General features: G+C 44.4%; 1 protein-coding gene across 1 annotated transcript; it reads left to right on the top strand.

Moving 5' to 3' along the window:
- Positions 1–40,460: 40,460 nt before the first annotated feature.
- LOC142210836 (uncharacterized) lies at positions 40,461–59,908 on the top strand. The gene is made up of 2 exons (XM_075280288.1): positions 40,461–43,144; positions 59,746–59,908. Exons 1-2 carry the CDS (start codon positions 40,461–40,463, stop codon positions 59,906–59,908), a joined length of 2,847 nt encoding a protein of 948 aa, XP_075136389.1.
- Positions 59,909–72,089: the final 12,181 nt, after the last annotated feature.

Here is a 72,089-nt window from a genome sequence, read left to right as displayed (position 1 = left end):
TTATAGAAAAGTGAAATTACCGGCAGCCGAGGACTGGATGCAGCATCCAGGTACATAGTGTCGCCCCCTACAGGTGTTATCTCACTCAGCTCTCAGTCACATGCATTTACCACCAATTGCCAGTTACACATGTACTTACATTGCTTCTAATGTAAAAGTACAGATGTATCAAGGCAAATAGCGGTAAACGTATGTGGCTGGTAGCGCAGTATGACAGCCCCCCTATGCTATGGTTTGTGCTATATGACTATAGTGTAGGTGTCGTCAGCCTTACAATTATTACACAGCACTCCGAGGACCTCATCTTTCATTTTTTTTATTTAAATCGGCACGCCGAACAAAAAAGGTTGCCTTCCCCTGATATATACCATATATCTATATATTCCCAGGAGGAGAGGAATAGTGGAGTGTGGTTGGGTGGGAGGTAACCAATGGTTTGTAGGAAGCTGAAAACCTGTGCTTTATAAGAACCCTAGTTACACAAATGGTTATCAGGACAGTTCTAGATTCAGTCCTAGATGAGTATTGTGAGAGGTAATGAGAGCAGCAACATAGAATGTGATGGACCTGGAGAAAGTGAAGAGACAACAGGTCACATATCTAGCCTACATATGGTAAGTGCAGCTCTAGATGTGACTAGAGAGTCAGAATGGTGAGTGCAGTTCTGGATGTGTCTAGACCAGGGGTGGGCAATTAATTTTCCCATGGGGCCGCATAAGAAATTGAATCTATGCTGGAGGGCCACGCCACGGCAAATTTAGCTCCACCCACTTCTACGTTGACTACGCCCATTCCCAATCATCTTTCTATGTGCCCCCACAAAGTATAATCCTCCTACAGTCACCCGTACATTATGTGCCCCCACATTATAATGTTCCCTTCCAACTGCCCCACAGTATTAAGTCCCTCTCCTGGTGTCCCAGTTTAAACTGGTGGAAACTAGACGGGACATGAACCTGGGACAGCTGGAGGGGGACATTAAACAGTGGGGGTAGTTGGAGGGGGGCAATAAATTGACAGCTGGAGCGGGACATGAATCTGGGGGCAACTAGAAGGGGACATTAAAATCGGGAAGCTGGAAGCAGACATTAAACCGTAGGGGTAGCTGGAGGGTGACATTAAACTGGGGGCAACTAGAGGCAGAGAGGTCCCCCTACAGCTACCTCCACGGTTTAATGCCCCCTCCAGTTGTCCCCAGTTTAATGCCCCCCCAGTTTAAGTGCCCCCTTCATCTACCCCCAGTTTCATGTACCCCCCTCCATTTCTCCTTCAGTTTCATATCCCCCTTTATTTGCCCCATTTCATGTCCCCCCTCCATCTCTCCCCCAGTTTCATGTCCCCCCCTCCATCTGCCATCTCTGCCCTAGTATAACATTCCCCTTCCATCTCTGCCCCTAGGTTACTGAGACACACACACAGACAGACACATACAGACAGACACATATAGACACACATAGACAGACACACGCATACAGACAGACAAACACATATAGACAGACAGACACATATAGACACACACACACACAGACACACACATATAGACACCGACAGACACATACAGACAGACAGACACATATAGACAGACAGACAGACACATATAGACACACAGACAGACAGACACATATAGACACACACACACACTCTCCACCCTGCATCTCACCTTACATCTCTCAGTACCTTATGACACACACCACATGTCTCCATCTTCTGCTGGCACTAAGACACGCCCCCTAGACACGCCTCCCTAGTCAAGCTGTGCGGGCCGGTCTGAATCAGTCAGAGGGCCGGATATGGCCCGCAGGCCGGATTTGCCCAGGTCTGGTCTAGACAGTCAAAATGGTGAGTGCAGCTCTGGATGTGACTAGAGAGTCAGAAAAGTGAGTGCAGTTCTGGCTGTGACTAGAGATTTAGAATGCTGAGTATATCTTTGGCTGGAATTAAAAAGTCAGAATGGTGAGTTCAACACTAAAAACAGAATAAAAGAGATAGCATCGCACAAGTACCTAGTGCATTACCCAGCATAAGCACTTCCAATCAACCAACAATAATTGTGCTCACTTCTGGGGGTTGTGAATATGTCACAACTCCCTTGTTGCAATGAATAAAATATGGGTAACCTCCTATGTATTGTATTCGCAGGATCCAAAACCCATTACCAGGATGTGGAACACATATAAAACGATGGCCCAAAGATTCCAGTACTTGTTATAAGATATCCAATTGGGCTGTCACGTATCTATTTTAACCTGGTAGGAGCTAAAATATTTTTAATAGTTTTCGCCTTCCTATATGTCAAACTAGGTCTATTGGGCAAAAATTCTCTCATATAGGGATCGTTTTTAAGAACGTGCCAATGTCTATAAAGAATATCCTTAATTTGATTTTGGGCTCCATTGTACATAGTGATAAAGATATATTTGTAGTCTACTCTACTGGTTTATAATTTGGGCACTAGGCAATCAGATTGTGTAAACACATCTGTCTTACTTTTTGCTAAATCTACCCGAGGGTAATGTTTATCCAGAAACATACATTTTATCCCATCAATAATAAACTTTTTTTTGGGTTGGTGGCATTTCCTGAATTTTTTGTAGCACTGAAGACATAGCCCATAGTCCCTTTCCATGTGGGATATTCGGAATAGAGAGAGGATACATTCAATATAGCCCAAAAGTAGGTTGATTTCCACTCTTGGGACAATAAATCCTGATGAAGATTGAATGAGTTTCTCAAATATAGGGAGTTGTACTACCATTTTTTGTAAATGAATATCAATATATTCCGACAAATTACAAGTTATGAAATTCATGCCCGATATGAATGGTCGTCCAGGAAGGTTATCCGAATTTTTCTGGATCTTAGGTAAGTGGTAAACAACCTCTAAAGTAGGATTTTTTACCAATATGTAATTCCTCTCTTTTAGTGTAAGTATCACAACAGTGAAACCTGATTTTATAAAATCAGTGAATCTTGTATAACGTTCTAAAGTGGGATTTTGTCCCAATATTTCATAATACCGGCAAACTGCCAGAATCCTATGGGCCTCTGCCAAATAGACTTCTCAGTCCTGTCCTACGACCCCTTCCCCCTTGTCCGCATTGCGGATCACTATGTTTCTATTGTTAGATAGGGTTGAAAGTGCTTTCCTTTCAGTTGGGGTTAAGTTATCAGGTTGCTCTTTCACCTCTGTTAAATGATTCAACTTTACGAAAAGGTTTCCAAGTAGTTGTCCCTGTGGTGTGTTGGGTAAAACTTGGACCATGGTCTGAGGTCAGTATGCACAGGGTCACTAATTTCATCATCTTTTTTTATTTCTTGGTCCTCATTCTTGTCAGTATTGTTAGGATATTTAGAAATAATATTGAAATGCATGGATAATGTCAGTTTCCTGACATATTGATTTAAATCAATGTATAACTGCAGTTCATTAACTGCTTGACTGGGGCAGAACGATAAACCCCTTGATAAAAGAGCTATCTCTGCCTCGGACAATATATGGCTGGACAGATTAAAGGGGTATTCCCACGTCGCATACTCACAAGTCTTCGATGGTGTAAATTCTTCTTTCTTCCGGCTTTGTTGCGTCATTGGTGGACGGGGTTACATATGCAAAGCCAGCGGCAAGAAGACGCCGCTTCTATGCAGCTGGCCCTGCCTGTGCGCTCCTGATGCAGCTAAGCATCGGACGTACAGCCTTCACAATGCAATTTAGACCCAGCATCCGCTGTAATAGAGAGGCGGATGCCGGGGAGTGTAGATGCCGGCACAGGTGCCTGCAACATCGCTACGCTCCTGCCCTGCATGAAGCCAGCAGCGGCAGGAGCGATTTATTCTTGCTCTGTGCACACAGAAACACATGGATCACATGCACACATACACGCATACACACACACCTGCATGCAGACACGGATACATACACATGGATCACACGTGTGCAGGTACTGTATACACATATGCATACATACACATGAATCACACACATGTACACGCACGCATGCACTGACAAAATATGTCTGGTATCCTTAATGGTTACTTGCACATTATAGTATTTTTCACGGGCCTCCAGGCCATGGATTTGGCGGTTCCATAGACTTCTTTGTGCACAAACCTGTGAAGTTTGCAGGCTCCATAGAAGTCTATGGAGATGTAGAATCCACGGCCCGGCTGTAGTGTTACTGTAGTCTGCCAGCATCCTTACTGAGCAGCAATATTGGTCAGGTGAAAACTGTCTGACAGTAAGATTGTCATTATTGCTTACTATACAGAGAACTTTCATCACTGAAGCCCTACAATAGATAGTTGTTTAACTGGAAATCAATTTTACTCTTTTGTCCATGAACTAATTATAAATTAAACTGGAGGGAGGGGGGGGGAGGGTTACACTATGTTGTTAATTGGGTGTAAATCAGTGCCATAACTAGGAATGATGGGGCCCTGTGGCAAAATTTTGACATGTGCCCACCCGCCCATATTCCTGTACGCTCTGTTATACCTCATAGTGGCCCTTTCACCCAGAATTATGCCCCATTGTGGCCCCTTCACCCAGCATTGTGCCCCATTGTGGCCCCTTTACCCAGCATTATGCCCCACTGTGGACACCCATGAACAATTATTATACTCTTGGGTCTTTTCAGAACCCAGAGCATTATAATTGGAGACCCAGGAGGGATACAAAAATAAAAAAACACTGTTACTTACCTATCCCTAGCTTTGCTGTACTTCCCACTGATGGTGGCCATCTTCAATGACGTCTGGGACGTCACGTGATCCAGGGGGCAGGGTTCTGCGTCACGACGCAAAGGACGCAGGCCCCGGTCATGTGAAGTCAGGGACATCACTCAAGTAAGCCCGAAGCCTGCCCGGAGAGGTAAGCAACACAGTTTTTTATGTTCCCTTACCTCTCCTGGGCCTCTGGTCATTATAACCTCGAGTATAATAATACGGTTTGTGGGGCCTGCGGTGTCACTTACCGATCCCAACGGCTGCTAGGATCGGTAAGTAAATAGGGCCTGTTACCCTCTGGAGTAACTCCAGCCAGTAATGGCCTATTAAAAAAAAAACAAGCGGTACCGGCTGACACCGCGCCTTCTTATGTCTCGGGCCCTGTGACAGCTGCTACTGCTGCTACCCTGGTAGTTATATGTTTGTGTAAGGGGCATACATTTTAATTTTTGATAAAAAAATTGCTCAAAAAATAGTTGTAATAGTTTATACTACATAATATGCGCTGAATATATAAAACCAATAAAAATGTTTAAATGGAAAAAAAAGTTGTTCACATCAATGTTACGACAAATTAGTAAAATGCCAAAATAATAAAAATTTGAAGTGGAAAAAAAAATCTACTGTAGCACTCTGAAAATGTCAATTTTAGTGTGACACTGAAAATTTAACTTTAGCCAGCTTAACCAACAATTTAACATATTTTCCGCGAGCAAAAGTCACTCCAAAAAAGTAAAATAAATATAAATTTATTGACATAAATTACAAAGTAGATATCAAAAACAAAAGACTACAACAGGGCAAGATGGAAATGCCAGAACAGACACAAAAACACAGGACAAAGTGTCCTAGGGCTGAATTACAGTTAAATTTACAACCAGTGCATAAAATACATGAAATACAATGAAAGATCACACATTTTTATAATCGGTCATCAAGACCTGCACGTGAATGCAGCTCTGGTCTGGAAGACATTGTGAGGCCCCCTGCTGCCATGACAACCATTATGACCTCACAAAGCACATGACATCATCAGTTCTATATCACAACCTACATGTCCTGAGTCTGGCAGATTGTAAAGGTCCAGTCCAGGTAATGCTAGGTTCACACTAGCGTTCTCCTGTCCGTTCTGAGCTTTCCGTCTTCTGCATGGCAGAAGTCGGAAAGCTCAGACCGGGTCCGGCCGTGCGCGGCGGAGAGCCTAAAACGCTCACCGCCGCTCACGGCCGGACATCTCTCTCACCCATTCAAATGAATGGGTGAGAGAGACTCCTGCAGGTTTCCGTCTCCTGCCTCTGTTTTAGGCAGGAAACGGAAACCTGAAGTACGGAGTTCACAACGCTGTTCAGTCGCACAGATATTATCTCACATAACAAATGCTCGGCCGCTGCTCCATTTATACAGGAGACATTGACGTTTTTACTATGCTTCCTTTTACGAATAATGGTGAGGCATTGCTGTGGGCGGGGCCAGTGGATCACCGAAAAAATCATATATCATAATTTTTTATTTTTTTTTTAATTGGAGGATATTCTAATGAAAAATGATGATAAATGTACCTGAGATTCCCTGAGGTTCGGATGTTCCTTTCTAATAAATAACCCCTGTTATCGGCTTTCGGAGTTCATAATTCTTTAAATTCTGTATAAAATCCATTGTTTCTATTCCCTATCATGTAAATGCTGAGCAATTCTCAACATTTTTTATTGTCATGTAATCACATCCGAGCCCTTGTGTATTCTCCTATAGGTGCACTCCATACAGTATGCAGAGGAGGACAACTGGACGTATATACAGTGGCGTAACTACCGCCATAGCAGCAGAGGCAGCTGCCACAGGGCCCGGGACATTAGGGGCCCGGTGACAGCCGCTACCGCGGCTATCATTATACTCGGGGGTCTTTTCGGACCCCCGAGTATAATGATTGGCGGACCGGGAGAGGTAAGAAACAGGGGCCATTATTGGGGATAATACTGTGTGCAGATGCCACTAAGGGACATAATACTGTGTGCAGCGGCCACTATGGGGGATAATGCTATGTGCAGGGGCCACTATGGGGGATAATACTGTGTGCAGCGGCCACTATGGGGGATAATGCTATGTGCAGGGGCCACTATGGGGGATAACACTGTGTGCAGGGGCCACTATTGGGGATAATACTGTGTGCAGGGGCCACTATGGGACATAATACTGTGTGCAGGGGCCACAATGGGGATAATACTGTGTGCAGGGGCCACTATGGGGGATAATACTGTGTGCAGGGGCCACTATGGGGGATAATACTGTGTGCAGGGGACAGTATGGGGAATAATACTGTGTGCAGGGGCCACAATGGGGGATAATACTGTGTGCAGGGGCCACTATGGGGGATAATACTGTGTGAAGGGGCCACTATGGGGCATAATAGAGCGCGCAGGAATGCATAGGAGGGGGTCGGTCGAGGTCTTTGGCATCGGTGTTGGTGGTGGTGCCATGTCAAAAGTTAGCCATGGGGCCTCGCCATTCCTAGTTATGCCACTGCGTATATATATATAGATATATATATATATATATATATATATATATACACTCACCGGCCACTTTACTAGGTACACCATGCTAGTAACGGGTTGGACCCCCTTTTGCCTTCAGAACTGCCTCAATTCTTCGTGGCATAGATTCAACAAGGTGCTGGAAGCATTCCTCAGAGATTTTGGTCCATATTGACATGATGGCATCACACAGTTGCCGCAGATTTGTCGGCTGCACATCCATGATGCGAATCTCCCGTTCCACCACATCCCAAAGATGCTCTATTGGATTGAGATCTGGTGACTGTGGAGGCCATTGGAGTACAGTGAACTCATTGTCATGTTCAAGAAACCAGTCTGAGATGATTCCAGCTTTATGACATGGCGCATTATCCTGCTGAAAGTAGCCATCAGATGTTGGGTACATTGTGGTCATAAAGGTATGGACATGATCAGCAACAATACTCAGGTAGGCTTTGGCGTTGCAACGATGCTCAATTGGTACCAAGGGGCCCAAAGAGTGCCAAGAAAATATTCCCCACACCATGACACCACCACCACCAGCCTGAACCGTTGATACAAGGCAGGATGGATCCATGCTTTCATGTTGTTGACGCCAAATTCTGACCCTACCATCCGAATGTCGCAGCAGAAATCGAGACTCATCAGACCAGGCAACGTTTTTCCAATCTTCAATTGTCCAATTTCAATGAGCTTGTGCAAATTGTAGCCTCAGTTTCCTGTTCTTAGCTGAAAGGAGTGGCACCCGGTGTGGTCTTCTGCTGCTGTAGCCCATCTGCCTCAAAGTTCGACGTACTGTGCGTTCAGAGATGCTCTTCTGGCTACCTTGGTTGTAACGGGTGGCTATTTGAGTCACTGTTGCCTTTCTATCAGCTCGAACCAGTCTGGCCATTCTCCTCTGACCTCTGGCATCAACAACGCATTTCCGCCCACAGAACTGCCGCTCACTGGATGTTTTTTCTTTTTCGGACCATTCTCTGTAAACCCTAGAGATGGTTGTGCGTGAAAATCCCAGTAGATCAGCAGTTTCTGAAATACTCAGACCAGCCCTTCTGGCACCAACAACCATGCCACGTTCAAAGGCACTCAAACCACCTTTCTTCCCCATACTGATGCTCGGTTTGAACTACAGGAGATTGTCTTGACCATGTCTACATGCCTAAATGCACTGAGTTGCCGCCATGTGATTGGCTGATTACAAATTAAGTGTTAACGAGCAGTTGGACAGGTGTACCTAATAAAGTGGCCGGTGAGTATATATATATATATATATATATATATATATATATATATATATATATATTTGAAGTTTGTAAGTCATTACCTCAATATGTGCGCAGGTTTTATATTTCAAATCAAATAGGCTTCATTGGCACGTCTGAATAGATATTTGGCATTGCCAAAGCTAGTAAAGTGCGGGGGGGAGTTGGAGTCGGGGGGTGGGGGGGCAGTGGTGGGTATGGGGGGGTTGGGTGGTTGATTTGGGGTATAACAGTCTCATCTTCCTTTTGTTTGGTGACAGCTGGACACGTATTGGGCAGCGATCTCCTCACAGTGGCCTCTTCTTCTCCCAGTAGGATGTAGAGTTTCCTCTTCTCGTCTGCAGATATGAAGTCTGGGATGTGGGCAGAGAGTCTTTGAAAGTAGACGGTCCTCACAGCTGAGTATTTGGTGCAGTGTAGCAGGAAGTGGGTCTCGTCTTCTAGGGCCCCCTGGTCACAGTGCTGGCACAGTCTGTTCTCCCGTGGCTTGTACGTCTGCCTGTGTCGCCCCGTCTCCATCTCCAGGTTGTAGGCGCTCAGTCTATACCGGCTCAGGGTCTGTCTGTGTTTGGGGTGGTGTATTCTCTCCAGGTAGGTGGCCATGGTGTAGTCTCTTTGCAATGACTGGTACACGGTGAGTATATATATATATACAGTATAGATAGATAAATAGATAGATTGTGTTTGGATGTTTGGATGTTCGGATGTTTGTTCCTCAATCACAGCCAAACGGCTGAATGGATTTTGTTGAAATTTCACACACACCGACATATTGCCCAGGAAGGAAGAATAGGCTACTTTAAATGTGGGTCACTCACCCCAAATCGCCACCGCAACCCTCCAAAGTTCTCTCTGCTGTAGGAGATGGCATTATGCCAGCCCAGGTCTTTCCACGCACCTCCTATTGGTGCATGGCAGGGTGTGGGCGGGCTAGGGAGCCAGCACTGCAGCACCATACGTTGCCGGCAAAGTGTGGGCGGGCCGATTGACCGGTAAGGCCGTAGTCAACATGGCAGCAGTCCACATGCTCCAGCCGCCGCTGCCATCCCAGGCCGCCTACACACTGCCGGCATGCCGGCCGGCTACACAGGACCAGCAGATGTTGCGGACTACACACCATACATAAGGTGAGTCCAGCGGGGTGGGGGGTGGCCGGTGTCCGCAACAATCGTCTCCTAACGCCGCCTCAGTCCCAGCTGACCTGTCCTGATGTCCTCTGCCAGTGCGTGGGCGCTGCGCTGCTCCTTCTCCGCTATATTCCATCTCCGCGTCGGCACCCGGACCAAGCTCTGGGGCCGGCGTCATGTTCCTATGGCAGCCGGGAACCTTGCGCAGGGTCCCCATCCTGTCGGTCTTTTGCTCCTACTGCAGCCTAGGCTACGTAACCTGCAATAGAAGCGCTGGTATAGAATAGCATAAAACCGGCGCTTCTACTGCAGGCTACGTGCCATAGGCTGCAGTAGGAGCGAAAGACCGACAGCCTGGGGAGCCTGCGCACGGCTCCCGGCTGCCATAGCAACGTGATGCCGGCCCCAGAGCTTGCTCTGGGTGCCGGCGTGGAACACGAACATAGCAGCCCAGGCAGAGGAAATGCCGTCTTAGTCAGCTGTGCTGCGGGAACAGGGATCGCTGGCTTGCTTAAGGAGGAGAGGGCTGGTGGGGCATGGGTGATCGGTAGGGGCCGAGGGTGGGGGTGGGGGCGGTTGCTGGTTTGGGGGAGGTGCTGGTGGTAGGGGTTAGAGAGGGGGCCGGGGGGGTCGGGTTTCACACCAGAGGGCAGAAGGCAAGTGGGGGGGGGGGCAGATTCAACATGTGGAAAGGGGGGGAGGGTAACCAAGGTCACGGGTGGGTGGTGCTGGGTGGAAGAGGTAGATATAGGAGGTGACTGCAATTCTAAAGGGGGAAAGGGAGCCGTGGACGTGGGTGGGGGGTAAGGGGAGAGCCGGGGGTGCAGGTGGAGGGAAAGGGGAGGGCCAGAGGTGCAGCAGCGGGGCCATGGGGTCCTGGCCCACGACGCTGTGGGAGGTGACCACGCTGGCCGCAAGGAAAGGACCATGGGGGGCCACGGGCCGCGCTGCAGGTGGATCACGCAAGGGTGAGGGGACAGCGGATGAAGTCGCGGGCTATAGCTAATATATATATATATATATATATATAATTCCCTTTGTATACAGTGAGTAAGGTGTCAGTAAATATCTGAAAATATGCATAGTCAAAGATTGTAAGTGATGTTAGTGATTAATATTTCTATATTTAGTATGTGTAAGGTTTAGGTATGTATGTATATTATAGATTGTCGGTCATGTCAGTAAGGTACTTATGTTGTGTATATGTATTTTATAAGCATATCTGCGCCTCCATCTCCTATCTCAGGTTTCCGTCTTCTGCAGGCAGAAGACGGAAACCTGTCAGACCGTGTCCGACCGTGAGCGCCGGTGAGCGTATTGTGCTCTCCATGGCGAAATGACTTTTTATAAACCGGACACAAAGTCCTGCATGTCCGACTTTGTGTCCGGTTAAAAAAAAAGGTTTCGCCGTAGAGAGCACAAATACGCAGCTTTCTGGCTGATGAGTGCAAATTTGCCTCCGGTATTTGCTGACAGCGCGCTGCATTCATTTTTCCTTCAACAATGACCAAGTTTCCTGTGCCTTTGAAGCTCACACATCTCCCCATCATCAGTGATCCACATCACCCAACCACTAACCATGAGTGGAGAAAAAAGTTTTGTGGTATCATTCATATTCTCTGAAAAAAGGCCAAAGGTACGTCCCATCGACCACTTCGTGTTTTTCGATGGGTCCCTATTCTAACACTTTATACAGGACAGGAGATAATCTTATATAGTCACTGTTAGGGTGCATGCACACTACGTAACGCCGGGCGTGTATGAGAGCCGTACACGCCGGCGTTACAGCAGGGCTGCCGAACACTTCCCATTCACTTCAATGGGAGCGCTCGTAAACGCCGCTGTTACGAGCGCTCCCATTGAAGTGAATGGGAAGTGTTCGGCAGTCTGCTGTAATGCCGGCGTGTACGGCTCTCATACACGCCCGGCGTTACGTAGTGTGCATGCACCCTATCAGTGCAGTCTATAAGTACTTGCTTTCTGGGGTCTTGCCTATAGGGGCAGTACAGCATTTATTATAGAGGTAAATTAATCTTAGTGTAAGGACTAGAGATGAGCGAACACTAAAATGTTCGAGGTTCGAAATTCGATTCGAACAGCCGCTCACTGTTCGAGTGTTCGAATGGGTTTCGAACCCCATTATAGTCTATGGGGAACATAAACTCGTTAAGGGGGAAACCCAAATTCGTGTCTGGAGGGTCACCAAGTCCACTATGACACCCCAGGAAATGATACCAACACCCTGGAATGACACTGGGACAGCAGGGGAAGCATGTCTGGGGGCATAAAAGTCACTTTATTTCATGGAAATCCCTGTCAGTTTGCGATTTTCGCAAGCTAACTTTTCCCCATAGAAATGCATTGGCCAGTGCTGATTGGCCAGAGTACGGAACTCGACCAATCAGCGCTGGCTCTGCTGGAGGAGGCGGAGTCTAAGATCGCTCCACACCAGTCTCCACATGCATTCTATTAGCCCGATGAAGTAGAGCTGAATGTGTGTGCTAAGCACACTCATTCAGCACTGCTTCATCACGCCAATACAATGCATTAGCCAGTGCTGATTGGCCAGAGTACGGAATTCGGCCAATCAGCGCTGGCCAATGCATTCTATTAGCCCGATGAAGTAGAGCTGAATGTGTGTGCTAAGCACACACATTCAGCACTGCTTCATCACGCCAATACAATGCATTAGCCAGTGCTGATTGGCCAGAGTACGGAATTCGGCCAATCAGCGCTGGCTCTGCTGGAGGAGGCGGAGTCTAAGGTCAGACCTGAATGGAGACTGGTGTGGAGCGATCTTAGACTCCGCCTCCTCCAGCAGAGCCAGCGCTGATTGGCCGAATTCCGTACTCTGGCCAATCAGCGCTGGCCAATGCATTCTATTAGCCCGATGAAGTAGAGCTGAATGTGTGTGCTAAGCACACACATTCAGCACTGCTTCATCACGCCAATACAATGCATTAGCCAGTGCTGATTGGCCAGAGTACGGAATTCGGCCAATCAGCGCTGGCTCTGCTGGAGGAGGCGGAGTCTAAGATCGCTCCACACCAGTCTCCATTCAGGTCCGACCTTAGACTCCGCCTCCTCCGGCAGAGCCAGCGCTGATTGGCCGAAGGCTGGCCAATGCATTCCTATGCGAATGCAGACTTAGCAGTGCTGAGTCAGTTTTGCTCAACTACACATCTGATGCACACTCGGCACTGCTACATCAGATGTAGCAATCTGATGTAGCAGAGCCGAGGGTGCACTAGAACCCCTGTGCAAACTCAGTTCACGCTAATAGAATGCATTGGCCAGCGCTGATTGGCCAATGCATTCTATTAGCCCGATGAAGTAGAGCTGAATGTGTGTGCTAAGCACACACATTCAGCACTGCTTCATCACGCCAATACAATGCATTAGCCAGTGCTGATTGGCCAGAGTACGGAATTCGGCCAATCAGCGCTGGCCAATGCATTCTATTAGCCCGATGAAGTAGAGCTGAATGTGTGTGCTAAGCACACACATTCAGCACTGCTTCATCACGCCAATACAATGCATTAGCCAGTGCTGATTGGCCAGAGTACGGAATTCGGCCAATCAGCGCTGGCTCTGCTGGAGGAGGCGGAGTCTAAGGTCGGACCTGAATGGAGACTGGTGTGGAGCGATCTTAGACTCCGCCTCCTCCAGCAGAGCCAGCGCTGATTGGCCGAATTCCGTACTCTGGCCAATCAGCGCTGGCCAATGCATTGTATTGGCGTGATGAAGCAGTGCTGAATGTGTGTGCTTAGCACACACATTCAGCTCTACTTCATCGGGCTAATAGAATGCATTGGCCAGCGCTGATTGGCCGAATTCCGTACTCTGGCCAATCAGTGCTGGCCAATGCATTCTATTAGCTTGATGAAGCAGAGTGTGCACAAGGGTTCAAGCGCACCCTCGGCTCTGATGTAGCAGAGCTGAGGGTGCACAAGGGTTCAAGTGCACCCTCGGCTCTCCTACATCAGAGCCGAGGGTGCGCTTGAACCCTTGTGCAGCCTCGGCTCTGCTACATCAGAGCCGAGGGTGCGCTTGAACCCTTGTGCACACTCTGCTTCATCAAGCTAATAGAATGCATTGGCCAGCGCTGATTGGCCAATGTATTCTATTAGCCTGATGAAGTAGAGCTGAATGTGTGTGCTAAGCACACACATTCAGCTCTACTTCATCGGGCTAATAGAATGCATTGGCCAATCAGCGCTGGCCAATGCATTCTATTAGCGTGAACTGAGTTTGCACAGGGGTTCTAGTGCACCCTCGGCTCTGCTACATCAGATTGCTACATCTGATGTAGCAGTGCCGAGTGTGCATCAGATGTGTAGTTGAGCAAAACTGACTCAGCACTGCTAAGTCTGCATTCGCATAGGAATGCATTGGCCAGCCTTCGGCCAATCAGCGCTGGCTCTGCCGGAGGAGGCGGAGTCTAAGGTCGGACCTGAATGGAGACTGGTGTGGAGCGATCTTAGACTCCGCCTCCTCCAGCAGAGCCAGCGCTGATTGGTCGAGTTCCGTACTCTGGCCAATCAGCGCTGGCCAATGCATTCTATTAGCCCGATGAAGTAGAGCTGAATGTGTGTGCTAAGCACACACATTCAGCTCTACTTCATCAGGCTAATAGAATACATTGGCCAATCAGCGCTGGCCAATGCATTCTATTAGCTTGATGAAGCAGAGTGTGCACAAGGGTTCAAGCGCACCCTCGGCTCTGATGTAGCAGAGCTGAGGGTGCACAAGGGTTCAAGTGCACCCTCGGCTCTCCTACATCAGAGCCGAGGGTGCGCTTGAACCCTTGTGCAGCCTCGGCTCTGCTACATCAGAGCCGAGGGTGCGCTTGAACCCTTGTGCACACTCTGCTTCATCAAGCTAATAGAATGCATTGGCCAGCACTGATTGGCCAGAGTACGGAATTCGGCCAATCAGCGCTGGCCAATGCATCCCTATGGGAAAAAGTTTATCTCACAAAAATCACAATTACACACCCGATAGAGCCCCAAAAAGTTATTTTTAATAACATTCCCCCCTAAATAAAGGTTATCCCTAGCTATCCCTGCCTGTACAGCTATCCCTGTCTCATAGTCACAAAGTTCACATTCTCATATGACCCGGATTTGAAATCCACTATTCGTCTAAAATGGAGGTCACCTGATTTCGGCAGCCAATGACTTTTTCCAATTTTTTTCAATGCCCCCGGTATCGTAGTTCCTGTCCCACCTCCCCTGCGCTGTTATTGGTGCAAAAAAGGCGCCAGGGAAGGTGGGAGGGGAATCGAATTTTGGCGCACTTTACCACGTGGTGTTCGATTCGATTCGAACATGGCGAACACCCTGATATCCGATCGAACATGTGTTCGATAGAACACTGTTCGCTCATCTCTAGTAAGGACCCATCTGAATGAGGTCGCCGTGACGGGGCAGATGGGCTTGCACAATTCATCAAATGTGCGCTAAGAACCTCACATTTATAACTGTAGTTAGTGACAGATGAAAGTGAAGACAAAGAATTTTTTTTATATATATATTTTATTTTTTCAGTCTTAACTAGAAATGAGCAAACCATCATTTCAGGTTCATTACATATTTTCCAAAATTTTCAGGTTCTCTGGAAAGTGTTCAGTCTATACCCATCATTCTGGCAGTCACAGAGGAACGTGGTTTTAAGGGAATGAATGAGGGCTACGATTGCTTAGCAGGCAGCCTTAGCTGTTTCTTGGAACTCCTATACAAGTAAATGGAGTAAACTGCGCATGTGTGGCCCACTCACAGTAGCTGGCAGTCCTGATCTCTATGGATGTGGATCCCAGAGGAGAGAAACATTTATGGCATCTATATATATAAAACTCAAATTCTGTAGTAGTCCGCTCTATACAAATCCACAGTTCTCACCCGATTTAGGTGAAATTTGGCACGCCCCCTCTCCACTCACAGGAGCAGAATACTGCGCACGTTACATCTCGCTAGCGCCCCCCCCCCCCGCTATGAGATTGTGGCCCCCAAAGTTAGGCCCTATACATATAATGGGGAAATGTGAAAGCGCTAAGGGGAAAACAACAGTTGTGACGACTGACAGGGACGGAATGATGCCAAAGAGTCGCTGCTAAAAGGGCCGCACCACCACACACAACACACAAACATTTCACAAACACCATATGAATATCACACATACAACAACCCACTAGTACAACACCACACAAATACCACAACACACCACACAAACACCATAGCACTCTAGACACATACAACACAAACATCACCCCACAATTACCACAACATTACTCCATAAATACCACATGCACGCACGCATGCACACAAACACTCGGATAGATGCACACTATACACAATGACGAACAGAACACATATAACTGCTGCACGCATAGACACTTGCACTCCACACGCACAAACACATGGATCACCCGCGCACATACATGCATAAATATACATGGACCACACACGTGCATGCACACACACATACATACCCATTGGTCACATGCATGCACAGACACACACACAGACCACACACGTGCACACACACACACACACACTATGCTTAGTGGCTGCTTACACACTACAGTATTCTTCACTGGCCTCCAGGCCATGGATTTGGCGGTTCCATAGACTTCTTTGTGCACAAAGCTGTGAATTTTGCAGCTCCATAGAAGTCTATGAATGCGCATGAGAGGGATCAAATCCCTTATACCACATGATCTAGTTGTCATCCACACTACGCAAAGGAAGAGCGTTCATAGTTGTGAAGGTAAGTAAAGGAAAAAATATTTTACTGTTGTTTTGCAAAAAAACTTTTGTCATGTTTAACAGATTACACCATACCTTTCCTAGTTGGCAAGACTCACATGTTATAAATTCCGGAGCAAACCTAGATCCTATGGTACATTGCCCTAACTAAATATGGCCTTGCGAACTTCATCATAAGTGAGTGCGCATGCGTAAAATCAAGTCTGTATGCCCATTATATAGAAATTCATGCAACTTAGAACATAATTCAGACAAGTATGTAGAAAGGTATCACAAGAACAGTAAAAGAAGTTGAGGAGCTCCCTATGTTATGATTATTACATCATTATAATATAATGCATTCTTGAAGAAGTTTTTATAAGAACAACTTCAAAAACATGTTATGATGGTAGGTAAGAAAGATCATTCCTTCTATTCAAACCTTTGGGAGATCGTCTATTTAATTTTAAAATCCACAAAGCTTCTTTCAGTTTTAATTGGTGGTCTCGGTTGCCTCCACGTAACGGTTTCTTTATATGATCTATGACTTTGAAACAAAAATGTTTAATGTCCCCATTATGCGCCTGAATAAAATGGTGTGAGACCCCTGTACTATTCGTGCAATTCTTATTAGTAAAACTATATAAATGCTGTGCTATTCTCACTTTTAATGCACGTGTAGTGCAGCCAATATAATCAATATCACACGCATTACAGGTAATCATATACACTACAAAGCTACTAGAGCAATTTAAAAAGCTCCTAATGTGGTATTCCTGATTTCTATTAGAGTTCTTAAACGTGGAGGTTTCATCCACATATTTACAAACATTGCAGCGGCTTGTGCCCCATTTGAAAAATCCAGATAAATGCATCCATGTAGAGGTTTGGGAAACTGTGTCACTGATATATTGTAAGCCGATGGCTGGTCAGATAATGGAGGGGGTGTACATCTCACCCAGACTAAGGTGGGTGAGATGAGAAAACTCCAGAAAGAATGTTTCTCAGCAGATAACTATTGTCTGCTGAGGATTATTTCAGTGTTCTGGATACTGGGCTGAATTTTTAGGAATGGCAGGTAGGTTGGTAGTGGGACCTGTCATTCCACCCCCACCAGTCCACACTTTGGGGATGTTCCAGCAGCGACTCAGCTGCAGAGTCTGCTCATTAAGGATGCTTAAGAAGCCAGCTCCAGCAGCAGACTTTGGACAGAACTTGGCTGGAAAGCCAACAGAGAGGTCATATTTTTGGAGCTGTGTCCTGATGATTCTACTGGCTTTTGATTTCTGTTATTCCAGGTGAGGTAACCTATTCTATGTTTAGTTAGAACCTAGCTGGGCAGGTATTTATTTTTGTATTGTTTCCTTTTGTTGCTGCACTATGTTTTTGAGTGAAAATAAAACTCTAATTTTGTTTTAGACTAAAGAATCTGGACTTGGGGTATGGCAAAGATACTGATGGAGTAGGACGTGTGCTCGCTGAGCTCCTACTCCACCTGCCTGCATCACAGACCTCCGGCTGTTCTTACCTGCCTGATGGGGAGAAAAACTGCCTGGACTGCCTCTCCAGCTCCCTCAGCTCCGTGGATTGCCGCTCTGGGCAATCCACGCTTGCCGCGTACCTCCGCTCCGGTACCTCCACGTCTGGGCCTCACACCCAGCAGCGCTGCCTGTAGCCCATACCCAGGTGTCTCCCCCTCCACTGTCCCAGCCTCACTGTGTCTCGCCCTTGCCACACTCCTGGATTGATTATCTTGCTTGCCTGCCCTCTAAAGAGGATCTTGATTCTATGGTTTCTAGAGTCACTGATGCCTATCGCACTGAAATACGCACTGAAATTTCTGCCCTGAGACAGGACTTTCAGCATATTGCACAAAGGGTTGATACCCTAGAAGATGACCACGACCGGACCCGTTCTTACATCTCCCAGCTTCAGGACACTGTTCTATCTCAATCACAGGTAGTCAGTGACATGCAACGCAACCTGGAGGATCTGGACAATCGTTGCAGGCGCAATAACATAAGACTCAAGGGTCTCCCTGAGGCTACACATGTGGAGGACCTTCATGTCACTCTGGAAGCTATATTCAATTCGGTTCTGCAAGAGCCTCCGTCCCATAGGATTAAACTGGACAGGGCTCACAGGGCTCTCCGCCCGAAAGGTTTCTAGCCCCACGTCGCGTGATGTGGTCTGCTGTGTACATGACTTCGCTTTAACCCCTTAAGGACCAGGCCATTTTTTGGTTTCGCATTTTCGTTTTTCCCTCCTCACATTTCAAGAGCCATAACTTTTTCATTTTTCAGTTCACAGAGTCACATGATAGCTTATTGTTTGCGGGACAAATTGTACTTTGTAATGGCACCATTCAATATGCTGTGCAATGTACTGGGAAGCTGGAAAAAAATTCAGAATGAGGCGCAATTGGAGAAAAAATGCATTTGCGCCATTTTCTTATGGGTTTAATTTTTACAGCATTCACTGTTTGGTACAAATGACATGTTATCTGTGTTCTACGTGTCAGTACAAACGCGGTGATACCAAATTTATATAGTATTTGAAATTTTTTGATACTTTTAAAAAAATGATAAACTTTGCAAAATAGAAAAAAAAAATTGTGTCATCATGTTCTAACACCTGTAACTTTTTCATATTTCCATGTATGGAGCTGGTTGTGGTGTCTTTTTATGTGGGACAAGATGACGTTTCTATTGATACCATTTGGGGAAAGATCCGATGGTTTGATCACTTTTTATTCAATTTTTTATAGGAGGCAAAGTGTTGAAAAAAACGTTTTTTGGCTGTTTTTATTTTTTTTGACGCTACGCCGTTCGCAGTACGGGATAAATGTTTTAATATTCTAATAGTTCAGGCATTTTGGAGCGCAGGGATACCTAATATGTTTATGTTTAATGTTCTTTAATTACTTTTATAGCTGATCTAGGGAAAGGGGGGTGATTTGAACTTTTATATTTTTTTTATTTTTTTAATACTTTTAAAAACTTTTTTTTTTCTTCTGTTACATTTATGATCAGACCCCTTAGGTACCTTGAAACCTAGGGAGTCTGATCGCTCATACTATTCACTGCAATACTACAGTACTGCAGTGAATAGCAGAATCGCAGCACTTCTATTAGACGATGCCTCTGGCATCGTCTAATAGATCTAGTGCAGAGACAAGCCTGGAAGCCTTCAATAGGCTTCCGGCTGTCATAGCAACCGATCACCGCCCTCTTGTGACGTTCAGGAGGGCGGCGATCGGCGAAACATGGCGGCGCCCATGCCGCCTGCGCTGTTTACACGCTGCGGTCGCGTTTGACCGCAGTGTGTAAAGGGTTAACAGCAGCGATCGGCTCGGGCACCGACCGCTGCTGTTAGTGGCAGGTCCTGGCTGTATTATACAGCCGGCATCTGCCGTGTATGGAGCGAGCTCAGCGTGTGAGCTCGCTCCATACATCCCCATGCGACCCATGACGTACAGTTACGTCAAGGGTCGCTAAGGGGTTAAAAGAAACTATCCTTTCCAAGGCCCGGAGACTTAAGGACATAGACTTTGATGGGGCTAAGATCCAGCGCTACCAGGATCTTTCACTGATTACTCACCAGAAACGAAGACACCTCAGACTCCTGCTTCAACTTCTCCGAGACCGCCAGATCCCATACCGATGGGGCTTCCCCTTTGCTCTGACGGCCAGACATGAGGGTCGCTCTGCCACGCTTAGAGTCTTCGCAGATTTTGAGTCCTTCTGCTCTACTCTGGACATTCCTTTGCTGGATTTACCTACCTGGGAGCTCCCGGCTCCACCCCGCCTCCTCCTCAGGCTTGGACTGTCTAAGAGGCGTCAGCTACCTTCCACTACCGATCCTCCCAGGAGACCAAGGATGGACGCTTCCCCTCCCCCAGAATCAGTTCACTTGATTTTTTCTTTTTTCTTTCTCCATTGTAGTCGGATTGTTGTTTCTGATTTTGCTTATGTTCCTTCTTTTATCCTTGCTTAATAGGTGACTTTTATTCTTTTTCTGTTTGTTATTTTTATCATTGCAGGTGTGGTAGGCCCGCACCTCCCCGTATACACTTTTCATTCCTTATATTATGGGACCACCTACTGGTGGCTCCCCCATGTCTTTCCCCGCTCCCGTTCCTAGGGGGGCTGGGTCCAGCTGTGGACCATTGTTGTGGGCCCACTTGGAGTTGTCAATGCTCACATGGACGTTGGTTCTTCGCCCCTGGTCGGCGGACTTAGCCCTGACCTATCACTATGTTCCTCTTTTGTATTCTATAGAATCCCGCTATAGAATCCCTAGCAGGAATGAATTGTAAGTCCCCGTACTACCTATGTAGGCACACACTCTCTCTGATGTGTACGATTATCCCCTGACCCTGGTCTATAGTCTCTCACTCTGCCAAATCAGTATCAATGTGCTATGCTGAGGAGGCCCAATAGGCTGAAACAGCGCTGTCCATAGCTGGGAATCTGTTCCTTTTGGACTAGAAATACTAATTTGGCAATTAAATCCATGATGTTAAGGATGCTGCCCTCTAGAGGGCAACATACAGAATGCACTGCACTGTTCTCCTAATTACATCCTGGAGAATAGATTTGCATATTTTTTACCCAGAATCTCTAGCGGAGCAGGAACGACTTGTAAGTCTCCGTACTGCCATCAGTCTCCCTGATGTGTACGATTATCCCCTGACCCTAAACTAAAGGCAGAAATTCTTGCTCGGCTGGGGGTAACCACTGCTGTCCGTGCCCAGCGGGTACATACCTGGAGCTACCAGATGGACAAGCCTGCCAGATCCCTGCCTGATTCACCTGGTGAAAAAGTGCCTGGAACCAGACACCTGTACCCCTGCAAAGATGGTGGAGAAGGTGGTCCTAGACCGGTTCACCAGAGATCTTCCTCCTGCGTTGCAGCGCAACCATCCCCCAGGAACACCCGGCAGAGGGCACCTCCCGGTAAGACTGTTCCGATATTTCAAAGCGGAGGAAAAAGAGCTCGAGATGTGTTTTCTAGACAGTCCACCAGCCCAAGAAGGGACTCTCTGCTGGAGAAACCAGGGCTGGTACAGTGTTGGAGATGCCATGAGCGGGGACATATTGCTTCCCAGTGCCCATTCACCTCTGGGCCAATGGACTGTGCCGCTGGTAGGCGTCAATCATTATTTGCCAGACCTGTCTGTGCTGCGGCATCGGGACTAGAGACTGGACCTCAGGTCTGCCAAGTCGTGGTGAAGGGTCATTCTGTCCAGGCGTTGTTGGACTCTGGTAACCTAGTCGTCCATCTGAGATTATTCACTTCATTGTTTACACTGCATATCCAAAACCATGGACCTGGGGAAGATCTTATCTCTCCGCCCAGGACAAGTGACATAGCTCACTGCTCTCAGGAAGGGAGGAGGAGCTGAGTGCTCAGGAGAAGCTTGTATTTCTGAGACGTTTATTTCCATCTTCAAGTTATCGGGTCGGCTAATTGAACTTTGCTGATAAGGGCTGAGACCTCTGTATGTAACACAGACTTAAAACTTAGATTATTGCAAGCTGACTCTTGGTCCTGTAGCATGTTATTTTTTTTTTCTCTCTCACCCCATGTAGTATAATATCCGTTTTCTGTGTATGTTAATTTCATCTGCATTTATATTAGATTTCCAACAATACTAATAATCTCCCATGGAAAAGACAAAGTTGACCATATGTATTTGAGCTAAACACACACTATCAGCAAGGGATTCTCGTCACCTATCAAATCCAGCACTGCTACATCAGCTTCATATTGTGCATCTTCCAGAGCAGAGCTGGCTTTGCCTGTGAGACAGCAAGTGAAAACCCACCCACCAATTTACTGAGAAAATCGGGAAGTGAACAGACCATACAGCCTGCAAGTTGGTGAGTAGGCGAGTTGGGAAAACCCCTTTAAGGCAACATTAGCCTCCCCCTTACTTTGTTTGTTCCTTTTACTATTTGCTATTTTTGTCATGTCATTTCATTGATATCATTAATAAATATATACCATTTTACAATTGGTGGTTCTGTCTTTTGACAAAGTGCTTTCCTGTTAACCGGTTAAGGACCGCTGGCCGTAAATTTACGGCCAGCAGTCCTGGTCTCTAAGACCAGCCGATTGTAAATTTACGGCCGGTCTTCAGAGACTCACTAGGCAGGGGGTGGGGCGGGGGGAGGGCAGGGGTTAGGTGTTACTGACACCTAACCACCCCCTCAACAACATTCAGTCGGACTCAGTTCCGACTGAACGTTTTAACCCTTTCGATCGCGCCGTGAAACATCACGGCGCGATCGAAAGGGATCCGCCGCATATTGAAGCTGATCGGCACCCCCCGCGGCGAGATCGGGGGGTGCCGATGTCAGTAAAAGGTAGTCTGGGGTCTGGCCAGTGACCCCAGACTACCGGAGCCCCCACATACCTGGTTGATCCTGCCGACCGATGGAGGAAGTGAGCGATGTGTCTCACTTCCTCTGCTGCTTGCAGGACACGAGCAGGCTCATGTCCTGCTCGTGTCCTGCAAGCTACTATACAAAATCAGTTGATGCTTTCATGAAAGCATCAACTGATTCAAGTGTCCTAAAGGGACACATGAAAAAGTTAAAAAAAAAAGTTAAAAAAAAAGTAAAGTGTATGAAAAAAGTAATAAAGTTATAAAGCCCAAAAATCCCTTTTTCTCTATACAAAATGAACTATATAAAAAAGTACTAAAAATTAATAAAAACAATGCATATTTGGTATCGCCGCGTCCGTAACAACCTGTACAATAAAACTGAAATAATATTTAATGTATACGGTGTACATCTGAAAAAAAAAAACGGAAAAAACCCGCCAGAAGTAGTGATTTTTCACCATATCACCTTACAAAATATGCTATAAAAAGTGATCAAAAAATCATATGCACCCCACAACAGTACCAATAAAAAGCGCAGGTTGTCCCGCAAAAAATAAGCCCTCAACCAACACTGTCAACCGAAAAATAAAAATGTTACGCCTCTCATAAGATGGCGATGCAAAAATCACTGATTTATATCCCCAAATGTGTTTTTGTTCTGCAGAATTAGTATCGCATAAAAAAATAGTATAAATGAGGTATCGCCGTAACCGTACCGACCCGCAGAATAAAGGGAACATGTTACTTTTACTGTGCGCTGCATGGCGAAAAATTTAAAGGGTACAACTCAATGCCAGGATTTTATTTTTTTTTAAATCCAGCAAGAAAGAGTTAATAAAATGTATTCAGTATGTTGTAGGCACCCAAAAATGGTGTCATTACAAGATATATCACATCCCGCAAACAACAAGCCCTTATATGGCCGCGTCACCAAAAGAATAAAGAAAATATAGCATCTACCAATGTGAAGACAAAAAAACCCAAAATCGCCAAATTATTAGAATACAACTGGCGGCGTCAGGAAGGGAATGTATAAGCTGTGTCAGTGTACTTCAGGAGACACCCCAGATTTACAGTTTACAAGGGAAAGACACCAGAAGTGACCCCCAAAATGAGCCCCAGAGTGACTCCCCCAATCATAGGAGCTACTGGGACATAGTAGGGAATTTGGTGTCTGCAATGTACTCCGCACCGCTTACACATTCCCTCTTCGCCATCCGCTGTGCAGTCATGTCCGGGATACTAATACTCACTACACCCCCTGAGAAATTCTTTGAGGGGTGCAGTTTTCAAAATGGGGTCACTCCTTTGGGGAATCCACTTTTCTGGTACCTTACAGGCTCTACAAACATGGCATGGCGTCCAGATACCAAACATCTGAATCTGTACTCCAAAAGCCTCATCGCGCTCCTTCCCTTCTGCGCCCTGCTGTGCGCCCAAACTGCAGTTTATGCCACATGTATGACACATGTATGACACTGGTGTACCCGGGATAACGGACGTAATGTCATATGTGGGTATAAACTGATATTAGGGCACAGCCGGACACAGAAGGGAAGAAGGGTTATTGGGTTTTTGGAGCGCAGACGGTTTGGTTTTTGGATGCCATGACACTTTTGCAGAGACCCTAAACTTGCCCCTACAAAATGGGGTTTACAGTTACCTCCAGGTCTCTCCAAAAGGAACATGGCCCCCAGAAAGTCCCTCTAAATCTGTACCCCAAAAGCTAAAAAGCGCAGTGCTCCTTCCCTTCTGAGCCCTCCTGTGTGCCCAAGCAGCAGTTTACACCCACATATATATATTTTTTGCCCCTCGGGATGGCCCCTTAATAGTTTTAGGAGTGCAGGTCTCTGACAACACAAAGTGGGTGCAATGTATGGGGCACCGAAATGGCATATTTCTTTCAAAATTTAAATTTTCATTTTGGACATTCATTTTTTGGAAGCATTTTAGGCACAAAATGATAATACCCCTTGATTCATTCCTTGACAGGTGTAGTTTCTAAAATGGGGTCACAATGGGGGGTTTCCATTGTATTGATACTTTAGGGGCTCAGCAAATGCGACATGGCACCTCAAAACTATTCCAGCCACATCTGCCCTCCAAAATCCAAATAGCTCTCTTTCCATTCTGAGCCCCACCATGTACCCATACAGCAGATTATGGCCACATATGGGGTATTGCCGTGTTCAGGAGAAATTTTGTAACAAACTGTGGGGGGCTTTTAATTCTTTAACTACTTGCAAAATTAAAAATATGGCGCTAAATGGACGATTCATTGGGAAAAAAGTAATTTTTCATTTTTACATCCCAATGTTAATAAAATCTGTGAAACAGCTGTGAGGCCAAAATGCTCAGTATACCCCTAGATAAATTCTATGAGTGGTGTAGTTTCCAAAATGGGGTCACTTTTAGGGGGTTTCCACTGTTTTGGTACTTTAGGGGCTCTGCAAATGCGACATGGGACTTGAAAAATATTCCAGCAAAATCTGTCCTTCAAAAGCCAAATAGCTCTCTTTCCATTCTGAGCCCCACCATGTTCCCATACAGCAGATTATGGCCACATATGGGGTATTTCCGTGTTCAGGAGAAATTGTGTAACGAACTTTATGGAGCTTTTTCCCCTTTATCCTCTTGTGAAAATGAAAAATTTGGGGCTAAATTGACAGTTTATTGGAAAAAAAGTAATTTTTCATTTTCATGCCCCAATGTTAATAAAATCTGTGAAACAGCTGTAGGGTCAAAATGCTCACTCTACCCTTTAATATGTTCTGTGGGGGGTGTAGTTTCCAAAATGGGGTCACTTTTAGGGGGTTTCCACTGTATTGGTACTCTAGGGGCTCTGCAAATGAGACATGGCACCTAAAATTATTCCAGCAAAATCTGCCATCCAAAAGCCAAATAGCGCTCTTTGCATTCCAAGCCCCGCCATGTACCCATACAGCAGAATATGGCCACACATGGGGTATTGCCGTGTTCAGGAGAAATTGTGTAACAAACTGTGGGGGGCTTTTAGTCCTTTATCCCCTTGTGAAAATTAAAACTTTGGGGATAAAGTGACATTTTAGTAATTTTTCATTTACACATCCCAATGTTAGTAAAATCTGTGAAACAACTGTAGGGTCAAAATGCTGACTATACCCCTTGATGAATTCTGTGAGGGGTGTAGATTCTAAAATGGGGTCACTTTTGGGGGGTTTCCATTGTTTTGGTACTCTAGGGGCTCTGCAAATGAGGCATGGTGCCTGAAAATTATTCCAGCAAAATCTGCTGTTCACACACCCAGTGTCGCTCCTTCCCTTCCATGCACTGCTGTGTACCCAAAAATCAGTTTACGCCCACATGTGGGGTATTTCTGTGCACGGGAGAAATTGCATAACAAAATGTGAGATGCATTTTCTCCTTTAACCCTTTGTGAATGTGTTAATTTTAGGTCTAAATGAATGTATTAATGAAAAAAAATAAAATGTCTAAATTTCACTGCCATATTATTTTTATTCTTATGAAAAACTTAAAGGGTTAACAAACATCCCAAATGCTGTTTTGAATAATTTGAGGGGTGTAGTTTTGAAAATGGGGTGATTTATGGGGGTTTCTATTATACAGGCCTTTATAATTCCTTACAGAACTGAAGCGGTCCCTAAAAAATTGGTTTGGGGAATTTTCTTGCAAATCTAGAAAATCGCTGTTACACTTGTAAGCCTTGTAACGTCCAAAATAAATTAAAAGACAATCAAAAGATGATGCCGATATAAAGCAGAGATATGGGAGATAATATTTATTTATGTATTTGGGTGGTATGACTATCTGCCTGAAAAGCAGAGAATTTCACATTTTGAAAATTGCAATTTTTTCCAAATTTCCATCAAATTTCCTAGTTTTTTTATAAATAAATACACAAATATTGATTAATATTTACCACTAACATGAAGTATAATGTGTTACGAAAAAAACAGTCTCAAAACCACTTGTGTAAGTTAAACCGTCTCAAAGTTATTGCCATTTAAAGTGACACATGTCAGTTTTGAAAAAAAAGGCCTGGTCTTTAACATACTTTTGGGCCTGGTCCTTAACCGGTTAATATTGAATACACCATACATATACATTTGTAGCCTGTTAGCATTTGTGTATTTTTTCATGTTCTTGTGGTGGTTGTCTGTATGAAAAAATGGATGACAATATACTGTAAATCAACCTGATGTAGGTCAAACAATCACCCCTTTGTAAGGGAAATGTACAGTGGCCAAAAGTATTGGCACCCCTGCAATTCTGTCAGATAATACTCATTTTCTTCCAGAAAATCATTGCAATCCCAAATTCTTTGGTATTATTATCTTGATTTAATTTGTCTTCAATGGAAAACCACAAAAAGAATTGTCAAAAAGCCAAATTGGATATAATTCCACACCAAACATAAAAAGGGGGTGGACAAAAGTATTGGCACTGTTTGAAAAATCATGTGATGCTTCTCTAATTTGTGTAATTAACAGCACCTGTTACTAACCTGAGGCACCTAACAGGTGGTGGCAATAACTAAATCACACTTGCAGCCAGTTGAAATGGATTAAAGTTGACTCAACCTCTGTCCTGTGTCCTTGTGTGTACCACATTCAGCATGGAGAAAAGAAAGATGACCAAAGAACTGTCTGAGGACTTGAGAAGCAAAATAGTGAGGAAACATGAGCAATCTCAAGGCTACAAGTCCATCTCCAAAGACCTGAATGTTCCTGTGTCTACCGTGCGCAGTGTCATCAAGAAGTTTAAAGCCCATGGCACTTTGGCTAACCTCCCTAGATGTGGACGGAAAAGAAAAATTGACAAGAGATTTCAACGCAAGATTGTGCGGATGGTGGATAAAGAACCTCAACTAACATCCAAACAAGTTCAAGCTGCCCTGCAGTCCAAGGGTACAACAGTGTCAACCCGTACTATCCGTTGGCATCTGAATTAAAAGGGACTGTATGGTAGGATACCCAGGAAGACCCCACTTCTTACCCAGAGACATAAAAAAGCCAGGCTGGAATTTGCCAAAACTTACCTGAGAAAGCCAAAAATGTTTTGGAAGAATGCTCTCTGGTCAGATGAGACAAAAGTAGAACTTTTTGGGAAAAAAAGAGGCCTTCAAAGAAAAGAACACGGTCCCTACAGTCAAACATGGCGGAGGTTCCCTGATGTTTTGGGGTTGCTTTGCTGCCTCTGGCACTGGACTGCTTGACCGTGTGCATGGCATTATGAAGTCTGAAGACCACCAATAAATTTTGCAGCATAACGTAGGGCCCAGTGTGAGAAAGCTGGGTCTCCTTCAGAAGTCATGGATCTTCCAGCAGGACAATGACCCAAAACACACTTCAAAAAGCACTAGAAAATGGTTTGAGAGAAAGCACTGGAGACTTCTGAAGTGGCCAGCAATGAGTCCAGACCTGAATCCCATAGAACACCTGTGGAGGGATCTCAAAATGGCAGTTTGGAGAAGGCACCCTTCACATCTCAGGGACCTGGAGCAGTTTGCCAAAGAAGAATGGTCTAAAATTCCAGCAGAGCATTGTAAGAAACTCATTGATGGTTACCGGAAGAGGTTGTTCACAGTTATTTTGTCTAAAGGTTGTGCTACCAAGTATTAGGCTGAGGGTGCCAATACTTTTGTATGGCCCATTTTTGGAGTTTTGTGTAAAATGATCAATGATTTGACTTTTTTTCATTCTCTTTTGTGTTTTTTCATTGCAAGCAAAATAAATGAAGATATTAATATCAAAGAGTTTGTGCTTGTAATTAGAGATGAGCGAACAGTGTTCTATCGAACACATGTTCGATCGGATATCAGGCTGTTCGATGTGTTCGATTCGAATCGAACATCATGTGGCAAACTCCAAAAAAATTTGATTCCCCTCCCACCTTCCCTGGCGCTTTTTTTGCACCAATAACAGCGCAGGGGAGGTGGGACAGAAACTACGACACCAGAGGCATCGAAAAAAATCGAAAATCAGGTGACCTCCATTTTAGACGAGTAGTGGATTTCAAATCCGGGTCATATGAGAATGTGAACTTTGTGACTAAGAGACAGGGATAGCTGTACAGGCAGGGATAGCTAGGGATAACCTTTATTTAGGTAGGAATGTTATTAAAAATAACTTTTTGGGGCTCTATCGGGTGTGTAATTGTGATTTTTGTGACATAAACTTTTTCCCATAGGAATGCATTGGACAGCGCTGATTGGCCAGAGTACGGAATTCGACCAATCAGCACTGGCTCTGCTGGAGGAGGCGGAGTCTAAGATCGCTCCACACCAGTCTCCATTCAGGTCCGACCTTAGACTCCGCCTCCTCCGGCAGAGCCAGCGCTGATTGGCCGAAGGCTGGCCAATGCATTCCTATGGGAATGCAGAGACTTAGCAGTGCTGAGCCAGTTCTGCTCAACTACACCGTGTGCCGTCAGCCCATCTGATATAGCAGAGCCGAGTGTGCACACTCAGATGGGCTGACCAGCACACTCGGCTCTGCTACATCTGATGTAGCAGAGCCGAGTGTGCACACTCAGATGGGCTGACCAGCACACTCGGCTCTGCTACATCTGATGTAGCAGAGCCGAGTGTGCACACTCGGCTCTGCTATATCAGATGGGCTACATCAGATGTGCACACTTGGCTCTGCTACATCTGATGTAGCAGAGCCGAGTGTGCACACTCGGCTCTGCTATATCAGATGGGCTGACCAGCACACTCGGCTGTGCTATATCAGATGGGCTGACCGGCACACTCGGCTCTGCTACATCTGATGTAGCAGAGCCGAGTGTGCACACTCGGCTCTGCTATATCAGATGGGCTTACCGGCACATGGTGTAGTTGAGCAGAACTGGCTCAGCACTGCTAAGTCTCTGCATTCCCATAGGAATGCATTGGCCAGCCTTCGGCCAATCAGCGCTGGCTCTGCCGGAGGAGGCGGAGTCTAAGGTCGGACCTGAATGGAGACTGGTGTGGAGCGATCTTAGACTCTGCCTCCTCCAGCAGAGCCAGCGCTGATTGGTCGAATTCCGTACTCTGGCCAATCAGCGCTGGCCAATGCATTCCTATGGATTCCTATATCCACACTCGGCTCTGCTACATCAGATGTTGCAGAGCCGAGTGTGCACACTCGGCTCTGCTATATCAGATGGGCTACATCAGATGTGCACACTCGGCTCTGCTACATCTGATGTAGCAGAGCCGAGTGTGCACACTCGGCTCTGCTATATCAGATGGGCTGACCGGCACATCAGATGTAGCAGAGCCGAGTGTGCACACTCGGCTCTGCTACATCAGATGGGCTGACCGGCACACTCGGCTCTGCTACATCTGATGTAGCAGAGCCGAGTGTGCACACTCGGCTCTGCTATATCAGATGGGCTGACCGTCACACGGTGTAGTTGAGCAGAACTGGCTCAGCACTGCTATGTCTCTGCATTCCCATAGGAATTCATTGGCCAGCCTTCGGCCAATCAGCGCTGGCTCTGCCGGAGGAGGCGGAGTCTAAGGTCGGACCTGAATGGAGACTGGTGTGAAGCGATCTTAGACTCCGCCTCCTCCAGCAGAGCCAGCGCTGATTGGTCGAATTCCATACTCTGGCCAATCAGCGCTGGCCAATGCATTCCTATGGATTCCTATATCCACACTCGGCTCTGCTATATCAGATGGGCTACATCAGATGTGCACACTTGGCTCTGCTACATCTGATGGGCTGACCGGCACATCAGATGTAGCAGAGCCAAGTGTGCACACTCGGCTCTGCTACATCAGATGTAGCAGAGCCGAGTGTGCACACTCGGCTCTGCTACATCTGATGTAGCAGAGCCGAGTGTGCACACTCGGCTCTGCTATATCAGATGGGCTGACCGGCACAACAGATGTAGCAGAGCCGAGTGTGCACACTCGGCTCTGCTATATCAGATGGGCTGACCGGCACACTCGGCTCTGCTACATCTGATGTAGCAGAACCGAGTGTGCACACTCGGCTCTGTTATATCAGATGGGCTGACCGGCACACTCGGCTCTGCTATTTCAGATGGGCTGACCGGCACACTCGGCTCTGCTACATCTGATGTAGCAGAGCCGAGTGTGCACACTCGGCTCTGCTATATCAGATGGGCTACATCAGATGTGCACACTTGGCTCTGCTACATCTGATGTAGCAGAGCCGAGTGTGCACACTCGGCTCTGCTATATCAGATGGGCTGGCCGGCACACTCGGCTCTGCTATATCAGATGGGCTGACCGGCACACTCGGCTCTGCTACATCTGATGTAGCAGAGCCGAGTGTGCACACTCGGCTCTGCTATATCAGATGGGCTTACCGGTACACGGTGTAGTTGAGCAGAACTGGCTCAGCACTGCTAAGTCTCTGCATTCCCATAGGAATGCATTGGCCAGCCTTCGGCCAATCAGCGCTGGCTCTGATGGAGGAGGCGGAGTCTAAGATCGGACCTGAATGGAGACTGGTGTGGAGCGATCTTAGACTCTGCCTCCTCCAGCAGAGCCAGCGCTGATTGGTCGAATTCCGTACTCTGGCCAATCAGCGCTGGCCAATGCATTCCTATGGATTCCTATATCCACACTCGGCTCTGCTACATCAGATGTAGCAGAGCCGAGTGTGCACACTCGGCTCTGCTACATCAGATGGGCTACATCAGATGTGCACACTCGGCTCTGCTACATCTGATGTAGCAGAGCCGAGTGTGCACACTCGGCTCTGCTATATCAGATGGGCTGACCGGCACATCAGATGTAGCAGAGCCGAGTGTGCACACTCGGCTCTGCTACATCAGATGGGCTGACCGGCACACTCGGCTCTGCTACATCTGATGTAGCAGAGCCGAGTGTGCACACTCGGCTCTGCTATATCAGATGGGCTGACCGGCACACGGTGTAGTTGAGCAGAACTGGCTCAGCACTGCTAAGTCTCTGTATTCCCATATAAATTCATTGGCCAGCCTTCGGCCAATCAGCGCTGGCTCTGACGGAGGAGGCGGAGTCTAAGGTCGGACCTGAATGGAGACTGGTGTGAAGCGATCTTAGACCCCGCCTCCTCCAGCAGAGCCAGCGCTGATTGGTCGAATTCCATACTCTGGCCAATCAGCGCTGGCCAATGCATTCCTATGGATTCCTATATCCACACTCGGCTCTGCTATATCAGATGGGCTACATCAGATGTGCACACTCGGCTCTGCTATATCAGATGGGCTGACCGGCACACTCGGCTCTGCTATTTCAGATGGGCTGACCAGCACACTCGGCTCTGCTACATCTGATGTAGCAGAGCCGAGTGTGCACACTCGGGTCTGCTATATCAGATGGGCTGATCGGCACACGATGTAGTTGAGCAGAACTGGCTCAGCACTGCTAAGTCTCTGCATTCCCATAGGAATGCATTGGCCAGCCTTCGGCCAATCAGCGCTGGCTCTGCCGTAGGAGGCGGAGTCTAAGGTCGGACCTGAATGGAGACTGGTGTGGAGCGATCTTATACTCCGCCTCCTCCAGCAGAGCCAGCGCTGATTGGTCGAATTCCGTACTCTGGCCAATCAGCGCTGGCCAATGCATTCCTATGGGGAAATGTTAGCTTGCGAAAATCGCAAGCTGACAGGGATTTCCATGAAATAAAGTGACTTTTATGCCCCCAGACATGCTTCCCCTGCTGTCCCAGTGTCATTCCAGGGTGTTGGTATCATTTCCTGGGGTGTCATAGTGGACTTGGTGACCCTCCAGACACGGATTTGGGTTTCCCCCTTAACGAGTATCTGTTCCCCATAGACTATAATGGGGTTCGAAACCCGTTCAAACACTCGAACAGTGAGCGGCTGGTCGAATCGAATTTCGAACCTCGAACATTTTAGTGTTCGCTCATCTCTACTTGTAATCATTTTCTGGAAGAAACTGAGCATTATCTGACAGAATTGCAGGGGTGCCAATACTTTTGGCCAACACTGTAGTTCCACAGACACTTTACTCCAGGCATATATGCCTAATATAGGGTTCAAACAAAGAACTTTACCCCACATTCACACTACCAAGCTTCAGCCGTGAAATTTGGTTCTTGTGTTACTGGCCTGAACTGTATACCAGGAGAGGCACTGCTAGTAGTTAACTGCGCTGCTAGGAGTGCCTGTCTCTGTCACTAACATCACAGCTAACTATCTCGCAGTTTACTTACTTCCTCAAGCTCTAGTGATTTCCTGGTGAGAAAATGAACAAAGCCAGGCTGATTCACTTCATCTTCCTTCCCTTTACTGATTGTGCAGTTTTATAAAAAACCCTTTCAAATGCTACAAAAATATGATAGAAATCTGATCACCTGCTGTGGATTTTCTGATGTGCAATAGGTGAAATCCATAGCAAAATACCCTTCACAATATATGGCAAAATCCACAAGTACCACATACAGTTTTTTGCTGGCAGCATGCAGTATATAACTACAGTTGGTGCACAGTTTTGTCACATAGTGAATAAAAGCAGAACAGGAGTGGCGTATTTTTTGTTATTACTTGCAGGATGACTTTTATTTTTTACAGTTATTGCAACATATTTCATATATATTTCATTTTTAAGGAAGTCCTGATTTATAGACTTAACACAGTTTGAGTGTAGAGGGTAGAACTCACTGAATCCCATTGGGATACAAGCTTCAATACATTATATAATACACCGTTGAATGGCAAGATAATACTATATTTACACATTACTTACTGCCAAGCAATAACTTATACCCAGTATAAGTCTCGGAAAACAATAAAGCTGTGGGGAAAAGAACAATCCGCTGTTAAGGTAAGTCTTTATCTTTGTATTCACTTGAATTAGACTGAGTTCTGCATGCAGTAGGATGATGGTCTGGGGGGGGGAGGGGTCAGACCCCTACTAATGAAACGGAAATGTCTTAATCTAATATTTTAGTCTACAAAAACCCTGCTTAAAATGTTTCGATATAATGTTGTATACGCTAGGTAAAATATTTCTTTGTGTTGTTTTGACCCTCACTGATCTGAAGCAAAGGATATTTTTACATACCTGTTACATATTTTCCAGCTGTTCTGACTTTGCTGGATCTGCCCAGAATTCTCAGGGACAGTAAATTTATTTCTGAAGCAGTGTCCTGACATCCTTCTCCACTCAGACACATAAGCAGTCAGGGAACTGAACAAAGATAAGTGCCATGTACTGCCCCTCACACATCTAACATCACTTACTCCTCTTCACCTTTAATTTGGTGCCAGCAGGGGCAAATTTGCAATATACATCACTAGGAATTTTCCTTGTGGGCCAACTGACTGGATGCTGATTATGGGGCACTCATTCAGCAAGCTATCTGCCCTGAAATTGTGGGCTTGTCACAAACGAAGATGTATGAGGAAAAATCACAAACAATTACAGTGGGGCAAAAAAGTATTTAGTCAGTCACCAATAGTGCAAGTTCCACCACTTAAAAAGATGAGAGGCGTCTGTAATTTACATCATAGGTAGACCTCAACTATGAGAGACAAAATGAGAAAACAAATCCAGAAAATCACATTGTCTGATTTTGTAAGAATTTATTTGCAAATTATGGTGGAAAATAAGTATTTGGTCAGTAACAAAATTTCATCTCAATACTTTGTTATATATCCTTTGTTGGCAATGACAGAGGTCAAACGTTTTCTGTAAGTCTTCACAAGGTTGGCACACACTGTTGTTGGTATGTTGGCCCATTCCTCCATGCAGATCTCCTCTAGAGCAGTGATGTTTTGGGGCTGTCGCTTGGCAACAAGGACTTTCAACTCCCTCCAAAGGTTTTCTATAGGGTTGAGATCTGGAGACTGGCTAGGCCACTCCAGGACCTTGAAATGCTTCTTACAAAGCCACTCCGTCGTTGCCCTGGCAGTGTGCTTTGGATCATTGTCATGTCATGCTCTAGAGGAGATCTGCATGGAGGAATGGGCCAACATACCAACAACAGTGTGTGCCAACCTTGTGAAGACTTACAGAAAACGTTTGACCTCTGTCATTGCCAACAAAGGATATATAACAAAGTATTGAGATGAAATTTTGTTACTGACCAAATACTTATTTTCCACCATAATTTGCAAATAAATTCTTACAAAATCAGACAATGTGATTTTCTGGATTTGTTTTCTCATTTTGTCTCTCATAGTTGAGGTCTACCTATGATGTAAATTACAGCCGCCTCTCATCTTTTTAAGTGGTGGAACTTGCACTATTGGTGACTGACTAAATACTTTTTTGCCCCACTGTATATTCACCTCTCCTGGACATCCCACAGTCCCCAGCAGTGGCGTAATTAGGAAGGGCGGTGCCCCGTGGTGAACTTTTGACATGAGGCCCCCTCCAAGAGGGGTACATGGGCGTGCAGGCTGTTTGTGAATAAGAGGGTGACGTGGGGTGCAGGGTGTGTATAAGCAAGAGGGGAAATGGGGGTGCAAGCTGTGTGCGAGCAAGAGGGTGATCTGGAGGGGGGAACGCCCCATTCCACCACACTCTTACTCACCCACAGCCTGCACCTCCATTCCCCCTTCTTTCTCACACACAGCCTGTGCCCCCAGGTCACCCTCTTTGCTCACACACAGCCTGCATGCCCATGTACCCCTCTTGCTCACATAGGGCTGTGAGTAGAAGGGGTACATAGGTGTGCAGGCTGTATGTGAGAAAGGAAGGAATGGGGGTGCAGACTTTTTCACACACAGCCTGCACACCCATGTACCCCTCTTCCTCACAGCCTATAACCAATTCCCTCCCATTGTACACTGACCTGTACAATCCAAGTAGCTCCGCCCACAAAAGACACTGAGTCTGTTAGTAGTTTAAAGGACCTTTGATCATGTCATGATGACGTCATGTCTCAGGTCCTTCAATCTACTAGTATAGATGCCGGCACAGGGCCTGGGGACTGCGGGCAGGAGATAGAAATTTCTCCTACCCGCTGTCACTATGCAAGTGCCGGGAGGCAGGGGCCCGGACAGGGGTGAACCTACTGTCCAAGCTTGTCCTGGACTGGCTTAGGTAAGCAAAAATGCCGCCCCCCCGGGGCCCAGGCATAGCGCCGCCCGAAGCAGTCGCTTTAGGTCGCCTCATGGGAGGTACGGCGCTGGGCCCGGACAGCAGTCGGCCCCTGCTTGGGTGCAGTAGTAAAGGAAGCAATTGCTAGCTTTACTACTGTTAAAAGATGGACTGTGGAGGAGGCAGCTCCTCTACATCTTCAGGCAGCACCCGGCACTGCAGTAAATAGTGCCCGTTTGGTGCTGGAGTTACTCCAGCAGGTAACGGCCTGTTTAAAAAAAAAATCTTCAGCAGTAGCAGCTGTCACCGGGCCCCCTAGTGTCCCGGGCCCTGTGGCAGCTGCTACCACTGCTATCCCGGTAGTTACGCCCCTGGTCCTCAGCATCCTCTTCAGGCTTCTTCCAGCCTTTGGCTGACTTCACTTGCCTGAGGTGTGTGTGTCAGCATCTCCCACATGACTGCTGAAGCCTCAACAGTGACCCCAGGGTGCATGATGTCAACCAGAGGCCTAAAGAGGATGCTGGATGGCTGATGGATGGCGCAAGGATGCCCAGAAGAGGTGAAGCAAGGTGAGTATAACTGTGACTTTTACACACCTTCTCTGATTATTATACCACAGACCCCAGAGTACAATAATAACACTTCACAAACTTCACAAATAATTCATGGATATAAATTTTGTGGGGTTTGCTCATCTCAATGAAGCAGCTTGAGGATTACAGTAAGCATTACATAGTAGGGGCACTGCAGAGCATATATACTGTGTGGGACCACTGTGCTGTACTTTGGAGGGGCTCTTGGGAGCATATTACACTGTGTAGTTTCTAGAGAGCATTTCATACTGTGAGGAGTCACTGTGGAGCACTACACTGGGAGAGGAGCTGGGGTGCATTATACTGTAAATCCAAAAGAATGAAACCAAAAAATAAAATACATAAATATTTTATTAATTAACTATAATTAATACACATAAAAAGATACATGGAGACACACAGGGGAAGGTCCACTATGAATTAGCAGACAAATACCACAACCCCCCAAAAGAACCAGTAGCCAGAGGGGTTCCCAAAGAGATCAATCAGATCACAAAATGTAGGAGTACAAAATAATCAAATAAGCAATAGCTGACCCAATATACACACACTAATAGAATAGCAACAAGTGCATAGATAAATCCCTTCAATGTATATAGTATATAATAAAGGTCAATAATTAGATAATACATTTAATAGTACATACCTACAGACATTAATGAAATATAATGACTCCAATAGGGGGAACCACTCCAGCTACTGTCCCAGGGATAATGCTCAACTGCATGGAGTCATTATATTTCAATAATGTCTGTAGATATGTACTATTAAATGTATTATCTAATTATTGACCTTTATTATATACTATATACATTGAAGGGATTTATCTATGCACTTGTTGCTATTCTATTAGTGTGTGTATATTGGGTCAGCTATTGCTTATTTGATTATTTTGTACTCCTACATTTTGTGATCTGATTGATCTCTTTGGGGGCCCCTCTAGCTATTTGTTCTTTTGGGGGGTTGTGGTATTTGTCTGCTAATTCATAGTAGACCTTCCCCTGTGTGTCTCCATGTATCTTTTTATGTGTATTAATTATAGTTAATTAATAAAATATTTATGTATTTTATTTTTTGGTTTCATTCTTTTAGAGTTATGCTATGCTTTGTTTGTGGAAACCATTTGGTACTCTTCTTTAATTTTGGGGGTTACATTAATTGGTTCTATGTGCATTATACTGTGTTTGGACCCCTTGGGAACATTATATATACTGTATGGGGACACAACAAGAAACTAGAAAATACATCAGGGAGGGGGTAGCCCCAAAGATTTCTGATAGCAGACTGGTTTATTGCTACCTTTTAAGGGTCCAGTCACACGGAGGTAGAAGGCCGCTGATACTGGAGCAGAACTCGCGTCAGAATCAGCGCTGAAAAAAAAGACTCCCATTGACTTCAATGGGTTCCGTTTTCTGTGTGAACCCATTGAAATCATGGGTTCCACACGGAAAACGGAACCCACTGAAGTCAATGGGAGGCTTTTTTAAGCGCTGATTCTGACGTGGGTTCTGCTCCAGTATCAGCGGCCTTCTACCTCCGTGTGAATGGACCCTTTTAAAAGGTAGCAATAAACTGGTTCTGCACCAGAATCAGCACCAACTTCCTCCGTGTAAATGGACCCTCAATCCCCAGCCATGCAGGCCATGATTTGCCATGTTTGGATGTTTTTAGTAGAGCTTACTACTGCTCACTCTGACTTTACATAGGACTGCTGCCTCTTTCACAAGAAACATTTCTCTGTACAATAATTTTACACAGGATAATTCACATGGAAGGAAGCAGCGCTAGTTACCTAGAACTGCTGCTGTCAGATCCAAAATATCCCTCAAATTAATAACAGTGCCATGTAGGAGACTTTAATTGAATCAAAAATACACCTTTTACTCTCCTCTAGAATCAATGCCATTACCATACCTCTAAGAAAGATCTGCATTTTCAGCCCCTGTCTGCATCAAAGTTATCTGTTGGATTACAATTTTGTACTGCGTTGCTCGACTGTTACCATACCCTTGGCTAACTGACCTCCATTTGTTGTTTGTTTTATCTGCGTTCTGTGTTGTCACTTATATAGGAAGGACTTGTCGATCAGTTGTCCTCTGCCATCTAGGTTAGTGAGGCAAGCAGGTAGGGGCAGTGGTAGGTTCAGCTTAGGGCTCACTGTCTTGTCGTGCCCCTTCCCCCAGGGTTCACCAGCAGCTAGTGGGCAATTGTTCCTATTGTAATTCCCTTACACAAGGCAGTTGGAACCAAAAACTACATATTTCCACAGGTCTAATGTCCATTCCGTGTAATCCTTGACCTTAGCAATTATATTTTTTTCATGTTCTACTGGCATCTTTGTTCAATTCTTTGTTCTTTGCATCAATTCTTCCTTACAGGCCTTATACTCCCAGTCTCCTCTCAACAGTTGATGTTGAACTGTGTCTGGTACTTGATCTCTGTAAACCATTTATGAGGGCTCTAATCTGAGGTGCTGTTACCTTGTGGATTCTGAAACTAGTAACTCTAAAGAATTTATCTTCTGCAGCAGAGGTAACTTTTGGTCTTCCTTTCATGGGGAGTCAGTGTCATCATTGCTTTTTGACGGTTTTTATGACTGCACTTGAGAATACTTTCAATGTTCTTGAAATTTTCAAGACCTTCAAGTCTTAAAGTAATTATGGACTTTTTTTTTCTCTTTACTTATTTGTTATTCTTTTCATAACATGGATTAGAACAGTAGTAAATGATGTTCTCAAACATATTGTGAAGGCAAGAAATTCCACAAGATAACTCTTGAAAAGGCATACCTATTGATTGAAAACCATTCCAGTTGACTACCCCACGATGCTGTTTGAAAGAATGCCAAGGGTGTACAAAGCTGTCATTAAATGAAAAGGGGAAACTAGAGGAAACTAAAATATAAAATATTCTGGTTTAACATTAAATATTTAGGTTTAACACCTGTTAGTTTACTAATTAATTCCATATGTTTCTTTATAGTTTTCATGTCTTCAATATAGACCTACAATTTATACTGTATATATTTTTTTATATTTAATCTATGAAAAGGGTATCAAAGTCTGGCCTGATTGATTGCAACAAAAATGGGATGGGATGAATTATTTTACCATTAATCTGCATTAATCATGCCACAGTAAAGATCAATGCCATTTGGTATATGTAAATGCAGTAACATGTAGTAATATTTCCATTCACACAGGTAATTCCTACCCAGTGCACAGCTCTTGTGAGAGTCATAATGGTGACAGAAGTTTTTTTTAGGTCATTCTGATTTGTAGGAAACTCCAAGTATTATGACTAGAGATGAGTGAACAGTAAAATGTTCGAGGTTCGATATTCGTTTCGAGTAGCCCCTCAATATTCGACTACTCGAATCGAATATCGAACCCTATTATAGTCTATGGGGGGAAATGCTCATTTCAGGGGTAGGCAACATTCGATCAAATTATACTTACCAAGTCCACGAGTGAGGGTCGGGCTGGATCCTCCGAGAAGTCTTCTCCTTGCAGCATCCCTGTGGCATCTTCCGGCTCTGAATTCACTCTGCCAGTCATCGGGCCTGGGCAGAGCCGACTGCGCATGCCAGCACTACAAGCGGACATGTGCAGTCGGCTCTGCCCAGGCCCGATGCCTGGCAGAGTGAATTCAGAGCCGGAAGACGCCGCGGGGAAGCTGCACGGAGAAGACTTCTAAAGGTAGGAGAAGAACCAGCGTTGATTGGCCAACTGTATAGTATATGGCCAATCAATGCTGGTTCTGCATCGAACTTTTACATTCGGATAGCGAGTGGTACTCGATCGAGTACGAGTATTTCGAATACCGTAGTATATGATCGAATACCTACTCGATCGAGTACTACTCGCTCATCTCTAATTATGACCACTGTATTTTTTATTGTAATTACTTTATTTATGTGACATATTTCTGCTTTCGCCTGGTTTATGTATCTTATAATGTATGACTATAATACACTGTGGTTTTGATATACAAATGAAAGGTTTTATTTTTTATTTTTTTGTTCTTTTCCAGGTCACAGCTGTTTCTTTTGGATCAGGGAAATAAAATGTTCTGACATGGATTATTATTGCACAGTCAAACAAATAATCTTTTTATCAATATTACTACATATTACACCTCCAATATTTGCCTTTGGCTATGCAAAGTGTTTTATGGCCTATGAGAACTTGCAATATGCAAACTGTATAAAGCAAAGGATTGTGAATTTGGCTGAAGCTGTTCAACAATTACCTAATCAGACACAATGGCTTAATGCGTCACAAAACTACATTGTCATAGTGGAACACAAGACCTTTTTCCATTTGCCCAAACTTCTAGGGCTTTACCTGAACACAAATAAAATCCATACAGTTCAGTCAGGGGCATTCCAGAATTTAAAGAATCTTCATTTCCTGGACCTCAGTGATAATTCAATACAAAGTTTGGACAACTGGGACATGAATGATTTGACAAATCTGAGGATTCTCAACATTGTCCACAACCGAATCAGTTCAATAGAAAGCAAGTGTTTGATGCCTCTGTATCATTTACAAGTACTTAATTTGTCTTCTAATAAAATAACCAACTTTACAAACGTGGTAGACGCCATGAAGAACTTAACTGAGATCTCCACATTGAACCTGAGTACTAATTCCTTATCCAAATTGTCTACTAATCAGAGATTGATGACTCTTCAGTCCCTGAACATTTTAGATCTAAACTATAATTCACTTGGTGTCTTAGACCTTACTTACTTGTATATGCCCAATCTGACTGGTCTCATGGTCAAGCAAAATAAAATGCATGCCATAAATGCTAGCTCCTTTTCGAATGTTCCAAAACTTGCTCAGATCAACTTTGATGAAAACCCATTGAACATTTCCTTCCTTTTGGGAATCCACCTCCCTCATCTGACAGAGTTGCATTGGTCGAGTATGAGACCAGCGCTTGATAATAAGTTGTCTATTCCATGTCAAGTTTTTCGGTCTTTTCCTAAATTACGTATTTTGTACATAATGCACTCAAAGGTCTCACATTTCAACATTGGGAAAATTGGTGCGTGCACTAATCTAACATCACTCGTTCTTTCAACAACTCCTCTTAGGCAACTAATGGCAAGGGACCTTCAGATGTTTAAAAACATTAAGGTTATGTACCTTAACAAGTGTAAAATAGAAGAAATCCAGAATAGTACATGGATTGGTCTAAGATATCTCCATACATTAATCCTAGAGAGAAACCAAATTTTATATTTACCAAACAATTTATTCAGTCCTCTGACTGGTCTTGAGCACTTGGACCTGTCGAAAAATAGTATTGTTTACATTAACAAATATTCATTTCAAGGCTTACAGAATCTCAAAACCCTTATTCTGAGAAGTTGTAAAATAGCAGACATTAGGCTGCATGACTTCACATATTTAGGGAGTCTAAAATTTCTAGACATACAGGACAACAGTATATCAATGATTAAGAGAAAGTCTTTTTACCCTCTCAAAAGTCTTGAAACCCTTTTACTATCAGGAAACAAAATCCATTCAATACAAAGTAACAGTCTTAAAAAGCTCTCATCATTGAAGAGACTTACATTAGCTAATAATGCTATTTATAAAATTTCGGATGCAACTTTCAATTCATTGAGAACTCTCATAAGTCTGGATATCAGTAGAAACGCATTGGGCTTTGATAAACGTGATACTAAAAGTCCATTTAAGAAGCTTGAGCTACTTGAATCCTTAGATATGAGTTACCAAACGCAGCGCTATAAGGACAATGTTTCAGAATCACTTTTCAAAGGCCTACAATCCCTTAAAAAGCTAAATGTCAAAGGAATTTCAAGCTCATTTTTCAAAGACGTATCATTTTCATTTCTAACCAACTTGACAGATTTTGATATGTCTAATACCTTCCAAGGAGCTGATTTGTATTCTATTGTGGAACTAATCAGAAAATGTAATTATGTAAAATATCTTAATCTTGATAACAATGAAATCACAAATCTTCCTGAAGATATATTTGTTGGATTCAACTCACTGGAAAACCTTTCTCTCAAATACAACAAACTTAAGAACATTAGTGAAAAACTTGTTAAACCCTTGTCAAACTTAAGGAATCTGGATATGTTTATGAATCCTCTCATATGTTCTTGTGATAACTACTGGTTCCAGAACTGGTCCGAATTTAACACTCAGGTGCAGATACCATTTTTACAGTCATACAATTGCTATGGCCAAGTAGCCTATGAAATCAATTTCATAAAGCAAGATTTAAGTTTTTGCGGAAAAGACATATCTGTTTTATTTTTCATTGTATCTTTTGCTTTAACATTACTTTTCTTGGTCACAAGTCTTGTAATAGTTAAAGTTAAGTGGTCCATCCTTTATTTCTACTACATGATTCAAGTTTGGTTTCAATGGAGAATAAAGAAGGAGAAGAAACTCTATGCGTATGATGCGTATATCTCCTACTGCTCAGACGATGAAGACTGGGTCATAAATGAACTATTGCCACACTTGGAAAATCAAGGACAACACAAGTATAAACTTTGCTTCAAAGCTAGAGACTTCATTCCAGGATCCTACCACATTGATAATATCCAGGATGCCATTAACAGCAGCCGCAAAACTTTATGTGTAGTAAGCAAAAAATATTTGGAAAGTCAGTGGTGCAAAGTAGAAGTTGAAATTGCATGTTCACGAGTCTTTTATGAAAAGGAGGATGTATTGCTTGTGGTGTTTTTGGAAGAAATCCCAGACTTCAGGTAAGGGTATTATATAATATAATGGATATTTGACTTTACATCTTAAAGAGTAAGAAAACTTTTAGTTATTTCATTTTCAAAAATGATGTGTTTAGAACGACTTTTGCAGTTTACATCATTGTATTTTTTCCCTGTCTTTACTTTTTATCTGGTTGGTTTAGTCCCATACTCCATACACAAAGCCAATCAATTTACAATCAGCTCCTTGGAGAAGGAATGGGAAAGACAAGAAGGAAAGACATAGAGATATGAGACCATCTACAGCGTTAAAGGGATGAACATAATCATTTGTATATTTGTAGGTAATTGAAAGTTAAACATTTTTGCAAATATAAGGGTCCATTCACACAGAGTTTGAGAATCTGCTTCTGTAATTAGGAAATGGTTTTTGGAGCATTTTTTGAGGCTTTTTTATTTTTAATGTAGGTTGTGAGCCCTTTTTTTTTCCATTTAAGTATGTCTTTGTAAAATGAGAGGAAATCCACGCAAAAACAGGGAGAACATACAAACTCCTTGCAGATGTTGTTCCTGGTGGGATTCGAACCCAGGACTCCAGCGCTGCAAGGCCGCAGTGCTAACCATTGAGCCACCATGTTGCCCCATGCTTTTTTTAGTTTTTGTGGGTTTTTTTTCCTCCAGTACAGTGTAGGAACATTGAAAAAACTACTAGCTGTTTCTCCACAGTTTTTACCAAATTCGCGCCCAAATCCACGACATGGATTTTCCGCCTCCCATTGACTGTGTTGGTTTTGCAGGTGTAAATCACCTGACGGAAGCTTTTTCTTTGGCTAGTGGAAAAATCCAGTGAGTGGAAAAATAAAGCAAGCAGAACCCATAGAACTCTATGGGGAGGCGTTTTTTCCACATGGATTCTGACGCGGATTCAGTGTCAAAATCATCGCCAAAAACTCAGTGACATTTGACTCTAAGTAGATAAAACTTCTGCAGAGTGTCAAAGATTTTCTCTAATTATCTTAGTGGTGACAGTCTTGATCGGTTGCCAATGGATACGACCACAAATGCAGAAACTTTCTGTGGTCTGGGACATATTTCGGGAACAAAGCTATGATTTTCTTATTGTAGCTGAGTTATCAGACAGGGACACTACATGTATGAGAAGATATCCAGCCAGAATAAGGGTGCACCGGCAAATGCAGCACAGCGGCATCCCGTTGTGGCATTCCGCTCTGGATTAGGCCAAATGAATTGGCCTAATGGGGAGGGAATCTCGCACCATGGACATCATAGCTGAGTCAGCCGTGGAATCCACGGCAAGACAGGGCATGTCACTTCTTTTTTTCTGCTACTAGTTAGCAAAAAAAAAGAAACGAGCGGCTCCCATTGAAGTCAATGGAAGCCATTCAAAATCAAAATCCGTATAAACATACCCTAAGGAAGTCATGGCGAATGTTTAATTAATCCAAAAAAGAAAATTTTACAAAAACAGCCCAACTACACACCATATAATAAAAAGTCAAAAAAAGGAAAAAAGAAATGCACTTACATGCCCCAGTATATATATCCACACGAGTGATGAAAAAATGCACGGGATGTCCTCCCCCGTTGGAAGACCGGAGTCCGTATAGAAAAACCAGTTGCAAATTTATCCCAGCACGAAACACTCGACGGTGGTTATAAGTAAAACTTAACTTTTATTCTGCATCGTTGTACAGCCAGTAAAAAAGTTTTTTTTCTTGCCAACATGGTGTTATGAAAGGAAGAGGGTGCGTGCCCTGTCGCCTACGCGTTTCGGAGGGTAACCTCCTTAGTCATGGCATGAGAAAACATACTAAACAAACACACTTAAATAAGGTAAAAAGCATAAAAGAAACTCAGCCTCTTCCGTTCTCGTGGCCACGGAAGCAGCAATCAATATAATTATATACAGGCAGCTGAAGAAGAGGACAGGTTAACATAGATGTTTGCCAAGATCATCATAGGAAAAATAGTAAATGCATTGAGGTAAGTATGTTCATAAAGTAAAATGCATAAAAAACATTTATGCATTCCGGATGTGACTTTTGTAATACACATTCACCATGATACACATTCCATAATACCAAAAATATGCATAACAGGAAATAAAAAAAATGAAAAGATATTGATTGTAGTGTTTTGACTCTAAGAAAAAATAGGACGAGGCCATATCTATATGAAATCCGAGGACACATCATAATATCATGCGGAGAGTATGCATTCTAATTCATATATCCACATACCTCACGTTGCCCGAGCTCTCTCATACAGAGCAAAGGCAGGAACAGAAAATGAGCATGCGCAGCTATGTTTAGTATGTTCCCTTAACAAAGATGGCGTTTGTCATAGTATTTGTATCTGCGCATGCTCCTGCCACCACTATCGAACATAGTTATTGCTTGATGTTATGTGTATGTCATTACCGTAATTCCATAGATTGCGTATGTTCGTAAAATCAGATGTTATTTCTCATCACAAAAAAGATTCAATAAGATGGAAATGGGAAGAATTTAAACAGGTAAGTGATGATTGATTCATACATTATGTGAAAATCCTGCCATGTATAGAAGTTAATCTTGGTCAAAAAATACCAAGTAGTAAAAACCCATGATATAATTAGATATTGTAAGAGTTGATATGAAATAATATCATCTTAATTAATATAGATACGAGAGATCCGTCTTATAATTTAGACCTTTAGGGTGTCTGGTGTCCAACTTGAAGATCCAGGATGCCTCTCTATTGTAAATTTTACGTTGCCAATTACCGCAACGGGGTGGTTTTGTGACTAATTCTATACCATAGAATTTAAAGGAAGATATATCACCCTGGTGAATGTTTTGAAAATGTTTAGCCGCACCAGATGTTGGAGTAGTGTGTATGTTCACACTGCTCCATAGATGTTCCGATATTCTTATTTTTAATTTCCTCGAGGTGCATCCTACATAATTCAAATTGCATTTTTCACATGTAACAACATATATAACATGACTAGAGTTGCAGTTAATAAAATTATTGATGTTATAAGTGCGGTTATAATCCGTGTTATTAAAAGTTTTAGTTTGCTTTACATAACTGCAGGTCCCACAGCTTGGCTGTCCACATTTATAAAATCCCTTAATATCCAGCCAAGTTTCAGATTTTTCTAGGGATTACGATGAAAAATAACTTGGAGATAACCAGTTACCTAAAGAGCGTCCTCTTTTAGGGATAAACTTACAACCTTTGTCTAATATTTTGCTAAGGGTCTCATCCTGATATAATATGGGGATGTTTCTCCTGATGATTTTCACTATGTCATCATAATTCTGACTAAACATGGTGGTGAAATAAACATTTTCATCTTTATATCTTGTACTTAAGTTATCCTGTTTAGGTTTTAAGAGATCTTCTCTAGTTTTTTTATCTACTATTTTTTTAGCTCTTAATATGCTCCACTTTGGGTAACCCCGTGATAAAAGTCTATTATGTGTGATTTGAGCTTGTTCTCTGTAATCTTTTTCCGAGGAACAAATTCTTTTTAATCTGGTAAATTCACCGACTGGTATGGACTTAATAGTGTGTTTAGGATGTGCACTTTCTGCGTGCAAGATGGTATTCCCTGCTTCTTTTTTACGATACATTTTCGTAATCACCTCATTTTTTGTGTTGTCCCCTGTTAGTGATACATCTAAAAAGCATGTAGTTTTAGAATTGTAATTAGAAGTGAATTGTAGATTAAACCTGTTATTATTAATGTAGTCCATAAAGAGGGTAGTATCACTTTCTTCCCCAGTCCAGACTATGACGACGTCATCGATATAACGACCATAATAAATTAAGTTTTTACTGAAAGGATTTTTTGAGGTGAAAATATAATGTTCTTCCCAATATGACATCGTCAAATCTGCTAAGGACGGGGAGAATTTAGCTCCCATAGGAACCAAACTAGTTTGTATGAAAAACTCCTGATCAAATGAAAAATAATTATGTTTTATAAGATAATCAACTACCGTAATAATATACTCATTTAAATCTTCCGTGTATTTGGAATGTGTATATAAGTGGTAGGACAACGCTTCCAAGGCTATATTGTGGGGTATCATAGAATACAGGGATTTCACATCGCATGTAAGCCAACCATAATCAGGTGACCATACAAAATCATTAAAAATTCTAAGGAGATCCTTAGTATCTCGGATGTACCCAGGTGTTCTTAGGACTAGGGGTTGTAATAGGGTATCTACCCATGAGCTGAGACGTTCATTAATGGATCCGATTCCTGAAATTATTGGTCTTAAGGGAGGAAAAATTGGATTCTTATGGATCTTAGGAAGACCATGGAATATTGGTGTTACAGGAGAATCTACATATAAATATTTTACCTCTTTTTCAGACAGGATTCCTTCATTAAGGCCCTCCATAAGTACCTTATACAAAGATGTTGAAATGGACTTTATAGGATCTTGTGGTAATTTTCTATAAATATTGGTGTCACTGAGTATGTTATTGACACTTAATTTATAGTCAGATTTATTCATAATAATTATTTTTCCTCCCTTATCCGCCATTCTGATAGTAATGCGGGAATCATTATGTAAACTTTCTAGTGTCTGGCGTTCTTTTAAAGTTAAATTATTTATCTTTGTGCTAACATTGTAAGATTGATTCAGTTTTTTCAGATCATTCTCTACAGCAGTTTGAAAATGATCTAAGGCAGGAACTCTAGATGCAATGGGGTAAAAGTCTGGATTAGGGGGCATGGCTTGGCATGCACGCGGGCGGCAGCTTACCTTAAGAGCTCCGCTCTAGGCTCCGGGACTTGGGCTATTTTCAGTGGCGAAATGGGCAAATCCCGGTCACAGCGCTCCAAGGGGGATTCGTCTGCCCTTCCTCCACCTGCTGGGAAGATTCCAACCTTCTTCACCCCGCGGTCGGGGCGGCGGGGACCCGTTCAGGATGCGGCCTACTGTCCACCGCCGGCGCCATCTTCCTCATCGGCGCATGTGCGCCTGCGCGAACTACCCGGCTCCCTCTCCTCCTCTATGCCGGATCTCTGCTGCCAGGACTCGACCGCTCCGGGGCCTTCCACGCTGCCCGCAATAGGATCACAGGTATCTGCGGCTGTTTCTCCTGCTCTGGCCTCAGCCGGTTCCTCCTCTGAACCACCCGTGCTCCACATGTGTGATGCTCCACAGGGAGCAGCGGCGTCAGCGGCACCACTGCTCTCTGCTCCTGCCTCTCCACCATTTGACCCCAGGTCCACTCCTAGGACCCTTCAGTCCTCACCCCCACATCTCCACCGTCCCATATGGCCTCAGGGGTCCCTGGAGGTAGCATCTGAATGGGGTGCCAGCCCCCATCCTGGACATCACCTCTCCCCACCGGCTGGCCTGGACCTGGTATCCGCTGCTCCTGGCCCTGATTTTCCCTCCGTGGTGGGTTCGCTCCCCCCAGCTGCTGGTGAAGGGGCACCTGGATCTACATCTCCCGCTGTGACCCTCCGTGCGGAGGCCCCTGTTTTTGTATCTCACCTTCCTCCACCTGAAGAGGCTGCTCTGACTCTGCGGAAGTTTCCAGAATTACAAGCCTTATTAGCCCTAAGCCGGAGGGATATGGACAGTCTTGCTTCTGATTTAAAGAGCACCTGGCGCCGGGACCTGCGTGTGGTCCAAACGGACATTTCTGATTTACAACAACGAGTACAGGTCCTGGAGGATTCACGATCTGCCACTTCCTCTTCTCTCGACTCCATCCAGCAGCAAATGGCGGTTCACTCCGCGCAAATTTGTAATTTGGTCTCTCACATGGATGATATCGAGAACCGCAACCGCCGCAACAATATCCGCATTCGAGGTCTTCCAGAATCAGTTCAAATGGCGGATCTGGTTTCGGTTCTGTCTGGCATCTTTAACTCGCTGTTGGGGCGCCCTCCTGACTCTCACATTGAGATGGACCGTGCTCACCGGGCTCTCCGCCCCCGCAGTGAGGACCCCGGTAAACCAAGAGATGTAATTTGCCGGATTCATTACTATGCTACCAAGGAAGCAATCATGCATAGGATTAGAGATGTTGGCACAGTGGACTTTGAGGGAGCCTCCCTGTCGATTTACCCGGATCTATCCAGATACACTCTTCGGCAACGCGCAGCCCTGAAGCCTCTTCTTTCCCTCCTTCGGGAACGTAAAATTCCTTACCGCTGGGGTTTTCCATTCTCATTGCAAGTCCGCCGGGGTGACAGACTGCGCTCTCTTGCCCATCCAGATGATCTTCCGAACTTTCTGCGATCCCTGGGTTTGCCACCTTTGCAACTTCCTGACTGGTCTTCCCTGCTTGCTGATCCTAATCGGTCCGGCCCTTTTCGCCTGCAATGGGATGCTGCAGAAGACTTGGGTGACTCCGGCCCCCTGCGTCCTCAAAGGCCTCAACGTCAGCGTAGACCCTCCTCTGTCCGGGGGTCCCAGAAGTGACTATCTACGTTGCACTTTGGTTGTCTGTGACCGGACTCTGTGAGTTTGTTCCATGCCCTGTTTCGTTGTGATGACTTTTTTCTAGCCTTACCTTTTTATATGTTTTTGCCCGCTCTTATATGTTATTTGCTCCAGTCCTCTAGCCGCTTCCTACTTTTTGTATGTTACTAGTCTGTTCAGATGCCCGTGTGTCGGAGCCGGAGCTGCTCTCTCTCCTGCTTGTGCCTTTCACTCTTCTTTGTGTGTTTCTCTTCTGGTGCTCTGTCTTTGGCCGCGTGGCTTGCCTTCTCTGTCCCCACATAGCTCTGTCCCTGCAGCGCGGGGTCATCTGGAGACTTGTGCTCCTGTCGCCTAGCTTTCCCCCGAGGGTACCCCGCAAGCCCTCTTTTTGTGTTCTTATTCAGTGTTTTGTGTGAGGTCTCTAGCTCTCTTGAGATCTCTGGTCTCTGGTCCTTAGTCTTTGCGTGTTCCTTGTGTAGTTTGGTCTTCCTCCCCCCCCTTCCGTTCTTCCCTCCTGTATCTTATTTGTTCTTTGTTCCCCCCTAATGTCGGATATAACTGTCTCCTCTTTCAATGTTAAGGGGCTCAATGTCCCTGAAAAGCGTTCGCAAGTTCTATACGATGCCCATAAACGTAGGGTGCAAATTTTATGTTTGCAAGAAACCCATTTCCTGGCTACCTGTACACCCACGATTAAGAATAGATACTATCCGCAATGGTTCCATAGTAGTAGCGCTTCGGGTAAGGTTAAGGGGGTGGCCGTCTTTTTCCATAAAAATCTCCCCGTGAAAGTCTTAGACGGATACACCTCTCTCCTCTTGGCAATACTCCCAGCTTTCTCACTTCTACTCCTCTTTGCGGCCCTCTCGGGACCTTCATAGATCCTTGTCGCTGTTCGAACGTCTTTGTATCTCTTCCACTCCTCCCTCCCACACTGTCTCCCTTCTGTATGGTCTCTTGCTGGACGGGGCTGAGGATTCGCTTCCGTCATTTACTGGTGGGTGGGAGAGGGAATTGGGGGCCTCATTCCCTCCTGATGTGTGGTCTTCGGCATTTCGTGCGTGTCATACCTTCTCTATGTCATGCAGGGCGCAGGAGACTAATTTTAAGATACTTTCCAGGTGGTATCGAGTTCCTGCCCTCCTGCATGATATTTACCCCTCCACCTCTGATAGGTGCTGGAGATGTCTATCCGATCGCGGCACGATGGCACACGTTTGGTGGGGATGTCCTCTATTACGCCCTTTTTGGACTGGGGTCAGACAGGTTATTCGGCAGGTGACGGGGATTGACTTGGAGGACGACCCGGCCCCGCTTCTTCTTTCCCTGTTCTCCCGGACGTTTTCTAAACCTACCCGTAGACTTCTCGGATTCTTGTTGGTGGCAGCGCGCTCTGTCATTCCCAGGTTATGGAAGTCCACGACCCCTCCCTCGCTCATTTGCTGGCTGAATGAGGTTCTAGCTCTTCGAACGATGGAGACCCTGGTTGCTGAGCTTCGCCAAGATGATACTAAGCATCAGCAGACTTGGCTCCTTTGGAACCATTTTTACTATTCTGCCGACTTCCGTTCCCTCTTCCCTTCTGTGTCCCCTGTGTAGTGTCCCCCTGTGCGTTTTGTCTGTTCAACATGTACCTATTTCCTCTGATACTTGATTTCCAATTGTTCTGAGGTTTTTACATATGCTTTGTTTTTCAGCTCTGCTGCGCCAGAGCGTTTGCCCGTTTTGGTTATTTGTTTTTCTTTATTCGTTTTTCACCTTGTACCTTCCTTTTTCCCCGCCCCCTCCCCCCCCTTCACCCCTATGTTCCGCCTTTATTTGACTCCTTTGTTTTTTTTATTTCCCCCCCCTTCCCCGCCCCCCTTTTTTTTTTCCCCTGGTTTTTGTAAAAATTTGTAAAACTTTCAATAAACTTTTAATGTTGAAAAGTCTGGATTAGACATATTAACCCTGCATTTGGTGATGTATCTTTCATGAGTTTCAGTTGTGCTAAGTGCTTGTAAATTGGCTAAGCACAATTGCTCTTGAAAACTCAAAGAGTCATATTCATTGGTTAAAGTTAAATCCATATCATTATCCTTCTCACCAATTGAGTCCCTAGTAAAGAAATGTCGTTTCACTGTTAAAGGGGTTGTCCCACGTCGCATACTTACCCGTCTTCGTTCCTCTAAAATCTTCTGTCTTCCGGCTTTGGCTCGTCATTGGTGGGCGGGGTCACATATGCAAAGCCAAGCGGCGAGATGCCGCCGGCCCTGCGTGCGCGCTCATACACCAGTCTACCCTTCACAATGCGAATACAGACCCGACACCCTGCGGGTCTGTATTAGCATTGTGAAGGCTAGACTGGTGTATGAGCTTGCACACAGGGCCGGCGGCATCTCGCCGCTTGGCTTTGCATATGTGACCCCGGAGCGGAGCGGAACAGCATCGCTTCTGCCGCTGCTGTCTTCATGCAGGGCAGAAGCATAGCGATGTGCCTGTGCCGGTGTCTAACAGTCCCCAGCATCCGCCTATTACAGCGGATGCCGGGGAGTTAGATGCCGGCACAGGTGAAGCCAGCAACATCGCTATGCTTCTGCCCTGCATGAAGACAGCAGCGGCAGAAGCGATGCTGTTATTTCGCTCCCCCGCCCCGGAATAGCAGCATCGCTTCTGCCGCTGCTGTCTTCATGCAGGGCAGTAGCATAGCGATGTTGCTGGCTTCACCTGTCCCCCAAAGGGTAAACTACCCCCTCCCCCTCAGGCTCGCTCCCGTGTACTTAGCCCCTCCTCCCTCCCCCCCTCAGAGCAGGCTGACACATCACTTGACTCAGGAGCAGCTAGGTCAGGGCTGTGGCCACAAAAAAATGAATAAAGTGATATAGTGGCCAAACAAAGCAGTTTTGCTGAAGCATTGTATTTAGGAAAAGTCTTACATCCACATTTACAAGCATTATAGATAGGATCCTTGTGACGGGACAACCCCTTTAAAGTTCTTACTAGTTTGTTCATGTCTAAGAGTGTATTAAAAATGTCAAACCTTTCTGTGGGCACAAAATTTAGCCCTTTATTCAATATTTTATAACATGTTTCATCAAAGACAAAGTCCGATAAGTTGACAACACTATACTTGTCTTCTAAGTTTACAATGGATTCTGTTGTGGTTGTCACAGCATTGGAGGGGGAGATTTTGTCCAAGTTTACGATCTGTAGTGGCTCCTGGTTCGCAGAAGCCTGTCGTCTCTTGTGTTTGCGCCCTCCCCTATGTTTTTTGATCTTATTTGTTTCTGATTTTTTTTGGGGTAGTTCCGCTGTTGTTCTTGTTTGTAACAATTGTTGTTTCCCCTCCTGGAGATAAAAAAGATGACGATGAGCCATCCCAATCCTTCTCTGATGAACTAAAAGATACCCTTCTAGGGCTCCTATAACGATCTCTCATTTGTTGATCTCTTTTTCGTTTTTTGAGAATTGATCGTGGAGTGTATGGTGAGATCGAAGAGGTATCATTCCATCTGTAAATAGTTCCCTGTTCATAATCCTGTAAATCTCTTTTAAATTTCTTATGTTTTAGGGAGGCAATATCATCTTCCATGCTCTTTATTTTATTTTGTATCTTGGACCAATTGTCTTTATATTTTTGTGTTTCTGTAAAAGGAGTTAATGTTTGTTTAATTTCCTCCAAAGAGATTTTTAATGTAATTAGTTTAGCTTTCTCTTTCTTTATAATTAAGTCCATGAGTTTCAAGGAGCATTCCGTAAGTATATCCTCCCAAGCAGATTTAAATTCAGAGTCATATATGGTGGTTGGAAATTTCTTAATTCGCAAACCTCTTGGGATCATGCGTTTGTCAATATAAGAACTCAAAGTTTTCTGATCCAACCATGTTCATATTTCCTGTTATCGTATTTTTTGGTATTTGGTTAAAAGTTGTGACATATCATCCTGTAATGATATTTGGTCTGTATTCATGTTAAACATCTCCGCAAATCTCTTTTGCCTGTCTTCATCTGAGTCCATATTGGTTCGCTGCGTTATATTAGACCAATTATTAGATCAGAATATGTAATTCAATTAGTATTTTGACTACTGGGGCTATGTAGTGTGTGTTGATGCTGGTAAAGATAAGTGTAGTTATATGGGCACGTAGATGTAACGAGAAATCCAGAAATCCAAAAAAGAAAATTTTACAAAAACAGCCCAACTACACACCATATAATAAAAAGTCAAAAAAAGGAAAAAAGAAATGCACTTACATGCCCCAGTATATATATCCACACGAGTGATGAAAAGATGCACGGGATGTCCTCCCCCGTTGGAAGACCGGAGTCCGTATAGAAATATTATATGTGTGATTTGAGCTTGTTCTCTGTAATCTTTTTCCGAGGAACAAATTCTTTTTAATCTGGTAAATTCACCGACTGGTATGGACTTAATAGTGTGTTTAGGATGTGCACTTTCTGCGTGCAAGATGGTATTCCCTGCTTCTTTTTTACGATACATTTTCGTAATCACCTCATTTTTTGTGTTGTCCCCTGTTAGTGATACATCTAAAAAGCATGTAGTTTTAGAATTGTAATTAGAAGTGAATTGTAGATTAAACCTGTTATTATTAATGTAGTCCATAAAGAGGGTAGTATCACTTTCTTCCCCAGTCCAGACTATGATGACGTCAAAACACTACAATCAATATCTTTTCATTTTTTTATTTCCTGTTATGCATATTTTTGGTATTATGGAATGTGTATCATGGTGAATGTGTATTACAAAAGTCACATCCGGAATGTATAAATGTTTTTTATGCATTTTACTTTATGAACATACTTACCTCAATGCATTTACTATTTTTCCTATGATGATCTTGGCAAACATCTATGTTAACCTGTCCTCTTCTTCAGCTGCCTGTATATAATTATATTGATTGCTGCTTCCGTGGTCACGAGAACGGAAGAAGCTGAGTTTCTTTTATGCTTTTTACCTTATTTAAGTGTGTTTGTTTAGTATGTTTTCTCATGCCATGACTAAGGAGGTTACCCTCCGAAACGCGTAGGCGACAGGGCACGCACCCTCTTCCATTCATAACACCATGTTGGCAAGAAAAAACTTTTTTACTGGCTGTACAACGATGCAGAATAAAAGTTAAGTTTTACTTATAACCACCGTCGAGTGTTTCGTGCTGGGATAAATTTGCAACTGGTTTTTCTATACGAATGTTTAATTACTTGTATTTGAAAAAATGTTTAACTTTTAATTATCTACATATTTAAAAATAGTTATTTTCATGGGAACACCCCTTTAAATTATTCATTTTGGTCAGGAGAAGGCTGAATAGTAATTCCTGATAACCCAGCTGTGTTTTGAAAAAGAATTGTATCTATACATTGCTGACATCGTTTCATGAAGAAGAGTCTTCCTCTTCCCCCGCCCTCTCTATGTATTTCCATTGTGCATATTTCATCAGTGGCAAAAGGAGGCAAATAAGTGAACAAAACCATAAGCTTTTTATTTCTCTGCTCTCAGAGCCATACGAGGTCTTAATGTTTGCGGGACAAATTTTTCTTCATAATAACACCATTATTTATTATGGACAATGTACTGGGAAGCTGGAAAAAAAATCAGAATGGGGTGGATTTGAAGAAAAAGTGCATTTGTGCAATTTTCTTATGGTCTTCATTTTTACGGCTTTCACTGTGCAGCCAAAAAACACGAGTAAGACTCACAGAGGATACACATGAAACTGGACTATAGTATCATAGATAGCCTCTAACTCTCTGCCTTATGTCCAAAGAGAAACTGAAAGCAAAAGTTTGTTTACAATGTAAATTACATGAGTTGTACCAGGAAAACAGGACAAAAGGGAAACCAATACAAAGAAGAGATCTATGGCTGGCCAAAATCAAAGACTAAGTGCTAGCAATGAAGATTTCACACCACACGAGAGTTGGTATAGGCTCCTCTCTTAGCCTCAGCAGGGCACAAAAAGAGACCTTTATTCCACATGTGCAGGTTTTTATAGCCAAATACAGGAAGTAAACAACAGCAAGTGCTGCATTATGGCTGCACAAGTAACTGCAAATGCTGTAGCAGCATATAAATATGTCCATCCTAAGTGTGTTTTCAGCTGCTGATACTTTGAAGATAATACAGGAAGAAGAGAAAACAGAAGTGGGTTTTAATTAAAGATTTCATGGAAAGTACCCAATTTTTTTTAAAATATAGTATATTTACAACATTTATTAGTGGCAAAATGCTGCCAGAAAAACAAAAGTTTTTGAAAGCTTAGGTACATTTTAAGGCCCAAGTTAAGCCGTATCATTAAGGCATTAAGAAAACACAAACTCTTACAAGACGATCCTGGCCAGTGACTATTCACCGCTTATGCAAAGTATTGTATGATATGCATGTTGTACGTTCACAGCTGTGTGTAGTCAGACAATCCAGGAAAGTAGTCAGGAGGAGTAAAGGAGGTGCAGAGTAAATTCATACTAAGCGACTAGACCAGTTAGATGTGAAATGCAGAGGCAGCAACAGGACTGTGGAAAGTGCAACCTGATTCTAGTGGACCCTAATGGTCTCCAACTCCATTTATGGACCACCCAGAAATTTGTCATGACACTGTTCAAGAACATAAAGCGATCATTTTACAGGGGAGCTGCCTTTGCATATTTACTTGATGCAGACATTGTAAAGGTGCAGTTTTTGTGCTTGCAGCGCATGCTTCCAGCACTGGCTTTTTCGAGCAATGGAAATATAAAGCTGTGGAAACATAAACTACTTGAGTAGTTTGGCACTCATCGCCTGATGTGCAGCAGTTGACTTATCCATTTACACTTAGGCTGAGGCACCACATTGCGGAAACAGAGCTTTTTTTTGTTGCAGATTTTGCTGCGGTTTTTTGAGCCAAAGCCACGAGTAGCTACAAAAGGAATGGGAAATATATAAGAAGCTCTTTTACTTCTATCTTCTGCTCAATCCACTTCTGGCTTTGGCTCTACAAAACCGCAGCAAAATCTGCAGCAAAAAAAAAGCTGCGTTTCCGCAACGTGGGGCTATAACCTTAAAGGGGTTGTCCAGTTTCAGCAATTTAGTAGATCTCTGCTTTCTGTCATTCATTCTGTTTACTTCCAGTAGATACAATTCAGATCAGGCAGATTATACAGTCATTGGTCATGTAATGAACACATAGGTGCATAGCTTGTTACAGTGACAGCACAGTATGTAGAGCTCCGTTTTGTAATGTGCTGTGTACCTGTGTGCTTATTACATGACCATGGACTGATTGTTATCCACTGGAAGTAAGAATAATGAATGACAGCAAGCAGAGATCTACAAAACCATGAAGAAAGTGTATTGGAAAATTGCAGAACTTATTATTATACAAACGATAACATTTATTTGCTGATACTGGACAATCCCTTTAAATGAAAACTATTAGGCTTAGTTCACATGGAGTTTTTTGGTCAGGGTTTTGAGGCCGTATCCGCCTCAAAACCCTGACCAAAAAGACGGCTCCCATTGAAATCAATTGGATTGGATTCTGGCTCCCGGAAAAAAGAAGAGAGGTGTTCATTCTTCAGGCTGAGCCCCCTAGCGATTCGGCCTGAAGACACACCCTCTTTCATTGAGCCTAATCCGGAGCAGAGTGAGCAGCTGGATGCCGGTGCCGTGCACCGGCTTTGAGTCCCTTGACACTCTTTATGGAGGCCACCTCAGGTTCCGATCCAAAAAACTCTGTGTGAACTCAGGGCTCGTTCACATCTGCGTTCTTCTTTCCTTATTGCAGGTTTCCGTTTCCTGCATAAAACAGATGCAGGAGACGGAAGCCTGCAGGAGACTTTCTCATCCATTCATTTGAATGGGTGAGAAAGCTGTCCGGCCGTGCGCGGCAGTGAGTGTTTTGCGCTCTCCGCCGCGAAACCGGGTTTTATAATCCGGACACAGAGTCGGACATGCACTACTCTGTGTCCGGATAAAAAAATCCGGTTTCGCGGCGGAGAGCCTAAAACGCTCACCGCCGCGCACGGCCGGACCCGGTCTATGGTTTCCGTCTTCTGCCATGCAGAAGACGGAAACCATAGTACGGACACATTGAACGCAGGTGTGAACCCAGCGTTAGCCTTATTATTCCAAGAATTCTACAATAACACTGTAATAAGCGGCAGTAGCCTCTAGGTGGAGATAGTGCTTCAGTTATATTGCATAACCAGGCCAATACAGTAGTAGAAAAGACACATTTTCGTAGATCAACTGCGGCAACTAAGTTCACATCCGCCCGGGGGACCCAGATGATGGAGAGTCAGACTGCTAAAACACCAGTTACCCATGGACACCGATATACCCCATAGTCCACTGGATGTCTGCTTTTATTGTATTGAAACCGATGGAGAGAACAGTCCTCTGTGCATGACTTTTCTCTGCACCAATTTCTGGCAGTTTTTGCAGCAGCGTCTCCAGCACAGAAATGAAAATATCACTATATGAAAAGCGATAACAGACCGGAGCTAATAAAAATTCTGTAAATGTTCAGTGCCGATGTATATACAAAGGAAGTATCACCATAATCTACGGATACAACTAGCTCCTTGGTCAGTAAAACCTAAAAACTTTGCTGGAGATTTATCAAAACTAAATCTGGTGTAGATGAGCATAAATATAGCGCATCTTTGCTGTATTGCTCTTTTTGTGCCTAAGATGCACCTGAGTGGTAAAGATTTCAGTTCTGATGCATGGGAGTAAGCCAGAATTGGTAGGGTCCATTCACACAGAGGAAAATGGTGTGGAAATTCAGCGCTGAAAAAAAAAGCCTCCCATTGACTTCAATGGGTTTCTTTTTCTGCTAGCAGAAGTGCAATAGGCATGCTAAAGCCTTTTTAAGGTAATGACTCTGCTACCCCAAGGACACCATCATTTTGGCAAAACTTGTCAAAGGGGCATGTCTAATAACTTATATTGTGTTGACACAGATTCCTAGACGGAAGCAGGTAGATGACCAGTTGGCAGGACACAGGCAGATAGCAGGTCCTGAGCTGGTGTCAGACATAGGTTTATACCGTGTTTCCCCTAAAATAAGGCAGTGTCTTATATTAAATTGCCGCCCTAAATATAGGACCTGTCTTATTTTCGGGGGATGTCTTTAATACAACCAGCAGTCATGCCGGCACTTCCTTAGTGGAGCGTCAGCATGACTGACGGTTGTAGGTAGTGTAGTGTAGGGGAGGGGGAGAAGGTATCATACTTACCTTTCCCATCTTCCTAGCAGCGCTGATGCTGCTTTTCGTCCCGGCGGTGGTGGGCGGGGCTTAGGCATGCTTGGGGGGCTTATCGGAGCTTTCGTGGGCGGGGCTTAGCGATCCCCACTTCACTGACACAGCAGCCGTGCTTCGTGTTCCGTGTGCACAGGAAACTACTACTACTCTACTGTCTCTTCTATATACTGGCTGCTGCGTCTGGGATGAGCTGGGAGAGCTCATCCTACAGCAGCACGGACAGCAAAGGCAGCAGCCGGCTTTGCTGTGCACACGAAGCACAGAGCACGGCTGCTGTGTCAGTGAAGTGGGGATCGCTAAGCCCCGCCCCCGAAGCCCACTAAGCCCTGCCCACCACTGCCGGGCATGCCTTATTTTCGGGGGGTGCCTTATATTAGGCAATTCAACTATATATATATAGTTTGCTTTAGACATACCCTTACTTATCCAAAGTCTGAATTTCTTGTATTGGAGGTCCTTGGATGGAGTTGGTCTTGACCACAGGGGGTTATGCAAACCTTTTTTCTGGATCCTCATCTTTTTTCAGCCTTCGTCTAAAACATTTCTCAATAAGATAAATGATACCGGTCTCCTTACAGGTACCATGAATCTTAAAGGGGACCCATTTGTATGCTAGAAAAGTCAAGGCAGCTATTTTTAGTAGGACTGAGGGATCATAGCAATAATCTCTCGAATAAAGTGTTTCCTGTCCTCTGATGAACTCTAGGAGCTTGAGACATCTGTGTGTGTAAGACTGAGTTTTTTTTCTGCTTTATTTCTGGTTTGGATTCTGATCGCTCCTCTTTCATGATGGTTTAGCTTTTACAAATCCCATTAGTTCAGAAAAGTCATTGAGGCTTTTGTGTTATGAGAAGGTTCTTTGTGTTGTTCTAGGCTTTTATCCCCACCGCCAGAGATCCTCACAGCTCATTATGTTGTTCAATTTCTTTTTAGACTTTCTGCCTATCACAAATTAAGGAAGCTGATAAAGCAGAATACATACATTAACTGGCCTGAAGACCCCAAGGGCGATGAATTCTTCTGGTTCAAGCTTCGGAAAGCATTAGATGGTGGTATATATGAAGAGGACACAATACATCTTTCTGTGGCTAACTAACAACATGCATGCAAAAATAAGTGTCTGTACCAGTCTATTATATGTATCATTCTAGAATCAAAATTTTATCTACATGGAATGACAACTTGATCTTTATAATTCAGTTGAAAATAATAAAATCACATGCTGTAATTGCTTATATAATATATCTGCAAATAAAATTGCTTTAAAATCAAAGGTTACACCACTTTCTAATATTTTGTTTCACTCAAAATTTTCAAGGTCCCTGCCTGCCGTCATAAAGATTGATTCTTTTTCATACTGTGAGCTACAAACTGCTTTTGCCCTTGTCCTACTCATAAAGTAGCCCTGATGTAATGTATAGCTGTATAGGCAAGGTCATATTCAGAGTTGGGTGAACCTCTCAACCTCTTAGGTTGAAGAAACATGGTGTATGACACTGTCAGGGCTCCTATGATCCTATCTATCCAATGTCTAGCTCGTTAAGGTAAACACAGCCGAAGTTATGCTATGAAGTTAATGTGACATGCATGTCTATGATAAAGTGGATGGTGAGCAGAGGATATAAACTGTGAGATTAGCCATACACTACGCTGACACTCACTGTTATGCTTTTTAATACTTAAAACACAAAAAAAACCCAACATTTATTTGGAGGAATAGGTGCTTGCCCATGGATTTTTGTAAAAAGCAATGGTTTTGTAGAAAAATTAGCCTGTTTTGATGACTTGTAAGTGTTACAGCCTTGTTATTTGGGACAAATTTGTGGCTGTGTGCCTATTTGAAAAGTGATAAAAGTAATGAAAAATTGGATTTAAAAAAAAAAAAAGCCAACAAGAATTATTTTAGATTTTTTTTATGCCAATACCGTGGTTTAATGGAATGTGATGGTGGTCCAGGCCGCAGGACATGTCTGGCTGAGTAGTTGTAGCTTTTGCAACATATGTGGCAGTGCGGCATGGAATGATATGATGGACCAGGCTGCAGACGAGTGGTCGCTGTTTAAGAGTAGCAGCCAGCATCAGCACTACAGTAAATGGAGCATGATGATAAAGGGAAACAGTTGAATCACTATTGGATTGCATCAGCAGGAGGTGTGTGAAAATCCTCACAGATACATGCCTGATTCATTTTGACAAGAGGATTTTTTTTTCCAGCTAGCTGTTTCATCCTTGTCGGTGTTACTACCTCACCAGCCACAATAAACACCCTCTCAGCCATTATGCTTATGCATACCTCCCAACTTTTGAAGAACTGAAAGAGGGACAAAATGTGCGGCGCACGTAGCGTGCCGCGGCAAATTTAGCCCCGCCCACTTTTGTGTTGACTCCACCCACTCGTTAATTTTTCATGTGCCCGCACACAGTATAATCCTCCTACAGTCACCCGTAAATTATATGTCCTCCCCTCTATCTCTCCCCCAGTTTCATATACACCCTTCATCTGCCCCCAGTTTCATATTCCTCTTCCATTTCTGTCCCCAGATTCATGTCCCTCCATCTCTGCCCCCAGATTCATGTCCTCTCCATCTCTGCCCCCAGATTCATGTCCCCACATCTCTGCCCCCAGATTCATGTCCTCTCCATCTCTGCCCCCAGATTCATGTCCCTCCATCTCTGCCCCCAGATTCATGTCCCCACATCTCTGCCCCCAGATTCATGTCCCACATCTCTGCCCCCAGATTCATGTCCCTCCATCTCTGCCCCCAGATTCATGTCCCTCCATCTCTGCCCCCAAATTCATGTCCTCTCCATCTCTGCCCCCAGATTCCTGTCCCTCCATCTCTGCCCCCAGATTCATGTCCCCCATCTCTGCCCCCAGATTCATGTCCCCACATCTCTGTCCCCAGATTCATGTCCCACATCTCTGCCCCCAGATTCATGTCCCACATCTCTGCCCCCAGATTCATGTCCCTCCATCTCTGCCCCCAGATTCATGTCCCTCCATCTCTGCCCCCAAATTCATGTCCTCTCCATCTCTGCCCCCAGATTCCTGTCCCTCCATCTCTGCCCCCAGATTCATGTCCCCCATCTCTGCCCCCAGATTCATGTCCTCTCCATCTCTGCCCCCAGTGTCATGCCGTCCTTTCCTTCATTTGCCCCCAGATTCACGTTCCACCTCCACATTAAACTTACCTTCTCCTCCGCTCCCTCGCCGCTCTCTGCCCGCCTCTCTCGCTGACACATGCGGCTGAAGGAAGGAGCTGACACAGGTCAGCTCCTCGCTTCGCTGCTGCCCGCCTCTCTCCCTGACACATGCGGCTAAAGCTGCTTGCTTCGCCGCTCCGTCTCTCTCTCGCTGACACATGCGGCTGAAGCGAGGAGCTGACCTGTGTCAGCTCCTCGCTTCGCCGCTGCCGCTGGCTCCTGGCTTGTACATCGCGTCTACAAGCCAGGAGCCGGCGGCAGCAGCGAAGCGAGGAGCTGACACAGGTCAGCTCCTCGCTTCAGCCGCATGTGTCAGCGAGAGAGAGACGCAGTGGCGAAGCGAGCACGCGTGCAGCTTCAGCCGCATATGTCAGGGAGAGAGGCGGGCAGCGGCGAAGCGAGGAGCTGACCTGTGTCAGCTCCTTGCTTCAGCCGCATATGTGTTCAACTCAGATCTGCGTCCTCTGGACGCAGATCTGAGTTGAAATCGGGACATACCTCCCTCCAACCGGGACCGCGGGACATGTCACCCAAATCGTGACTGTCCCGCGGAAATCGGGACGGTTGGGAGGTATGCTTATGGCCGGACAAGATAAAACTCCCATGGCAAATTAGGCCAGCTCCTTCCACTGCTCTAACCTACTGGATCAGAATTCCATGGGGTCACAGTTAGCTGTTGGAATATAGGTGCACTCTAGGTATGAATGTACCTGCTAGTGAAGCCGGTGGGAGTCAATTGTGGCTCAGGCTACAGCTGCAAGCTGAAACATTTCCGGTTAATCATATTCCTGATACTATACTGGCTGCTGCCGCTTTTACTCCTGACGCTTGCTTACCTCCCAACTTTTGAAGAACAGAAAGAGGGACAAAACATGTGGTGTGTGCAGTGCGCCGTGGTAAATTTAGCTCCGCCCACTTTTATGTTGACTGCACCCATTTTCAGTCATTTTTCATGTGCCCCTAAACAGTATAATCCTCCTACAGTTACCCCGTACATTATATGTCCCCACATTATAATGTTCCCTTCCTACTGCCCCACAGTATTAGGTCCCTCTCCTGGTGCCCCTGTTTAAACTGGCGGAAACTAGAGGGGACATGAAGCTGGGCAGCTGGAGGGGGACATTAGCAGTGGGGGTAGTTGGAAGAGGACAATAAATTAATGGCAGATGAAGTGGGACATTAAACTGGGGGCAAGTAGAAGCAGACAAGTCCAGCTACCTTCACGGTTTAATGCCCCCTCCAGTTATCCCCAATTTAATGTCCCTCCAGTTTAAGTGCCCCCTTCATCTTCCCCCAGTTTCATGTCCCCCCTCCATCTCTCCCCATTCTGCTTAAAAAACTGTGAGAAAAAAGGGTTTCCGTTTTTTAAGTGGATTGGGTTTCTGTTTTTCAAGTCTGCAAGTGGACCCAAAGAACAGAAACCCGATCACAGGTATGAAGCTAGTGTCCCTACACCACATCCATACATCTAATTCCCCTACCTTTCACCTGCCTATAACATATTCCAATACAAGGGGGCATTCACACGGAGTAAAGTGGCGCTGATTCTGCTATGATAACTCGCGGCAGAATCAGTGAATAAAGACTCCCATTGACTTCAATAGGTTCTGTTTTCCACGTGGAGCACATTGAAATCAATGGGATTCTTTTTATCAGCGCTGAATCTTCCGCGAGTTATCATGGCAGAATCAGCACGACTTTACTCCATGTGAATACCCCCTAATTTCCACATCCCTGCACACTACACATGTACAGCTTCACTTTTTCCCTTTAGCCACCTCCCAATATGCAGTCTCATGTAAGAATCTTTACCCCTCTCCCCTCCCCCACCTACAACATGGGACTGCATGCAGACAGCACTATCCTCTCTACCTGCTTCAGCTCCATCCTGCAGGCAGTCCCATGAATAAAGCAGCCCTACAATTTATGCACTCCCATGCACTTTAATAAAATAAAACCCACAAAAACCACCCTCTCTAACCTACCAGGACTAAATACTGTCACGTCAGCCGCTGACTGCTATTATCAGCGCTGAAAAAAAAGCCTCCCATTGACTTCAATGGGTGCCGCTAGCGGGAAAAAAAAATTCAGCGCCAAATAGAACGACATTTTCCTCTATGTGAATGTAACCCAAGACCCGATCTTCTGACAGTGGAGAGATATTGCTGCCAAAATTAATGGCACCGATATCTCCAGCACAGGGGCACATACTGTGAAAGCTGGCAGTGTAGTGTATTCAGTCTAGGTCTAGGCTTAGGATAGCTATAGGACCTGCTCCATAATTTGCAGTTCTTCAACTTGGCCTGGACACACGGCCACAAAAACAACGACCGTGTGTACGGGACCATTAAAATATTAAAGTCCACAATATTATCCACTATTGTGGATAAAAAAATATGGTCATGTGCATTACAGGTTATGCTGGGTTCACACCAGTGTTTGGGTCTCCATTATCAGCGTTTTATGCTCTCTGCGGCGAAATAGTTTTTTAAACTGGACTGTACTGCATGTCCTACTCTGTGTCCGGTTAAAAAAAAAAAACGTTTTAGCCGCGGAGAGCATAAAACGCTCATCGGTGCTCACAGCTGGACACTTTTCAAACCCATTCAAATGAATGGGTTTGAAAGATGCCGGCAGGATTCCGTCTCCTGCCCCTGTTTTGGGCAGGAAACGGAAACCTGCAGAACAGAGTCCCGGGCGCAGATGTGAACAAGCCCTGAGTAACTCCATGTGCCTCATAGTAATAGCAGTTAACTCCATTGTGTCCCTCACATTAACCCCTGTGTACCTCCAATAACAGCTACTGATATGTGAGAGACATGGAGATAATAATTAGGTATCTTCATTATTATTACACCCATATGTCTCACACATCAGTAACCCTTATGTCAGGCACACAGGGGTTAATGTGAGAGAGACACATGATGGGGTTAACTGCTATTAATTTGAGGCACATGGAGTTACTGAAACTAATTTAATCACCCCAAATGCCTGACATTACTAGCCATACAGTAGTAACTCCAGCATGTACCTGTAATTTTTTTGCTTTCACTTTGCTGAGCTGTCCTCTCCTCCTTCTCTTGTCTTCGGGACGGCAGGAGCTCGGCAGGGTCCATCTTCTGTGTAGAGATAAGCCCTGCCTCCTGGGCTCTCCTCACCCTCTCATTGGTGGGCAGAGGGCAGCCAGAGAAGGGGTTGGGGAGGAAGCCACCTGAGAGCGCTGAGTGGAGCTTCCTCGATCAATACCTTCAGCTCCTGCGCTGGCTGTTATGTATTAGCCGCTGCAGCTACACAGAGGGTGCTTGTGACATATACTTTCCCTATATTAATAGGGAAAGTATTCCATCGCCGGGGGTTCCTGCAAATGCCCAGTTTGCCCCCCCGTAAAGCCGACCCTGCATTCACCCCACACATACATGTATTACTATTTACACAGGGAGACACTGCAGGTAATTCAGCCTTGCTCTTCTCTATGCTGGACTGGATTGTAGAGGAGGAGGGGGAGGGCTCATAGGTCACAAACTCACTCTCCTCTGCCGACTCAGCAGGGAGTGAGCAGTGGGGGGAGGAGACGCAGCAGAGAACTGGGGGATCAAGGAAAAGTGAAAGCACTCAGGGGCAGAGCGGGAGAAGCTCTAAGCTGTCCGGGATGGTGGGACAGGACTACAAAAGCGTGACTATCCCGCCAAAATCGGGACTGTTGGGAGGTATGCGCTTGTACGATATGGTACTAGAAGAGGAGGTAGAGTGTGGACTGAGTGAGGTGGAATGGGAGAGGTCAGAGGCCACCTGGGTAAGCGTGAAATGGTCTACCTAAACACTGCGGTAAGCTGGGCATACAGTTTAACCTGATAATATTCCATTGTTCTTCCCTTTTTGAAGCAGGGAAGAATTCTTCCATGTTGGCTCTATAGTGAAGGTCTAAGAGCACTGCCACCAGGTCCCCCTGCATGATATGCTTATCACTGTGTAAGTAGCGGAGCATACAGACTGCCTTTCTTTCCCTGGTTGTGCCTGGCACATATCTGGCCCTCTCTGCATCTAAAGAAGAGTTTTCCTCCTCCCCTTTCAATTTAAAATCCTCATCCTCCTCCATCAACCCCAGTCGATGATGTTGACTAACAGGTGGAAACTGTTCCTCCTCTTTTGCTCCTCATTGCATGAGTGTGTTTCCTCTATGTATAATAAAGGGAACAGATCACTGATGCTGCAGTTGTCCCTGGTAACAAATGTATAGTAATGGCGATATAAAGCAGGGGCAGCATTCCAGGAGAAAGAATAGTGGCTAGGTTGATGCATGATGGTGCATGCGGTGGAATCCACTAACTGGTATGGCAGTGACTGCACTGTCAGCAGCTAGGCCAGGTGCAAGTTAAATTGAAGAACTGCTGGATAACAGGGTGCATATTGCTATTTTTGGGACACACATTCCCTAATGGATGACTGGTGTACTGGAAGAGGAGGAAAAGGATTAGGAGCAACAGTTGCTGCTGATGATGATAATGATGACCATGTGGTAGATGTAGATGTGGCCTGCCTGTAAGACAGATCACAAGGAGGAATAGAGTAGTCTTGCCACTTCACTTGATAGCGAAGAGATGATGACACCTTTTCATGTGAGTATGTAGAGATTTCATTATTATATTTGTTTCTGCATGGCCATTGCTAAGTTTTTGCTTGCAGATCTTGTACATTGCCATGGATTTATTGTTTCCTACATGGGAAATGACCGATATGTGGTTGCTATTGCCAACACCAGTAGCAGCAGAAACGTGTCTGCCTCCAACACCATCAGTGCAACCACTCTCACCCCACAAGCTTTCCCTACATGTTCCCCAGGTAGGCTTTTTGGTGGTTGGGCCTGTGTATTACCTAGAATTGTTACATTCACTACTGCCACCACCTTATCCATCTAATGTCACCTTGTCACCCTGACCAGGTTTCCAGCAAAAGAATCATCATTGGTAATGTCATTGTGTTCCCTGTTTTATTCTGACACACCATAGCTGTGAGATTCCTACACACCCTCACCTCCAGATTTCCCCCTAGCTCCACTTATTGTTAATTCCTGAATGAGTATTTCCTCCTGCCCCTCCTTTTGCCTGTCTCCTACCTTGGTTTTTTTGCACTCTTTTTTACTGCACATTGCTTCATTATAAAATTACCATTGATTCTGCCATCAACACTATGTGTATGTCACTTTTTGTTATTGTTTTGTTTTGGGGGTTTTTATGAACAACTAATGAAGAAGAAAAGCTGATGTCACGTGCCCAGAAGGTCCAGTCTGGAAGACAGTTAAGTAGTTAAGTATGATAGGGTGGGGAGGGGGGGTTTGAGTTAGTTAGGCAGAGCTAGTAGTGGGGGAGCTAGCTAGGGAAACAGGGACGGGGTATGAGTGAAAAAAGGAGGGGGAGGGAGTGAGAGAGGGAGATGGTGTGAGTCAGTTCTGAGTGGCCCAAGGCACCATGTGTAGTTGTAGGAAATCAGAACAGGAAGATGCCCATGTAAACAAATGTAGAACATTCCAGGAGCTCACAAAGAAATCCAGAAATCACTCGAAAGACTGTGAAAGGTATTTAGTTGCACTTATTAATCTATTAACAGACCCTTTTTCAAAGATTTTTTGGCCAGAATACCCCTTGAAGACAAAGTGGTCCCATGGCGTTAGTCCTTAGGATCCACCTGGCCTCTCTTTGTAACAACAATGTGTGCCTATCACCACCGTACTGTGGAATTGGGACATGTTCTATCCCTGAAAAAGTAAGACAACCTGCACTGCCCCATGTGTCGTCTTTATATCTTCAATCAACCTAGGGGATCCCTCACTGGTAGTTATCAAATTAAAATGCTCCCGAAATCTAATGTACAGAGGTCTTATGGTCTTTCTGATATAAATATGACCGCATGGACAGAAGATGACATGACCACAAATGTAGTCTTACATTTAATGAATTATCTCACCCTGTACTCTAACCTAATTTTTAACCGGTTAAGGACCAGGCCTAGAAGTACATTAAGGACCGGGCCTCTTTTTTCAAAACTGACATGTGTCACTTTAAATGGCAATAACTTTGAGACGCTTTAACTTACACAAGTGATTTTGAGATTGTTTTTTCGTAACACATTATACTTCATGTTAGTGGTAAACACTAATCAATATTTTTGTATTTATTTATAAAAAAAACTAGCAAATTTGATGGAAATTTGGAAAAAATTGCAATTTTCAAAATGTGAAATTCTCTGCTTTTCAGGCAGATAGTCATACCATTCAAATACATGAATAAATATTATCTCCCATATCTCTGCTTTATATTGGCATCATCTTTTGATTGTCTTTTAATTCATTTTGGATGTTACAAGGCTTACAAGTGTAACAGCGATTTTTCAGATTTACAAGAAAATTCCTCAAACTAATTTTTTAGGGAACACTTCAGTTCTGAAAGGAATTATAAATGCCTATATAATAGAAACCCCCATAAATCACCCCATTTTCAAAACTGCACCCCTCAAATTATTCAAAACAGCATTTGGGATGTTTGTTAACCCTTTAAGCATTTCATAAGAATAAAAATAATATGGAGGTCAAATTTAGACATTTCATTTTTTTCACTAATACATTCATTTAGACCTAAAATTATCACATTCACAAAGGGTTAAAGGAGAAAATGCATCTCACATTTTGTTATGCAATTTCTCCCATGCACAGAAATACCCCACATGTGGGTGTAAACTGATTTTTGGGCACACGGCAGTGCACGAAAGGGAAGGAGCGACACTGGGTGTTTGAACAGCATATTTTGCTGGAATAATTTTCAGGCACCATGTCGCATTTGCAGAGCCCTTAGCGTACCAAAACAATGGAAACCCCCCAAAAGTGACCCCATTTTAGAATCTACACCCCTCACAGAATTCATCAAGGGGTATAGTGAGTATTTAGACCCTACAGTTGTTTCACAGATTTTACTAACATTGGGATGTGTAAAAGAAAAATTACTAAAATGTCACTTTATCCCCAAAGTTTTCATTTTCACAAGGGGTTAAAGGAGTAAAAGCCCCCCAAAGTTTGTTAAACAATTTATCCTGAATACGGCAATACCCCATATGTGGCCATAATCTGCTGTATGGGTACATGGCGGGGCTCAGAATGGAAGGAGCGCTATTTTGCTTTTGGATGGCAGATTATGCTGGAATAATTTTTAGGTGCCATGTCGCATTAGCAGAGCCCCTAGAGAACCAATACAGTGGAAACCCCCTAAAAGTGACCCCATTTTGGAAACTACACCCCCCACAGAACATATCAAAGGGTAGAGTGAGCATTTCGACCCTACAGCTGTTTCACAGATTTTATTAACATTGGGACATGAAAATGAAAATTTACTTTTTTTCCAACAAACTGTCAATTTAGCCCCAAATTTTTCATTTTCACAAGAGGATAAAGGAGAAAAAGCTCACTACAGTTCGTTACACAATTTCTCCTGAACACAGAAATGCCCCATATGTGGCCATAATCTACTGTATGGGAACATGGCGGGGCTCAGAATGGAAAGAGCGCTGTTCGGCTTTTGAAGGGCAGATTTTGCTGGAATATTTTTCAGGTGCCATGTCGCATTTGCAGAGCCCCTAGTGTACCAATAAAGTGGAAACCCCCTAAAAGTGACCCCATTTTGGAAACTACACCCCTCATAGAATTTATCTAGGGGTTTGGTGAGCATTTTGGCCTCACAGCTGATTCACAGATTTTATTAACAATGGGACGTAAAAATGAAAAATTACTTTTTTTCCAATTAATCGTCCATTTAGCGCCATATTTTTAATTTTGCAAGTAGCTGAAGAATTTAAAAAAAAAACAGAGTTTGTTACACAATTTCTTCTTAACACGGCAATACCCCATATGTGGCCATAATCTGCTGTATGGGTATACGGTGGGGCTCAGAATGGAAAGAGCGCTATTTGGCTTTTAGAAAGCAGATGTGGCTGGAATAGTTCTCAGGTGCCATGTCGCATTAGCTGAGCCCCTAAAGTATCAATACAATGGAAACCCCCCATTGTGACCCCATTTTAGAAACTACACAGGTGACAGTAAACTGGAATTCACCAAGAAGTGACCCCATTTTGTAGGGACAATTTTAGGGCCTCTGCAAATGTGACGTGGTGTCCAAAAACAAAGAATCTAAATCTGCACTCCAAAAGCACATATCGCTCCTTCACATCTCCGTCCTGCTGGGTACCCAAATAGCGGTGTATACCCACATGTATGACACTGGTGTACCCCGGATAACGTACTTAATGCCATATGTGGGTATAAATGGCTGTTTGGGCACAGCCGGGCACAGAAGGGAAGGAGCGCTTTTGGTTTTTGGAGCATAGTTTGGTTTTTGGACGTCATGCCACTTTTGCAAAGCCCCTGAATTGCCAATAAAGTGGAATCTGCAGACATGTCACCCCATTTTGGACACTACCCCACTCATGGGATTTATCAAGTGGTGTAGCGAGCACTTTTAACCCGAGTGTTGCATTTATTTAGTTTCCAGAAATGAAATCACAGCTGATAATGAGAAGTTAAAAATGAAAATTTTCCAGAGATTCGCCATTTTAGTGCCCGATATGTTGTGCCCAACTTATGTCAGCAGAGACACTCCAAAAACTGGTAAGCGGGTATCCTGGGCACAACAGCTTTTAGAGCGTTCATCTCTGATACAAGATGGGCACAACATGTTACGCACTGAAATGACGGATTCCTGGAAAAATTGTCATTTTTCACCTCTCACAATCAGCTTCGTATTCATTTATGGATAATAAGTTATAGCAACACTTGGGGGTTAAAAATGCTCTCTGTACCCCTGGATAAATCCTTCAGGGGTGTAGTTTCCAAAATAAGGTCTCATATCAGGGGATTCCACTTTACTGGCGTTTCAGCTCTGCAAAAGTGTCATGGCATCCAAAAACCAAACCGTCTGTGCTCCAAAAACCCAATAACCCTTCTTCCCTTTTGCGTCCAGCTGTGCCCTAATATCAGTTTATACCCACATATGACATTACGTCCGTTATCCTGGGTACACCAGTGTCATACATGTGTCATACATGTGGCATAAACTGCAGTTTGGGCGCACAGCAGGGCGCAGAAGCGAAGGAGCGCTATGCGGCTTTTGGAGCACAGATTTGGATGTTTGGTATTTGAACGCCATGTCATGTTTGTAGAGCTTGTAAGGTACCAGGAAAGCGGATTCCCCAAAGGAGTGACCCCATTTTGAAAACTGCACCCCTCAAAGAATTTATCAGGGGGTGTAGTGAGTATTAGTATTGCAGGCGTGACTGCACAGCGGATGGCGAAGAGGGAATATATAAGCTGTGCGGAGAACATTGCAAACACCAAATTCCCTACTATGTCCCAGTAGCTCCTATGATTGGGGGAGTCACTCTGGGGGTCACTTCTGGTGTCTTCTCCCTCATAAGCTGTAAATCTGGGGTGTCCCCTGATATTCGCTCGCACAGCTTATATATTCCCTACCTGCCGCAGCCAGTTGTGTTCTAATAATTTGGCGATTTTTGGGGGGTTTTGCCTTGACATTGCTAGATGCTATAATTTCTTTATTTTTCTGGTGACGCGGCCATATAAGGGCTTGTTGTTTGCGGGATGAGATGCATTTTGTAATGACACCATTTTTGGGTGCCTACAACTTATAGAATACATTTTATTAACTCTTTCTTGCTGGATTAAAAAAAAAAAATCAATCTTGCATTGAGTTTTACATTTTAAATTTTTCACCATGCAGCGTACAGTATAAGTGACATGTGTCCTTTATTCTGCGGGTCAGTACGGTTACGGTGATACCTCATTTATGTTATTTTTTTATGCAATACTAAGTCTGCTGAACAAAAACACATATGGGGACATAAATCAATGTTTTTTTGCATCGCCATCTTCTGAGAGGCGTAACATTTTTATTTTTCGGTTGACAGTGTTGGTTGAGGGCTTATTTTTTGCGGGAAAATGTGCGCTTTTTATTGGCACTGTTGTGGGGTGAATATGACTTTTTGATCACTTTTTATAGCATATTTTGTAGGATGAGATG

The sequence above is a fragment of the Leptodactylus fuscus genome, chromosome 6 (assembly GCF_031893055.1).
Source record: "Leptodactylus fuscus isolate aLepFus1 chromosome 6, aLepFus1.hap2, whole genome shotgun sequence".
Lineage (NCBI taxonomy): Eukaryota > Metazoa > Chordata > Amphibia > Anura > Leptodactylidae > Leptodactylus > Leptodactylus fuscus.
This window is presented reverse-complemented; position numbering and strand designations above follow the sequence as displayed.

What these genes read in the sequence shown, in the direction of transcription:
- LOC142210836 (XM_075280288.1), top strand. Translation starts at nt 40,461, where the DNA reads ATGGATTATTATTGCACAGTCAAACAAATAATCTTTTTATCAATATTA. An exon ending in GAAGAAATCCCAGACTTCAG is followed by an intron (nt 43,145 to 59,745) that starts GTAAGGGTATTA and finishes ATTTCTTTTTAG; the next exon opens with ACTTTCTGCCTATCACAAAT.